Source organism: Ranitomeya variabilis, chromosome 5 (assembly GCF_051348905.1).
Source record: "Ranitomeya variabilis isolate aRanVar5 chromosome 5, aRanVar5.hap1, whole genome shotgun sequence".
NCBI lineage: Eukaryota > Metazoa > Chordata > Amphibia > Anura > Dendrobatidae > Ranitomeya > Ranitomeya variabilis.
The window spans coordinates 521,927,354-521,999,442 of NC_135236.1; positions in this window are offsets into that span (position 1 = coordinate 521,927,354).

The window sequence follows — 72,089 nt, forward strand, 5'->3', positions numbered from 1 at the left end:
CCGCTAGTTGTTGCCTGGTAGTGCTGTACGCACAGTCCCAACAGTCCCTCCTCTGTTATTGGGGTTCAGTAACGTCAGCTGTTCCCCTGCTGTGTGTGTGGCAATCCCTCCTACCTCCTCCACTTCCTCCTCCTCCACCTGTCCCTGGGCTCCAACACCGCTAGTTGTTGCCTGGTAGTGCTGTACGCACAGTCCCAACAGTCCCTCCTCTGTTATTGGGGTTCAGTAACGTCAGCTGTTCCCCTGCTGTGTGTGTGGCAATCCCTCCTACCTCCTCCACCTCCTCCTCCTCCTCCACCTGTCCCTGGGCTCCAACACCGCTAGTTGTTGCCTGGTAGTGCTGTACGCACAGTCCCGACAGTCCCTCCTCTGTTATTGGGGTTCAGTAACGTCAGCTGTTCCCCTGCTGTGTGTGTGGCAATCCCTCCTACCTCCTCCACCTCCTCCTCCTCCACCTGTCCCTGGGCTCCAACACCGCTAGTTGTTGCCTGGTAGTGCTGTACGCACAGTCCCAACAGTCCCTCCTCTGTTATTGGGGTTCAGTAACGTCAGCTGTTCCCCTGCTGTGTGTGTGGCAATCCCTCCTACCTCCTCCACCTCCTCCTCCTCCTCCACCTGTCCCTGGGCTCCAACACCGCTAGTTGTTGCCTGGTAGTGCTGTACGCACAGTCCCGACAGTCCCTCCTCTGTTATTGGGGTTCAGTAACGTCAGCTGTTCACCTGCTGTGTGTGTGGCAATCCCTCCTACCTCCTCCACCTCCTCCTCCTCCTCCACCTGTCCCTGGGCTCCAACACCGCTAGTTGTTGCCTGGTAGTGCTGTACGCACAGTCCCGACAGTCCCTCCTCTGTTATTGGGGTTCAGTAACGTCAGCTGTTCCCCTGCTGTGTGTGTGGCAATCCCTCCTACCTCCTCCACCTCCTCCTCCTCCTCCACCTGTCCCTGGGCTCCAACACCGCTAGTTGTTGCCTGGTAGTGCTGTACGGACAGTCCCAACAGTCCCTCCTCTGTTATTGGGGTTCAGTAACGTCAGCTGTTCCCCTGCTGTGTGTGTGGCAATCCCTCCTACCTCCTCCACCTCCTCCTCCTCCTCCACCTGTCCCTGGGCTCCAACACCGCTAGTTGTTGCCTGGTAGTGCTGTACGCACAGTCCCGACAGTCCCTCCTCTGTTATTGGGGTTCAGTAACGTCAGCTGTTCACCTGCTGTGTGTGTGGCAATCCCTCCTACCTCCTCCACCTCCTCCTCCTCCTCCACCTGTCCCTGGGCTCCAACACCGCTAGTTGTTGCCTGGTAGTGCTGTACGCACAGTCCCAACAGTCCCTCCTCTGTTATTGGGGTTCAGTAATGTCAGCTGTTCCCCTGCTGTGTGTGTGGCAATCCCTCCTACCTCCTCCACCTCCTCCTCCTCCACCTGTCCCTGGGCTCCAACACCGCTAGTTGTTGCCTGGTAGTGCTGTACGCACAGTCCCAACAGTCCCTCCTCTGTTATTGGGGTTCAGTAACGTCAGCTGTTCCCCTGCTGTGTGTGTGGCAATCCCTCCTACCTCCTCCACCTCCTCCTCCTCCTCCACCTGTCCCTGGGCTCCAACACCGCTAGTTGTTGCCTGGTAGTGCTGTACGCACAGTCCCGACAGTCCCTCCTCTGTTATTGGGGTTCAGTAACGTCAGCTGTTCACCTGCTGTGTGTGTGGCAATCCCTCCTACCTCCTCCACCTCCTCCTCCTCCTCCACCTGTCCCTGGGCTCCAACACCGCTAGTTGTTGCCTGGTAGTGCTGTACGCACAGTCCCGACAGTCCCTCCTCTGTTATTGGGGTTCAGTAACGTCAGCTGTTCCCCTGCTGTGTGTGTGGCAATCCCTCCTACCTCCTCCACCTCCTCCTCCTCCTCCACCTGTCCCTGGGCTCCAACACCGCTAGTTGTTGCCTGGTAGTGCTGTACGCACAGTCCCAACAGTCCCTCCTCTGTTATTGGGGTTCAGTAACGTCAGCTGTTCCCCTGCTGTGTGTGTGGCAATCCCTCCTACCTCCTCCACCTCCTCCTCCTCCTCCACCTGTCCCTGGGCTCCAACACCGCTAGTTGTTGCCTGGTAGTGCTGTACGCACAGTCCCGACAGTCCCTCCTCTGTTATTGGGGTTCAGTAACGTCAGCTGTTCACCTGCTGTGTGTGTGGCAATCCCTCCTACCTCCTCCACCTCCTCCTCCTCCTCCACCTGTCCCTGGGCTCCAACACCGCTAGTTGTTGCCTGGTAGTGCTGTACGCACAGTCCCAACAGTCCCTCCTCTGTTATTGGGGTTCAGTAATGTCAGCTGTTCCCCTGCTGTGTGTGTGGCAATCCCTCCTACCTCCTCCACCTCCTCCTCCTCCACCTGTCCCTGGGCTCCAACACCGCTAGTTGCCGTCCAGAAGTGCTGTCCGCACAGAGCCAAACACCTCGCCAATGTGTTAGTGGGGTTCAGCACCGCCAGCTGTTCCCCTGTTGTGCAGCCGGCAACGTGTACTGCGACCGCCACGCAGGCACAACAAGTTAAATTTAAGGGAACCTGCCCCCCCCCCCCAGGCGTTTGTTACTGAAGGAGCAACCTTGTGCAGCAGTAATGATGCAAAGGGAAAAAGTGCCTCTTTTCGTGGTGCTCCTTGCACATGCTGATCCTAACACTTATGAAAAGTGTCCCCTTCTACCGTGATACCGTACGGTTGGTGGAACTTTCCTTTGTGATGTGACGCAGCACAGCCGTCATTCTTACCCCCTTGGAGCCGTGCGCCGCCTCCTCAGCGTTGTTTGAATCAGTCCCGGAGCCTGCGCTGTTAGGTTAGCCCTTGGCCATGCACACATTTTGCGCTGCCCGTCTTCTGACATCATTTGGTGTCAGGCTGGCTGCGCCTGTGCGGCCGCGCTGGCCGAGAGCCCGCCTCGTACTGTCTTCTGATTTAATCCCACTGGGGGCCTGAGATCCATGGACATGCGCAGTGCATATCTGAACCTCCACCTCTCACTCATCTCCCTATGGCTTCTTCAGACTGTTCGGTGTCAGCTGGTCCCTAATAGCATGCCACGGCCGTGACACCGCACAGTCAGAAGAAGCCGTAGGGAGATGAGTGAGAGGTGAAGGTTCAGATATGCACTGCGCATGTCCATGGATCTCAGGCCCCCAGTGGGATTAAATCAGAAGACAGTACAAGGCGGGCTCTCGGCCAGCGCGGCCGCACAGGCGCAGCCAGCCTGACACCAAATGATGTCAGAAGACGGGCAGCGCAAAATGTGTGCATGGCCAAGGGCTAACCTAACAGCGCAAGCTCCGGGACTGATTCAAACAACGCTGAGGAGGCGGCGCACGGCGCCAAGGGGTTAAGAATGACGGCTGTGCTGCGTCACATCACAAAGGAAAGTTCCACCTACCGGACGGTATCACGGTAGGAGGGGACACTTTTTATAAGTGTTAGGTTCAGCATGTGCAAGGACCATAATTAAAAGAGCTAAGTTTACCTTTTCCAGCATTAGTGCTGTACACGATGGCTCTTTCAGCTACAAACGCCTGGGGGGGGGTTAAAGTTTCCCTTTCAACTTGCTCCAGTGCAGGCTTCGGCCTACACTCTGCTCCCTCTCCTCCTCCTGCTAACCCTGGGCTCTAACACCGCCAGTTGGGGCCCAGATGTGCTAGCTGCACAGAGCCAAACACCAGCCAATGTGTCAGTGGGGTTAAGCACCGCCAGCTGTTCCCCTGCTGTGTAGCCGGCAACGTGTCCTGCAACAGCCACGCAGACACAAGAACTGAAATTGAAGGAAACCTGTCCCCCCTCCCCCAGGCGTTTTTACGTTTTACAGCCACCTTGTACGACAGTAATGCTGCATGTGTGCAAGGTGGCTCATAAACGTATTCTCCTCGCACATGTGGAACTGAAAACACGTCTAAAATGTGTCCTCTGTGTGACCATTTAACTGTCCCGGTGGTGTGACTTTGCTTTGTAATGACACGCTGCAACCCCCTTGGTAGCGCTGCCCGTCTTCTGGCATCATTGTTTGGCTGCCTGCGCCTCTGTGGCCGCCCTGACCCACACAACGCCCCTCGGTGTCTTATTTCTTGGGACTGCGAGGGTGTGATTGATGGGCATGAGCGGTGCATCACTTCACCTGTCCCTCATCTCCTTCCGCCTTCTTCAGACTGTGCGGCTTCATGGCCGCGGCATGCGATAAGGGATCAGCTGACGCCGCACAGTCTGAAGCGGGTGTAAGGACCCGAGTGCGAGAGGCGAACATATGTGCTGCGCCAGGCCATGAATCCCAGCCCCGCAGTGTTTTAACAATGTTAAGACACTGCGGGGCTGGGATTCATGGTCATCGCGAACCGCACCGGCCGACATTAAATGAGGTCAGAAGATGGGCAGCGCTAACAGCGCTAGGCCGGGGGATAACACGACAGCGCAGACTCCTGTACAGCAAATAACAACGCTCAGGAGGCTGCACCCAGCACCAAGGTGGGATTCTTGACATCTGTGCTGCGTCTCATTACAAAGGGAACTCGCGCCTCCAACACAGTTTGACTGTATAAAGGGCTAAATGTTATACGTGTTTCATTCAGCGTGTGCAAGGAGCAAAATTAAAAGAGCAACCTTTGACTTGTGCAGCACTACTGCTGCATAAGCTGTGGCTCTTCTACTTTGTAACCCCTGAGGGGGGGTTAAAGGTTACCTTTGAAATTGGTTCAAGTAGGCTTCGGCCTACACTCTGCTCCCCCTGCAGAGCCCGGGCTCCAACACCGCCAGTTGGGGCCCGGTACTGCTAGCTGCACAGAGCCAAACACCAGCCAATGTGTCAGTGGGGTTCAGCACCGCCAGCTGTTCCCCTGCTGTGCAGCCGGCAACGTGTCCTGCAACTGCCACGCAGGCACAACAGACCCAAAGCTGCCGCCAGTGCAGGCTTCGGCCTACACTCTGCTCCATCTCCTCCTCCTGCTGACCCCGGGCTCTAACACCGCCAGTTGGGGCCCGGTACTGCTAGCTGCACAGAGAAAAACACCAGCCAATGTGTCAGTGGGGTTCAGCACCGCCAGCTGTTCCCCTGCTGTGCAGCCGGCATCGTGTCCTGCAAAAGCCACGCAGACACAAGAACTGAAATTGAAGGGAACCTGTCCCCCCTCCCCCAGGCGTTTGTACGTTTTTAAGGCCACCTTGTACAGCGGTAATGCTGCATGTGTGCAAGGTGGCTCATAAACGTATTCTCCTCGCACATGTGGAACTGAAAACACGTCTAAAATGTGTCCTCTGTGTGACCATTTAACCGTCCCGGTGGTGTGACTTTCCTTTGTAATGACACGCTGCAACCCCCTTGGTAGCGCTGCCCGTCTTCTGGCATTATTGTTTGGCTGCCTGCGCCTCTGCGGCCGCCCTGACCCACACAACGCCCCTCGGTGTCTTATTTCTTGGGACTGCGAGGGTGTGATTGATGGGCATGAGCGGTGCATCACTTCGCCTGTCCCTCATCTCCTTCCGCCTTCTTCAGACTGTGCGGCTTCATGGCCGCGGCATGCGATAAGGGATCAGCTGACGCCGCACAGTCTGAAGCGGGTGTAAGGACCCGAGTGCGAGAGGCGAACATATGTGCTGCGCCAGGCCATGAATCCCAGCCCCGCAGTGTTTTAACAATGTTAAGACACTGCGGGGCTGGGATTCATGGTCATCGCGAACCGCACCGGCCGACATTAAATGAGGTCAGAAGATGGGCAGCGCTAACAGCGCTAGGCCGGGGGATAACACGACAGCGCAGACTCCTGTACAGCAAATAACAGCGCTCAGGAGGCTGCACCCAGCACCAAGGTGGGATTCTTGACATCTGTGCTGCGTCTCATTACAAAGGGAACTCGCGCCTCCAACACAGTTTGACTGTATAAAGGGCTAAATGTTATACGTGTTTCATTCAGCGTGTGCAAGGAGCAAAATTAAAAGAGCAACCTTTGACTTGTGCAGCACTACTGCTGCATAAGCTGTGGCTCTTCTACTTTGTAACCCCTGAGGGGGGGTTAAAAGTTACCTTTGAAATTGGTTCAAGTAGGCTTCGGCCTACACTCTGCTCCCCCTGCAGAGCCCGGGCTCCAACACCGCCAGTTGGGGCCCGGTACTGCTAGCTGCACAGAGCCAAACACCAGCCAATGTGTCAGTGGGGTTCAGCACCGCCAGCTGTTCCCCTGCTGTGCAGCCGGCAACGTGTCCTGCAACTGCCACGCAGGCACAACAGACCCAAAGCTGCCGCCAGTGCAGGCTTCGGCCTACACTCTGCTCCATCTCCTCCTCCTGCTGACCCCGGGCTCTAACACCGCCAGTTGGGGCCCGGTACTGCTAGCTGCACAGAGAAAAACACCAGCCAATGTGTCAGTGGGGTTCAGCACCGCCAGCTGTTCCCCTGCTGTGCAGCCGGCATCGTGTCCTGCAAAAGCCACGCAGACACAAGAACTGAAATTGAAGGGAACCTGTCCCCCCTCCCCCAGGCGTTTGTACGTTTTTAAGGCCACCTTGTACAGCGGTAATGCTGCATGTGTGCAAGGTGGCTCATAAACGTATTCTCCTCGCACATGTGGAACTGAAAACACGTCTAAAATGTGTCCTCTGTGTGACCATTTAACCGTCCCGGTGGTGTGACTTTCCTTTGTAATGACACGCTGCAACCCCCTTGGTAGCGCTGCCCGTCTTCTGGCATCATTGTTTGGCTGCCTGCGCCTCTGCGGCCACCCTGACCCACACAACGCCCCTCGGTGTCTTATTTCTTGGGACTGCGAGGGTGTGATTGATGGGCATGAGCGGTGCATCACTTCGCCTGTCCCTCATCTCCTTCCGCCTTCTTCAGACTGTGCGGCTTCATGGCCGCGGCATGCGATAAGGGATCAGCTGACGCCGCACAGTCTGAAGCGGGTGTAAGGACCCGAGTGCGAGAGGCGAACATATGTGCTGCGCCAGGCCATGAATCCCAGCCCCGCAGTGTTTTAACAATGTTAAGACACTGCGGGGCTGGGATTCATGGTCATCGCGAACCGCACCGGCCGACATTAAATGAGGTCAGAAGATGGGCAGCGCTAACAGCGCTAGGCCGGGGGATAACACGACAGCGCAGACTCCTGTACAGCAAATAACAACGCTCAGGAGGCTGCACCCAGCACCAAGGTGGGATTCTTGACATCTGTGCTGCGTCTCATTACAAAGGGAACCCGCGCCTCCAACACAGTTTGACTGTATAAAGGGCTAAATGTTATACGTGTTTCATTCAGCGTGTGCAAGGAGCAAAATTAAAAGAGCAACCTTTGACTTGTGCAGCACTACTGCTGCATAAGCTGTGGCTTTTCTACTTTGTAACCCCTGAGGGGGGGTTAAAGGTTACCTTTGAAATTGGTTCAAGTAGGCTTCGGCCTACACTCTGCTCCCCCTGCAGAGCCCGGGCTCCAACACCGCCAGTTGGGGCCCGGTACTGCTAGCTGCACAGAGCCAAACACCAGCCAATGTGTCAGTGGGGTTCAGCACCGCCAGCTGTTCCCCTGCTGTGCAGCCGGCAACGTGTTCTGCAACTGCCACGCAGGCACAACAGACCCAAAGCTGCCGCCAGTGCAGGCTTCGGCCTACACTCTGCTCCATCTCCTCCTCCTGCTGACCCCGGGCTCTAACACCGCCAGTTGGGGCCCGGTACTGCTAGCTGCACAGAGAAAAACACCAGCCAATGTGTCAGTGGGGTTCAGCACCGCCAGCTGTTCCCCTGCTGTGCAGCCGGCATCGTGTCCTGCAAAAGCCACGCAGACACAAGAACTGAAATTGAAGGGAACCTGTCCCCCCTCCCCCAGGCATTTGTACGTTTTTAAGGCCACCTTGTACAGCGGTAATGCTGCATGTGTGCAAGGTGGCTCATAAACGTATTCTCCTCGCACATGTGGAACTGAAAACACGTCTAAAATGTGTCCTCTGTGTGACCATTTAACCGTCCCGGTGGTGTGACTTTCCTTTGTAATGACACGCTGCAACCCCCTTGGTAGCGCTGCCCGTCTTCTGGCATCATTGTTTGGCTGCCTGCGCCTCTGCGGCCACCCTGACCCACACAACGCCCCTCGGTGTCTTATTTCTTGGGACTGCGAGGGTGTGATTGATGGGCATGAGCGGTGCATCACTTCGCCTGTCCCTCATCTCCTTCCGCCTTCTTCAGACTGTGCGGCTTCATGGCCGCGGCATGCGATAAGGGATCAGCTGACGCCGCACAGTCTGAAGCGGGTGTAAGGACCCGAGTGCGAGAGGCGAACATATGTGCTGCGCCAGGCCATGAATCCCAGCCCCGCAGTGTTTTAACAATGTTAAGACACTGCGGGGCTGGGATTCATGGTCATCGCGAACCGCACCGGCCGACATTAAATGAGGTCAGAAGATGGGCAGCGCTAACAGCGGTAGGCCGGGGGATAACACGACAGCGCAGACTCCTGTACAGCAAATAACAACGCTCAGGAGGCTGCACCCAGCACCAAGGTGGGATTCTTGACATCTGTGCTGCGTCTCATTACAAAGGGAACTCGCGCCTCCAACACAGTTTGACTGTATAAAGGGCTAAATGTTATACGTGTTTCATTCAGCGTGTGCAAGGAGCAAAATTAAAAGAGCAACCTTTGACTTGTGCAGCACTACTGCTGCATAAGCTGTGGCTCTTCTACTTTGTAACCCCTGAGGGGGGGTTAAAGGTTACCTTTGAAATTGGTTCAAGTAGGCTTCGGCCTACACTCTGCTCCCCCTGCAGAGCCCGGGCTCCAACACCGCCAGTTGGGGCCCGGTACTGCTAGCTGCACAGAGCCAAACACCAGCCAATGTGTCAGTGGGGTTCAGCACCGCCAGCTGTTCCCCTGCTGTGCAGCCGGCAACGTGTCCTGCAACTGCCACGCAGGCACAACAGACCCAAAGCTGCCGCCAGTGCAGGCTTCGGCCTACACTCTGCTCCATCTCCTCCTCCTGCTGACCCCGGGCTCTAACACCGCCAGTTGGGGCCCGGTACTGCTAGCTGCACAGAGAAAAACACCAGCCAATGTGTCAGTGGGGTTCAGCACCGCCAGCTGTTCCCCTGCTGTGCAGCCGGCATCGTGTCCTGCAAAAGCCACGCAGACACTTGCTCTTGTACCTTCTGCTCCCCATCCTGGTTCCAGTACCGTCAGCTGGTTCTGGGCAGAGCCTTTGGCTTAGGTGCCTCCCTCTGGGTATCCGAGTTCCACCAACGTCAGGTGGTCCTTGGTAGTGCTTTCAGGCACGGGTACCTCCTGCTTAGTAACCGGGTTCCAGTAACGTCAGCTGGTCCTCGGTAGTTCCATTGGCTCTTGGACCTTCGGCTACCCATCCGGGTTCCAGCACCGTCAGCTGGTTCTCGGCAGTGTCTTTTGCTCTTGTACCTTCTGCTCCCCATCCTGGTTCCAGTACCGTCAGCTGGTTCCGGGCAGAGCCTTTGGCTTAGGTGCCTCCCTCTGGGTATCCGAGTTCCACCAACGTCAGGTGGTCCTTGGTAGTGCTTTCAGGCATGGGTACCTCCTGCTTAGTAACCGGGTTCCAGTAACATCAGCTGGTCCTCGGTAGTTCCATTGGCTCTTGGACCTTCGGGTAGCCATCCGAGTTCCAGTTCCATCAGCTGGTTCTCGGCATTTTCTCAGCCTTCTTGTACCTTCTGCTACATTTCCAAGTTCAAGAGACTAAACACGATGACCCGGAAGACCACCCCTAAGATGACGACGACACCAGAGACGACAACCACCGTGATGACGACGACCCTGGAGACGATGACCCTGAAGACCACCCCGATGACGACGACCCCGGAGACGACGACCCTGAAGACCACCCCGATGACGACGACCCCGGAGACGACGACCCTGGAGACGACGACGACCTGGAAGACCGAGAAGCAGAAGAACAAGAGGCTGCAGAACAAAGAGCAGAAGAACATTAAGCATAACACTAAATATCAGAGCAAAAAATATTATCTAAATTATAAGCAGAAGAAGACTAAGCAGTGTATGGGGGTGAGTCCGTTCCTCCTCGTGGTGCCCCTGGATAAAGCCTGATGCTGCAGGCCAAACTGAACGCGGACAAATGTAACTCTTTTGTGACAGGCAGAACGGAAGGTGTAATCTTCAAACTTTTATAGATAACAACTACGGGAATGCCTGTCACAAATAAGAATATGATGAAGAAGTAGAATATGATGAAGATAATAGTAAAATAAAAAGAATATGAACAATGTAACCAAAAAAATAATAGGTAGAAGATGAAGAAGAAGATGAATAAGGTGAAGAAGTTGATGTCAAAGAAGCTGATGATGAGGATAATGAAGAAGAAAGTGTGGGAGAAGTAAAAAAGAAGGTGAAGGGCGTGGAAGTAGTGAAACATCAATATCTGACAAAATAAAAAAAAAATTAACATAGTCAAAATCTTTCTACCGCCGAACGTCATAAAAAAAAACAAAATCCTGCTATTCTATTACATTGGGCTAAACCTCTGTGCCTTTAATGTCTCCGCCACGTCCCCCAATACATCCTACATTATTCTTAGTTGTTTTCCTTCATGTAGAATGAACCTACAAGTTTATAAAGGGTTTATTTTAATTCCGATATTTTCGTCCCATTGACTTGCATTGGGATCGGGTATCGGTATCGGATTAGATCCGATATTTTGACGGTATCGGCCGATACTTTCCGATACCGATACTTTCCGATATCGGAAAGTATCGCTCAACACTATTGCTGACCATATAAGTTATCTTTCTTTATTCTGCTATTAGCTAGTGGGCCTCTCTTTGCTAAATTCCTAGCTCATTCTTATGTTTGTCTTTTCCTCTTACCTCACCGTTATTATTTGTGGGGGGCTTCTATCCAACTTTTTGGGGTATTTCCTCTGGAGGCAAGAAAGGTCTTTCTTTTCCCTTCTAGGGGTAGTTAGCTCTCCGGCTGGCGCGAGACGTCTAGGATCAACGTAGGAACGTTCCCCGGCTGCTGGTATTTGTGGTGCTAGGATTAGTCATATGGTCAGCCCAGTTACCACTGCCCTATGAGCTGGTTTTCTGTATTTACTGACTTAGCATTATTCCTGAGACCCTCTGCCATTGGGGTCATAACACTTAGCACAAAATGACCGCCAAAACCTAGAAACAAACTGGGAACCTCTATCGGACACAATATTCTCCGGAATGCCATGCAAACGAACCACATGCTGAAAAAACAACGGAACCAACTCAGAAGAGGAAGGCAATTTAGGCAAAGGTACCAAATGAACCATCTTAGAAAACCGGTCACAGACCACCCAGATAACAGACATTCTCTGGGAAACAGGAAGATCCGAAATAAAATCCATAGAAATATGCGTCCAAGGCCTCTCAGGGACCGGCAACCCACTGGCGCGGGAGCAGCAAGGTTTGGCCCACGCACAAGTCCCACAGGACTGCGCAAAAGAACTCACATCCCGTGACAAAGAAGGCTACCAAGAGGACCTACTAACCAAATCTCTGGTACCAAAAATCCCAGGTTGGCCAGCCAACACAGAACAGTGAATCTCAGAAATCACTTTACTAGTCCATCTGTCAGGAACAAACAGTTTCCCCGCTGGACAGCGATCATGTTTATCAGCCTGAAACTCCTGAAGAACCCATCGCAAATCAGGGGAGATGGCAGAAAGAATCACCCCCTCCTTCAGAGTACCAACAGGCTCAAGAATCCCAGGGGAATCAGGCAAAAAACTCCTAGAGAGGGCATCAGCCTTAACATTCTTAGAACCCGGAAGATACGAGACAACAAAATCAAAACAGGAGAAAAACAGGGACCATCGGGCCTGTCTAGGATTCAGCCGTTTGGCAGACTCAAGGTAAATCAGATTCTCATGATCGGTCAAGACCACAATACGGTGCTTGGCCCCCTCAAGCCAATGTCGCCACTCCTCAAATGCCCACTTCATAGCCAACAACTCACGATTGCCGACATCATAATTGCGTTCCGCAGGCGAAAACTTTCGAGAAAAGAAGGCACACGGTTTCATCAAGGAACCATCAGAATTCCTCTGAGACAAAACGGCCCCTGCCCCAATCTCAGAAGCGTCAACCTCAACCTGAAAAGGAAGAGAAACATCCGGCTGATGCAACACAGGGGCAGAAGTAAATCGGCACTTAAGCTCCTGAAAGGCAGAAACAGCCTTAGAGGACCAATTAGCTACATCAGCGCCCTTCCTCGTCAAATCGGTCAGGGGTTTAACCACACTGGAGAAGTTGGCAATGAAACGGCGATAAAAATTAGCAAAGCCCAAAAATTTCTGAAGGCTCTTCATGGATGTGGGCTGGATCCAATCATGAATGGCCTGAACCTTAACCGGATCCATTTCTATAGATGATGGAGAAAAAATGAAGCCCAAAAAAGAAACCTTCTGTACTCCAAAGAGGCACTTAGACCCCTTCACAAACAAGGCATTATCACGAAGGACCTGAAATACCATCCTGACTTGTTTCACATGAGACTCCTAATCATCTGAAAAAAATCAAAATATCATCCAAATATACAATCATGAATTTATCAAGATAATTCCGAAAAATATCATGCATGAAGGACTGAAACACAGATGGGGCATTAGAGAGTCCGAATGGCATCACAAGATATTCAAAATGGCCCTCAGGCGTATTAAACGCAGTTTTCCATTCGTCACCCTGCTTAATACGAACAAGATTATATGCCCCTCGAAGGTCAATCTTAGTAAACCAACTAGCCCCCTTAATCCTGGCAAACAAATCAGAAAGCAAAGGCAAAGGGTATTGGAATTTGACCGTGATCTTATTCAAGAGGCGATAATCAATACAGGGTCTCAAGGAGCCATCCTTCTTGGCAAAAAAAAAAAACCTGCTCCCAATAGAGAAGAAGATGGCCGAATATGCCCCTTCTCCAAAGACTCCTTTACATAGCTCCGCATGGCGGCATGTTCAGGTACAGACAGGTTGAAAAGTCGGCCCTTAGGAAACTTAGAGCCTGGAATCAAGTCAATAGCACAATCACAGTCCCTATGCGGTGGAAGGGAACTGGACTTGGGCTCATCGAAAACATCCTGGAAATCTGACAGAAACTCAGGAATTTCAGAAGAGGGGGAGGAGGAAATTGACATCAGAGGAACGTCATCATGAACCCCCTGACAACCCCAACTAGTCACAGACATAGATTTCCAATCCAACACCGGATTATGTACCTGTAACCATGGAAACCCCAGCACAATAGCATCATGCAAATTATGCAACACCAGGAAACGACAATCTTCCTGATGGGCTGGCGCCATGCACAAGGTTAACTGTGTCCAAAACTGAGGTTTATTTTTAGCCAATGGTGTAGCATCAATACCCCTCAAAGGGATAGGACTCCGCAAAGGCTGTAAGGAAAAACCACAACGTCTGGCAAATTCTAAGTCCATCAAATTTAAAGCGGCGCCTGAATCCACAAATGCCATGACAGAGAATGACGATAATGAGCAGATCAGGGTCACAGATAACAGAAATTTAGGTTGTACAGTACTGATGGTAACGGAATTAGCGATTCTCTTGGCACGCTTAGGGCAATCAGAAATAACATGAGCAGAATTGCCGCAGTAAAAGCACAACCTATTCTGACGTCTGAATCCTTGGCGTTCAGCTCTAGACACAATCCTATCACACTGCATAGGCTCAGGACTCCGCTCGGAAGACAATGCCATAGTGTGCACAACTCTGCGCTCACGCAAGCGCCGATCAATTTGAATGGCCAGAGACATAGAATCACTCAGACCTGCAGGCGTGGGGAAGCCCACCATAACATCTTTAACAGATTCAGAAAGACCCATTCTGAAAATTGCCGCCAAAGCATCCTCATTCCACTTAGTAAGCACAGACCATTTTCTAAATTTCTGGCAATATGATTCTGCTGCTTCTTGACCCTGACACAGGGCCAACAAGGTTTTCTCAGCATGATCCACAGAATTAGGTTCATCATACAATAACCCAAGCGCCTGAAAAAAGGTGTCTACATTAAGCAAGGCCGGATTCCCAGATTCCAGGGAAAATGCCCAATCCTGCGGGTCGCCACGCAACAGAGAAATGACAATTTTTACCTGCTGGATGGGATCACCAGAGGAACGGGGCTTCAGAGCAAAAAACAGTTTACAGTTATTTTTAAAGCTCAAAAATTTGGACCTGTCCCCAAAAAACAGATCGGGGGTAGGTATTCTAGGCTCTAAAACAGGAGTCTGCATGATATAATCATAAATACCCTGTACTCTAGCAGCAAGTTGATCCACCCGAGAAGCAAGTCCCTGAACATCCATGTCAGCGCCTAACTTTTGAGCCACCCAGAGGTGAAGAGGGAAAAAAAAACACAACAGAGTACAGAAAAAAAAATGGCTCAGCACTTTCTTTCCCTTTTTTTGAGATGCGGTTAACTCATTGTGGGCCAGTTGTACCGTTATGATCTGGTGGCCTAGGAGCAGCATGGACGAGCTCTGGAGTAGATGGCCTCTATACTGACCGCAGACCCTGAACTTAACACCGCAACTATAAGTATCCGTGGGATGTTCCTGTCACTCCCTCGACACCTCGTCACAGCCGGAGGACTAATTACCCCTAAAGAAAGAAACAGGAAAACTATCTTGCCTCAGAGAAAATCCCCAAAGGAAAGACAGCCCCCCACAAATATTGACTGTGAGAGGAGAGGGAAATTACAAACGCAGACTGAAAACAAAAATTAGCAAAGGAGGCCACGCTACCTAGAAAGAAAAGACAGGACAGAGTACTGTGCGGTCAGTATTTAAGTACTACAAAAATCCACCACAGAGAATACAAAAATCTCCACACCTAACTAAAGGCATGGAGGGTAACTCTGCGACTCCAGAGCTTCCAGCTTGGCTGAATAAATCCTTACACAGACAAAGCTGGACAAGAAAAAACATAGCAATTCACTGAACTATAAAGTGCACCGCAAGTGGACTGCAAAAACAAAGCCAGGACTTATCTTTGATGATTTGGACAATCCAGCAGGAGAAACCAAGCAGAGATGTGAATCCTCCAGAAAAACAATGGACAACTGGCACTCGCTAAAGGGTGAAGTCAGACTAAATAGCCCCATCCAAAGTGGAAGCACCTGATGACTGCTGTGAAGGACAAACAGCAGCACTACCACTTATAACCACCGGAGGGAGCCCAAGAGCACAACCCACAACAGAATTCACAACACAGGTCCTTCGGTTCACTGGGGGATGTCACGGTGGCTGACCCAGTCCGTGGCCCTGGGACATCCGTGTAAAAGGGAAAGGTCCTTAAAGGGGACATGTTCGTGACGCCACCTGTGGTATTCGGTCAGGGTGACCGACGCTGCTTTAAGGGGTCCGCTGGGGTGATGTTATGGCAGCTAGATGGTATACCTTCCCACAGCTGAAGTGTATCCCCAGGGCTTCCCAGTGTGTAGATGGTGGATGGTGAGAGGCGCAGAGAAGAACAAGGACACAAGGTTGCAGTCTCTTTACCTTTACTGAAGACTTCAGCAACCACAGTCCAGGGCACCAGATCACAGGGCAGACAGAGTCCGGCCGGTTTGGAGGCAAATCCAGAGTCCCCTTGTCCAGGTGGAAATCAGTAGCCTTCCTTTGCGCTGCGGTGTTGTAGTTCCATACTGCCTAAGGCTTCACATAAGATCCTCACAGATGTAATGTCTCTCTCTCTGTCCCCCATATAGGATAGGACAAACCCGTATGACTGGTGGCTTGAGGCGGTTTATAGGGACTCTATCATGTCCCAGCCTCTAAGGGGTGCCACCGTGCCTCCTGGGTGTAGGGGGGACAGGTAACGTGAAATTAGCTGTCCTGCCTGTCTCTGGAGCAAAGCATAAAGGTCGTTACTCCCTCGGTGTTCCGGCTAGCGGGGTTCTGCGCCTCAGAAGGAGGTAGCCTGTGTAGGGCTGGTCCCCTTCTGGTATCCACTCCTTTGCTATGACTTCCTTCATGCTCGCTGCAATACAGTTCTGCCTTCAATGTCTCTTTCTGGGATCTGCAGCTCTTAGGGCATGCACAGCTCCGTGTCCTTTCTCCTTCGTTCTCTGATAGGATCCCACCCCTGTCAGGGACCAACTACCTGAGCAGAGCTCAGCCAGCAACTTACTAACTTTCCCTACAGGAGACCAGTTTTACCTATGTGGGGAGTGACCTAATAAATAGGAGCAGAAGCTCCCCCTCATTGCCTGGAGTGTGAAATGTGTTGCATGTTTGTGATACCTGGATGCAGTTATCATTCTTTGCCTCCAAACGTAGCATCACTCTCCCCTAGAGGAAAATGATATTACTGCAATGACCAGGACCCTGGGGCGCTGCATATTCACTGCATAACTGATACAGAGGGAAGCAGAGGGACCCATTTTATGAGGTCCATCTGTGTTCAGTTACATGCCTGTTTTTAGAATAGAAGAAAAAGCACAAAATGCAAAATGTTTTCTTCCTTTCTAAAAACTGACACATTACAGACTCCAGACTGACCCCCGTAATAAGCAATAGGATCTCTCTGCATCTTCTTACATCTGTTTGTGACTTAAATCGAACCTGTCATCAGGTTTAGCCAATATTAGATAACACCACTGTCATGATCCGGGTTGGAGTTTGCTATGTTTCTCCTGTTCCGGCCTGGTCATGGTGGGGTTAACTATTTCTGCCTCTCTTTGATTTGGGAGTGGCTATTCCTTGGTGCTCTTGCTGGCAGCTTGTGTCAGTGATAGTTTTGGGCTTGCTGGGACTGCTACCTGTGAAACCCCTGTGTTCCTTTTGCCTCTGACCTCCCTTACCTGTACCTGACCTGTCTCCTTTACCTGACCTGGTTTGACTCTGGTGTGTATCCCCTCCGTTTGTAACTCGGCTAAAACTCTGACTTTGTCTCCTGTTTTCCATCTTTGTTACCACACATCTCTCTGACTTTTTGACCTTTTGGCTTACTCTGACTCCGTTCTCTGTCTCACGTCTCTGGTACCTTTGCTCCTGGCTGGTTCAGACCCTCGGCTTGTATTTTGACCACGAGTTCTGTTTTCCCCTTTAAACTATATGCTTACCGACTGTTACTGACTTGGCTTGTTTTGACCACTCTCTGTCGCCACCTGGTGGCGCAGTGCAGCGTGCACTGGGCTGCGGTGCAGCCAGTGTGACCTCTTTTTCTGTCACCCACTCTCCCTCGTGGAGTCTGCACATACCTGCATTGCTGCAGCGTGACAACCACCAGCTTTCAGGCCTGATATACAGCTATCTATAAGGGCAGTCCGGAAAAAAATGGTACCGGAGTTATCCGTGTTCGTGTGTCCGTGAGCTCACGTAGGCCATCCGTGTGGCACACGTGCGGCAGCCGTGTGCCGCCTGGGTACCACACGGACCGTGCAGGAGAGACAGCGCTAAAGTTTAGCGCTGTCCCCTGCATCGTGCTGAAGCCGCGATTCATATCTTCTGTGCAGCAGCGTTTGCTGTAAAGAAGATATGAATAATCCATTTTTTTAGTGGTATTTCGTGTTTAAAATAAAGCTCCATGTCCCCTGTGCGCCCCCCCCCCCGCTGTTCTGAAAATACTCACCCGCCTCCCTCGCAGTGTCCTGTCCTGGCCGCAGCTTCTCCTGTATGTGGTCACGTGGGGCCGCTCATTTACAGTAATGAATATGCGGCTCCACCCCTATGGGAGGTGGAGCCGCATATTCATGACTGTAATCGGCGGCCCCACGTGACCGCATACAGTAGAAGGTGCGGCCAGGACAGGAAGCAGCTACAGCCAACGAGGGAGGCGGGTGAGTATTTTCAGAACAGCGGGGGGGCACACAGGGGGTGGGGACATGGAGCTTTATTTTAAACACGAAATACCACTAAAAAAATGGATTATTCATATCTTCTTTACAGCAAACGCTGCTGCACAGAAGATATGAATCGCGGCTTCAGCACCATGTGGGGGGGACAGCGCTTACTGGAGCGCTGTCTCCTGCACAGCACACGGAGAACGTCCGTGCGCTCCCACGAAAACTGACATGTTTCCGTGTTTGGCACACGGAGACACGGTCCGCAAAAAATCAATGACATCTGCACAGATGCATTGATTTTAATGTGTCTACATGTGTCAGTGGCTCCGGTACGTGAGGAAACTGTCACCTCACGTACCGGAGCCACTGACGTGTGAAACCGGCCTAATGCTGTATACAGTATATACCCCCAGCCCGACCAGCAGGACAAGAAAAAGACCTTTTATTATACTACCTGCCCTGCTCCTTCTTATTTAAAAAATACACAACTTTAAAAAGGGAAAATTCCCACAAGTGGAAAAAATACAGTCAAAGCTCAGAAGAAACACATGGGGTCTGTATATACTGCTCAGGCATTTGTTTTCTCTTTATGCATTAGCACTTTACCATCCCTGACATATTTTTGGGATCTACAATTATGCAATTACATTTTCATCGGCATAATTTTTTTTATATATCCTTGAATATATACAGGTGCATCTCACAAAAGTAGAATATCATCAAAATTTAATTTATTCCAGTTCTTCAATATGAAGAGTGAAACTCATATATTAAATAGAGTCATTACAGGGGCGCATGCGTGGACCTTGGTAACGGCGGACATGTCGTGCTGAGCTCCCCTACCCGACCGAACCCAAATAACCCCACTTAGCGATCGGAGCACAGATAACCCACCTCTACAGGACTCCTTATACCCCCTGGGATAGGCACAGCCGGTGATGCCAAAAAAAGGAAGCACCGCACAGCCTGCCGGCCGCTCTCTCACGGACCTTCTTCTGAGCGGTAATATAACCAAAATGGCCTCCGCAACAGTCTCACCTCCAGACACTGCTATTCTTACCGAAGGCGTCATGGAGCAGGAGGAGACTTCCTCAAATATGGAAGCTATGATCTCCACTGCAGCACTCACAAAATCACCGCAGGAGACTTTTCGTGCTGAGCTCTCTTCTGCCATGCAAGGCATATCCTCACAGCTGCAGGAAATCATGCAGCGCACAAATAACCTGGAGGAGAAGATGGAGGCCATGACTGATGCCTTAGAAGAAGATCACGACACACTCAAACTCCATGCAGACCGTATCACTGAACTCGAACTCCGGTGCGAAAATTATGAAAATAGGTCCCGCAGGAGCAATATAAGGATAAGAGGACTTCCTGAGCATATAGTTGCCCTCAAAGACACCGCGACTGCTCTCTTCACGGCTCTATTACCTGACTTAGACCCGACACTCCTTCACATCACGAGAATCCACAGGGCCCTGGGTAAGCCTCGTTCTAATGACTTGCCTAGAGATGTGATACTAAAATTACACTATGAGGAGACACGGGACCTGATCTTGATAGCTGCCAGAGAACGTCCCTCTCTACCTGGCTTACCAAATTCTGTACATATCTATGCTGACATTGCTACAGCCACACTTGCCAGGAGGAGATCCCTCAAACCAGTTACGGCCTTCTTCAGGTGGCCCAGATTAAATACCGATGGGGATTTCCTTTCGCCCTAAATTTTACAGCTAACTCTCAAATGTTTACCTGCCGGACACTAGAGGAGGGGAAACAAGCACTAATCAAAGCTGGGATCCCAGTTACCGCTGAAGTTCCTTCCCTCCCTCAGAGAAAACCTAGACCTGCAAGAGAATGGAAGGACTCCCCCAGAACAAGAAGCCAAAACGTGCGGATCACCTGAGTTCACTGACCCACAATCAGATCAAAATGGAAATTTTGTCTGATAGGGTCATTTGTCTGGAAAGCTACTACTTTCCCCTCTCCTGACCTCTCTTTGACCAACATGTATTGGATCCAGATAAATATGTAATCAACCTGTGCCCGATCTATCTGTAGCAAACCTAATGATCCTAATTACTCCCATCCCTTTCTTTCCCTCACCCTTCTCTCACCACTTTCTCCCCTCCCCCCTTCCCCCCCCCTTTTTTTTTTTTTTCTTAATTAGGGGTTGGGTTACTCGGGGTTATAACATGTTGCCCAAGACTGGCGACTCCTGGTTTACTACTTATTATGGAAACCCAGATCGCCATAATTTTTGGACTTGTTGTCCTGCTGCATGTATTATTTGGACTGGTTGTCTTTGTCTACCCCCTGTTTGTCTCCCCTATTATTGCCATTGTAGCATGGTCATGTAAATGATGGATGGTATGTATCGCAGAGGTGGGTGGCCCTGTGATGGAAGCCTGGGTATGTTTTGCTCAAGCAGATCTACTGCTGAGGGGTTTGTTTACATTGGGAAGGCTTCCAGGTGATTGGAGAGATGGGTGGGTTCAGTCACCTACAAACCCAGCTAAAGAGGCGTGTCTGCACACGTAAGATGGTTTTGTGTGTAAGGACCTGTGGTGATGTCATGCTCACCTGACTAGCCATGTGACAGGTACCTGGGTGTGGTTACACCTATGTAAAGGAGGTGTGTGTAGCACATGGGAGAGAGATTGAGTGAGTGTGTGTCAGGGTGGACATACTTCCGTGTGTCCTGGCAGGACACTGCAGAATGGCCTGTGTGTTGGACGGTTCCAAGTGGGGATGTCCTGGAAGCACACAGAGACCATTCCAGGCTGGAGAGCCTGTGTGCTGGACATAGCACGGACGGTTGGTGTTGGAGACTCCTGGGAGTGGAGTCGTCCTGGAAGCACCTGGAGACCGTAGACCTGGACGGTCTTTGTTGGGGACCTGGGACTGACCTGAAGCCAGTGTAAGGAGTGGAACTTCTGAGAGGTAACCCCGGACAACGGGATTATAATATACAGCAGAGAAGCCTATCTGCTATGTGAACTGTCTAATATTTCATGGCTGTAATGAAATGGACTGTACCCTGTCTGGTTTATGCGGAGTTTGAATAAACCATATGGACTGATATGTGTGAGATATCGTGCCTGAAGTGTTTATCCTGCTGCTAAGCGAGTATCCCCCAGACCCATAGCGGGTGAAACGCTACACCATATAGAGATCGATTTTCTGTAGGTGAACCAACCATGCGAAGTTGTGGGGTGGACCTGTCCATGACCCTAATCTTTAATCTCACACTTAATAGCATCAATTATATATTTAACCATGTGTAGAGTCCTATCTCATAATGTCCGGGGATTTAACTCACCCGTAAAGCGTAAAAAAGCCTTCCTTGATTACCTGAAGCACAAACCTGATATAATCTGCCTCCAGGAGACCCATTTTACTAATTCCTCGCACCCAAAATATTTCGATACCCATTACTCACAACACTACTTGTCATCCTGGGACCGCAAGACGAGAGGAGTTGCCATCCTTATTAAAAATAGCTTCCCATTCCAACACACTAGCACATACTCAGTCCCCGAGGGTAGGTTTGCCATCCTACTTGGATCTTCCCAAGACCTAAATATCTGCATAGTCAACAGTTACTTCCCCACAACTACTCAAACTCGTGTCTTCCGTCTAATCCTAACAAAACTAACCTCACTTACATACCATCACCTCATTTGGTGTGGGGACTTCAATCTCACCATGAATCCAACACTAGATAGTAGTTCGCTGAAACGATCGGACATATCGAAAGCCGACAGGAAAAAAATCCTTCAGCTGATAAAAAAGAGCCGCTTAGCAGATTTATGGAGGGAATTAAATGGTCCCATAAGGGGATATACATATTATTCCCCATTACAAAAATCCTACTCAAGAATAGACCTCCATCTAACTTCTGCTGCAATGCTCCACTCGGCACTATATTCCCGACATATACCATCATCGTGGTCAGATCACGATGTGGTCCTGTCGGTGTTCAAATTTAATACTATCTCTTCAAGACTTTTCAAATGGAGACTAAATGAATCCTTGCTTACTGACCTCTCAATCATAGCAAGCATTAAAAAAGATTTAAATACATACTTCCAAACCAATACTACTGATGACGTGTCATCCGGTGCTGTGTGGATGGCACATAAAAAATTCACAACGAGATCACTAATTAAACTCGCCTCCCCCAAAAAGAAACAAAGATCAGAACAACAATCACGATTAGAAAACAAACTCTCTAAATTAGAACAGGCAAACCAAACAGCCACATCACTCTATTTAATTAAACAGTTCCATGATACTAAATTAAAGCTAAATGCGATTCTAACAAACAGAACTGAACAAGCATTAACATGGACTAAGTCAACCTTCTACAAGCACGCCAACAAACCAAACCGCATGCTGGCACGTAAACTTAGAAGTAGAGAACTTTTAAACAATATCCCCTCTATCAAAGACCCAGCAGGTCAAGTTACAGCCCACCCAGAAATGATTTATGCTACATTTCATAAATATTATCAAACACTATATTCTACCCCGCAACCCCCACCCCCGCAGCGTCTTCAGGCTTTTCTAAATGATTTGACACTCCCCAGGGTACCCACCTCTGCCATCGACCAACTCCAAATGTCCATCACCACAGAGAAAATAATGTCAGTTATCAAGAATCTAAAAAAAAACAAGGCCCCTGGGCCTGATGGCCTCACGACCTTATATTACAAAAGTTCGATGACATACTCATACCCCACATCAAAAACTTCTGTAATGCCCTCTTAAACGGGACTCAAATGCCACCTGAATTTTATACTGCCCATGTAACAATAATATGTAACCATAATTACCAAACCAAAGAAAGACCACCTATACCCTAAAAACTACAGACTCATTTCTCTACTGAATGTAGACCTAAAAATATTCACATCCATCATAACAGCCCGGCTCAATACAATTTTACCTACATTGGTCCATCGAGACCAAGTAGGGTTTATACCTAAAAGGCAGGGACCGGACAATATCAGAAGGAATCTGAATCTTATACATTTGGCAAATCCTCATAAGCAACCCCTATTGTTATTAGCATTAGACATAGAAAAAGCTTTTGACTCGGTCTCCTGGTCTTACTTATTTGAAGTCCTATCAAAATTCGGCATCCCTCCCAGAATAATCTCGAGTAGTGTTGAGCATTCCGATACTGCAAGTATCGGGTATCGGCCGATATTTGCTGTATCGGAATTTCCGATACCGAGATCCGATACTTTTGTGGTATCGGGTATCGGGTATCGCAACAACATTAATGTAATAATGTGTAAAAGAGAGAATTAAAATAAAAAATATTGCTATACTCACCTCTCCGACGCAGCCTGGACCTCAGCGAGGGAACCGGCAGCGTTGTTTGTTTAAATTTCGCGCTTTTACTTGGTTACGTGAAGTCCCGGCTTGTGATTGGTCAGGGCGGCCATGTTGCCGGGACGCGGACCAATCACAGCAAGCCGTGACGAAATTACGTCACGGCTTGCTGTGATTGGTCCGCGTCCCGGCAACATGGCCGCCATTAACCAATCACAAGCCGTGACGTCACGGGAGGCTGGACATGCGCGTATTTTAAAAAGCGCGCGTGTCCAGCCTCCAGTGACGTCCCGGCTTATGATTGGTCACGGCGCCATGTTGCCGGGACGCGGACCAATCACAGCAAGCCGTGACGAAATTACGTCACGGCTTGCTGTGATTGGTCCGCGTCCCGGCAACATGGCCGCCATTAACCAATCACAAGCCGTGACGTCACGGGAGGCTGGACATGCGCGTATTTTAAAAAGCGCGCGTGTCCAGCCTCCCGTGACGTCACGGCTTGTGATTGGTTAATGGCGGCCATGTTGCCGGGACGCGGACCAATCACAGCAAGCCGTGACGTAATTTCGTCACGGCTTGCTGTGATTGGTCCGCGTCCCGGCAACATGGCCGCCCTGACCAATCACAAGCCGGGACTTCACGTAACCAAGTAAAAGCGCGAATTTTAAACAAACAACGCTGCCGGTTCCCTCGCTGAGGTCCAGGCTGCGTCGGACAGGTGAGTATAGCAATATTTTTTATTTTAATTCTTTATTTTACACATTTATATGGATCCCAGGGTCTGAAGGAAAGTTTCCTCTCCTTCAGACCCTGGGAACCATCAGGAATACCGTCCGATACTTGAGTCCCATTGACTTGTATTGGTATCGGGTATCGGTATCGGATTGGATCCGATACTTTGCCGGTATCGGCCGATACTTTCCGATACCGATACTTTCAAGTATCGGACGGTATCGCTCAACACTAATCTCGAGCCTTCAATTACTATATGATAGCCCTACAGTCTATCTAAAATTGCCAACCAATCAGCCAGCCCCTATCAATATACAAAGAGGCACAAGGCAAGGTTGCCCATTATCACCAGCCTTGTTCGCCCTGGCTATGGAGCCCCGGGCGGAAGCCATTCTGTCCAACCCTAACATTCGCGGACCCATGAGCCTAGGAGAACAATATAAGACTAGCCTCTTTGCGGATGATTTACTTTTAACTCTAATCAATCCTACCATCACGCTCTTGAATTTATTTGCAGTCCTTCACGAATTTGAACTAATTTCAGGCCTTAAAATTAATGTAGATAAATCCGAAGCATTATTCATCAATACCCCAAAAGATACACAAACCAACATAGTCTCCCAATTTAAATTTACTAAAAAAGAACATTACCTGACTTACCTAGGAGTCAATCTGTCTTCCCATAGGTCGACCCTATTTAAATGGAATTACCTTCCGCTATTAAGAGACCTTCGGTCAGACCTTGCCATATGGTCCTCCATGACACTATCTTGGCTCGGCAGATTGCATGCCATTAAGATGGTCATACTCCCAAGATTTCTATATCTTTTCCGCTCCCTGCCTATTCCGCTACCGCCTGAGACGTTACGCGAGATCCAAGCCGCGATCTCAAAATTCCTTTGGCAGGGAAAAAGGCCCAGAATCCGATAGAAAACTCTGTTTATACATAGAAGAATGGGAGGTCTATCCCTACCCAATTTTACTTTATATTACAAATCTGCCCAACTAGCCCAATTAATTAATATTTGTACAGATAAAACCAACGTGCCTAGATGGATTGGGCTGGAGTCTTCATTCATGACTCCCCTTTCCTTTCCTGGCCTTATTTGGACTACACAGAAACTCCCGAAGGGTCTTCATATTACTGCACCATTCTCTTTCCACTCCCTGATCCTCTGGAGGAAGGAGAGGTTCAAGCATGGACTACAATCTAGGTCCTCACTACTAACCCATCTTTTTCATAACCCCTCATTTACACCGGGACTAAACCCCCGTCCCTTCTCCTGGTGGATTTCTAATGGCATAACCATTTTAAAACATCTTTACACGCCCTTCAATACATTGCTTACTCGGCAAGATTTTATTAAAAATTATGCACCACCAGCTAAGGAAACACTGCGTATTTGTCAAATTTTTCATTTTGCTAACCAGATTCTACAGCATAAGGTCCCCACCCTACCAGTTATGAACAAAAATGTTTGGCTGACCCCCTGGGTAGAGGATCTATTTCCCTAATTTACTCAACTTTGAACAATAAACATGGGGACGGAAATCTTAAATTTTCGGAGCAGTGGGAGGAGGATCTGGGTGTGTCGCTGTCTTTAGAGGAATGGCGAAGAAGCTGTAATACGCTCTCCAGGGGTAGTTGTCAAACCTCGTTGGTTGAGACATCCATCAAACTTCTACACAGGACATACCAAGTCCCGAGTAAACTACACATCATATATCCGAATGTATCGGATCGGTGCTTTAGGGGATGTGGTGCCCTGGGGGATTTGAAGCATATTTGGTGGGACTGCCCGGTGGCTTCAACATTGTGGCGACAGATACAGTCCATTGTAGAGAGATTGTATGGAAAAACAGTTCAACTAAACCCAGTCGTCTTCCTTTTGGGAGTTAGACCCCCAGGCTTCTCTACTAAACTCCACAACCTAGTCAACCAGCTTTGCATGGCAACAAAACTACACATTGCGTCTAGGTGGAAGACACCCTCTCTCTCAAAGTCACAGGTGGTAGACAAGATGAACACCATCCTCCTCTATGAGCGAATACAAGCCACCAGAAGTGACACTTGGGACATCTTCTTCCAAACCTGGAGACCCTGGATGGAACTGGACTCTAATACAAACCTAGAACAGACTCTAACACTATCCCTGTGACAACTCTATTCTTGTTCGAGTTCACGCCTGCAACAGGAAGCAAAATCTTATAATTACCCCTTCCCTTTGTACTCTTACCCTTTTGTCTTTGTCTCCCCGTTTTATATGTTTACTCAGTTTAAGTTTCATTCGTCTTTGATTGCTTATGTATATTTTACTTGACTTACAAATTTTAAGCTCCCTTGCAAGGGAAACTTATTGTTACTGTTAAAAATTCTTATTCTGAAAATAAAACTTATTGAAACTAAATAGAGTCATTACAAACAGAGTGATCTATTTCAAGTGTTTATTTCTGTTAATGTTGATGATTATGGCTTACAGCCAGTGAATACCCAAACATCATTATCTCATTAAGTTAGAATAATTAAAGAAAAACACCTACAAAGGCTTCCTAAGCATTTAAAAAGGTCCCTTAGTCTACTTCAGTAGGCTCCACAATCATGGGGAAGACTGCTGACTTGACAGATCTCCAGAAGGCAGTAATTGACACATACCACAAGGAGGGTAAGCCACAAAAGGTCTTTGCTAAAGAAGCTGGCTGTTCACAGAGTGCTGTATCCAAGCATATTAATGGAAAGTTGAGTGGAAGTTAAAAGTGTGGTAGAAAAAGGTGCGCAAGTAACAGAGATAACCGCAGTCTTGAAAGGATTGTTAAGAAAAGGCCATTCAAAAATTTTGGGGATATGTTATGGTTCTCAATGGCAAGAGAACATAGCCCAGCATACATAGGAACTAGCTCTTGGAAGGATGGAAACTTAAACTGACCATGAACTAAACCTGCCGCACAACTAACAGTAGCCGGGTAGCGTAGCCTGCGTTTTATCCCTAGACGCCCAGCGCCGGCCGGAGGACTAACTAATCCTGGCAGAGGAAAATATAGTCCTGGCTCACCTCTAGAGAAATTTCCCCGAAAGGCAGACAGAGGCCCCCACATATATTGGCGGTGATTTAAGATAAAAATGACAAACGTAGTATGAAAATAGGTTTAGCAAAATCGAGGTCCGCTTACTAGATAGCAGGAAGACAGAAAGGGTACTTTCATGGTCAGCTGAAAACCCTATCAATACACCATCCTGAAATTACTTTAAGACTCTAGTATTAACTCATAACATCAGAGTGGCAATTTCAGATCACAAGAGCTTTCCAGACACAGAAACGAAACTGCAGCTGTGAACTGGAACAAAATGCAAAAAACAAACAAGGACAAAAGTCCGACTTAGCTGGAAGTTGTCTGGTAGCAGGAACATGCACAGAAAGGCTTCTGATTACAATGTTGACCGGCATGGAAGTGACAGAGGAGCAAGGTTAAATAGCGACTCCCACATCCTGATGGGAACAGGTGAACAGAGGGGATGATGCACACAAGTTCAATTCCACCAGTGGCCACCGGGGGAGCCCAAAATCCAATTTCACAACAGTACCCCCCCCTCAAGGAGGGGGCACCGAACCCTCACCAGAACCACCAGGGCGATCAGGATGAGCCCTATGAAAGGCACGGACCAGATCGGAGGCATGAACATCAGAGGCAGTCACCCAAGAATTATCCTCCTGACCGTATCCCTTCCATTTGACCAGATACTGGAGTTTCCGTCTGGAAACACGGGAGTCCAAGATTTTTTCCACAACGTACTCCAACTCGCCCTCAACCAACACCGGAGCAGGAGGCTCAACGGAAGGCACAACCGGTACCTCATACCTGCGCAACAATGACCGATGAAAAACATTATGAATAGAAAAAGATGCAGGGAGGTCCAAACGGAAGGACACAGGGTTAAGAATCTCCAATATCTTGTACGGGCCGATGAACCGAGGCTTAAACTTAGGAGAAGAAACCCTCATAGGGACAAAACGAGAAGACAACCACACCAAGTCCCCGACACAAAGCCGAGGACCAACCCGACGCCGGCGGTTGGCAAAAAGCTGAGTCTTCTCCTGGGACAACTTCAAATTGTCCACCACCTGCCCCCAAATCTGATGCAACCTCTCCACCACAGCATCCACTCCAGGACAATCCGAAGATTCCACCTGACCGGAGGAAAATCGAGGATGAAACCTCGAATTACAGAAAAAAGGAGACACCAAGGTGGCAGAGCTGGCCCGATTATTGAGGGCAAACTCCGCTAAAGGCAAAAAAGCAACCCAATCATCCTGATCTGCAGACACAAAACACCTCAAATATGTCTCCAAAGTCTGATTCGTCCGCTCGGTCTGGCCATTAGTCTGAGGATGGAAAGCAGACGAGAAAGACAAATCTATGCCCATCCTAGCACAGAATGCCCGCCAAAATCTAGACACGAATTGGGTTCCTCTGTCAGAAACGATATTCTCCGGAATACCATGCAAACGAACCACATTTTGAAAAAACAGAGGAACCAACTCGGAAGAAGAAGGCAACTTAGGCAGGGGAACCAAATGGACCATCTTAGAGAAACGGTCACACACCACCCAGATGACAGACATCTTCTGAGAAACAGGAAGATCTGAAATAAAATCCATCGAGATGTGCGTCCAAGGCCTCTTCGGGATAGGCAAGGGCAACAACAATCCACTAGCCCGAGAACAACAAGGCTTGGCCCGAGCACAAACGTCACAAGACTGCACAAACCTCGTACATCTCGTGACAGGGAAGGCCACCAGAAGGACCTTGCCACCAAATCCCTGGTACCAAAGATTCCAGGATGACCTGCCAACGCAGAAGAATGAACCTCAGAAATGACTTTACTGGTCCAATCATCAGGAACAAACAGTCTACCAGGTGGGCAACGATCAGGTCTATCCGCCTGAAAATCCTGCAAGGCCCGCCGCAGGTCTGGAGAAACGGCAGACAATATCACTCCATCCTTAAGGATACCTGTAGGTTCAGAATTACCAGGGGAGTCAGGCTCAAAACTCCTAGAAAGGGCATCCGCCTTAACATTCTTAGAACCCGGTAGGTATGACACCACAAAATTAAACCGAGAGAAAAACAACGACCAGCGCGCCTGTCTAGGATTCAGGCGTCTGGCGGACTCAAGATAAATCAAATTCTTGTGGTCGGTCAATACCACCACCTGATGTCTAGCCCCCTCAAGCCAATGACGCCACTCCTCAAAAGCCCACTTCATGGCCAAAAGCTCCCGATTCCCAATATCATAATTCCGCTCGGCGGGCGAAAATTTACGAGAAAAAAAAGCACAAGGTTTCATCACGGAGCAGTCGGAACTTCTTTGCGACAAAACCGCCCCAGCTCCGATTTCAGAAGCGTCGACCTCAACCTGAAAAGGAAGAGCAACATCAGGCTGACGCAACACAGGGGCGGAAGAAAAGCGGCGCTTAAGCTCCCGAAAGGCCTCCACAGCAGCAGGGGACCAATCAGCAACATCAGCACCCTTCTTAGTCAAATCAGTCAATGGTTTAACAACATCAGAAAAACCAGCAATAAATCGACGATAAAAGTTAGCAAAGCCCAAAAATTTCTGAAGACTCTTAAGAGAAGAGGGTTGCGTCCAATCACAAATAGCCCGAACCTTGACAGGATCCATCTCGATGGAAGAGGGGGAAAAAATGTATCCCAAGAAGGAAATCTTTTGAACCCCAAAAACGCACTTAGAACCCTTCACACACAAGGAATTAGACCGCAAAACCTGAAAAACCCTCCTGACCTGCTGGACATGAGAGTCCCAGTCATCCGAAAAAATCAGAATATCATCCAGATACACGATCATAAATTTATCCAAATAATCACGGAAAATGTCATGCATAAAGGACTGAAAGATGAAGGGGCATTTGAAAGGCCAAAAGGCATCACCAAATACTCAAAGTGGCCCTCGGGCGTATTAAATGCGGTTTTCCACTCATCCCCCTGCTTAATTCGCACCAAATTATACGCCCCACGGAGATCTATCTTAGAGAACCACTTGGCCCCCTTTATGCGAGCAAACAAATCAGTCAGCAGTGGCAACGGATATTGATATTTAACCGTGATTTTATTCAAAAGCCGATAATCAATACACGGCCTCAAAGAGCCATCTTTCTTAGACACAAAGAAAAAACCGGCTCCTAAGGGAGATGACGAAGGACGAATATGTCCCTTTTCCAAGGACTCCTTTATATATTCTCGCATAGCAGCATGTTCAGGCACAGACAGATTAAATAAACGACCCTTAGGGTATTTACTACCCGGAATCAAATCTATGGCACAATCGCACTCCCGGTGCGGAGGTAATGAACCAAGCTTAGGTTCTTCAAAAACGTCACGATAGTCAGACAAGAATTCAGGAATCTCAGAGGGAATAGATGACGAAATGGAAACCAAAGGTACGTCCCCATGCATCCCCTTACATCCCCAGCTTAACACAGACATAGCGTTCCAGTCGAGGACTGGGTTATGAGATTGCAGCCATGGCAATCCAAGCACCAACACATCATGTAGATTATACAGCACAAGAAAGCGAATAATCTCCTGATGATCCGGATTAATTCGCATAGTTACTTGTGTCCAGTATTGTGGTTTATTACTAGCCAATGGGGTGGAGTCAATCCCCTTCAGAGGTATAGGAGTTTCAAGAGGCTCTAAATCATACCCACAGCGTTTGGCAAAGGACCAATCCATAAGACTCAAAGCGGCGCCAGAGTCGACATAGGCATCCGCGGTAATAGATGATAAAGAACAAATCAGGGTCACAGATAGAATAAACTTAGACTGAAAAGTGCCAATTGAAACTGACTTATCAAGCTTCTTAGTACGCTTAGAGCATGCTGATATAACATGAGTTGAATCACCACAATAAAAGCACAACCCATTTTTTCGTCTAAAATTCTGCCGTTCGCTTCTGGACAGAATTCTATCACATTGCATATTCTCTGGCGTCTTCTCAGTAGACACCGCCAAATGGTGCACAGGTTTGCGCTCCCGCAGACGTCTATCGATCTGGATAGCCATTGTCATGGACTCATTCAGACCCGCAGGCACAGGGAACCCCACCATAACATCCTTAACGGCATCAGAGAGACCCTCTCTGAAATTCGCCGCCAGGGCGCACTCATTCCACTGAGTAAGCACATACCATTTACGGAATTTTTGGCAGTATATTTCAACTTCATCTTGCCCCTGAGATAGGGACATCAAGGCTTTTTCCGCCTGAAGCTCTAAATGAGGTTCCTCATAAAGCAACCCCAAGGCCAGAAAAAACGCATCCACATTGAGCAACGCAGGATCCCCTGGAGCCAATGCAAAAGCCCAATCTTGAGGGTCGCCCCGGAGCAAGGAAATCACAATCCTGACCTGCTGAGCAGGATCTCCAGCAGAGCGAGATTTCAGGGACAAAAACAACTTGCAATTATTTTTGAAATTTTGAAAGCAAGATCTATTCCCCGAGAAAAATTCAGGCAAAGGAATTCTAGGTTCAGATATAGGAACATGAACAACAAAATCTTGTAAATTTTGAACTTTCGTGGTGAGATTATTCAAACCTGCAGCTAAACTCTGAATATCCATTTTAAACAGGTGAACACAGAGCCATTCCAGGATTAGAAGGAGAGAGAGAGAGGAAGGCTGCAATATAGGCAGACTTGCAAGTGATTCAATTGAAAGCACACTCAGAACTGAAGGAAAAAAAAAAAAAAAAAAAAATTTTTCAGCAGACTTCTTTTTTCTCTCCTTTCTCTGCCAATTAATTTAACCCTTTGTGGGCCGGTCAAACTGTTATGGTTCTCAATGGCAAGAGAACATAGCCCAGCATACATAGGAACTAGCTCTTGGAAGGATGGAAACTTAAACTGACCATGAACTAAACCTGCCGCACAACTAACAGTAGCCGGGTAGCGTAGCCTGCGTTTTATCCCTAGACGCCCAGCGCCGGCCGGAGGACTAACTAATCCTGGCAGAGGAAAATATAGTCCTGGCTCACCTCTAGAGAAATTTCCCCGAAAGGCAGACAGAGGCCCCCACATATATTGGCGGTGATTTAAGATAAAAATGACAAACGTAGTATGAAAATAGGTTTAGCAAAATCGAGGTCCGCTTACTAGATAGCAGGAAGACAGAAAGGGTACTTTCATGGTCAGCTGAAAACCCTATCAATACACCATCCTGAAATTACTTTAAGACTCTAGTATTAACTCATAACATCAGAGTGGCAATTTCAGATCACAAGAGCTTTCCAGACACAGAAACGAAACTGCAGCTGTGAACTGGAACAAAATGCAAAAAACAAACAAGGACAAAAGTCCGACTTAGCTGGAAGTTGTCTGGTAGCAGGAACATGCACAGAAAGGCTTCTGATTACAATGTTGACCGGCATGGAAGTGACAGAGGAGCAAGGTTAAATAGCGACTCCCACATCCTGATGGGAACAGGTGAACAGAGGGGATGATGCACACAAGTTCAATTCCACCAGTGGCCACCAGGGGAGCCCAAAATCCAATTTCACAACAGGGATATTAACAAGGAGTGAACTGCTGCTGAAGTCATTGCATCAGGAGCCACCACACACAGACGTATCCAGGACATGGACTACAAGTGTCGCATGCCTTGTGTCAAGCCACTCATGACCAATAGACAACGCCAGAAGCGGCTTACCTGGGCCAAGGAGAAAAAGAACTGGACTGTTCTCAGTGGTCCAAGGTGTTGTTTTCAGATGAAAGTAAATTTTGCATTTCATTTGGAAATCAAGGTCCCAGAATCTGGAGAGACAGACAATCCAAGCTGCTTTTAGGTCTAGTGTGAAGTTCCACAATCAATGATGGTTTGGGGAGCCATGACATCTGCTGGTGTAGGTCCACTGTGTTTTATCAAGACCTAAGTCAGCGCAGCCGTCTACCAGGAAATTTTAGAGCACTTCATGCTTAGACCTGCCAACAAGCTTTTTGGAGATGGAAATTTAATTCTCCAGCAGGACTTGGCACCTGTCCACGCTGCCAAAAGTACCAATACCTGGTTTAAAAACAACAGTATCACTGTGCTTGATTGGCCAGCAAACTCGCCTGACCTTAACCCCATAGAGAATCTATGGGGTATTGTCAAGAGGAAGATGAGAGACACCAGACCCAACAATGCAGACAAGCTGAAGGCTGCTATCAGGGCCGGCTCCAGGTTTTTGAGGGCCCCGGGCGAAAGAGTCTCAGTGGGCCCCCCCCCCTTTAACATATACCACGATTCATGATGCCCAGATACAGCGGAGAAATATAGGTATAGTACAATGCCAGATTTCACTTCTTACATGAGTGATAGCTATTGTAAATTCTGCAGTGTATATATACAGGGCAGGAGGAGCGGTACTGTGCAGTGTATATATACAGGAGGAGTGGTACTGTGCAGTGTATATATACAGGAGGAGAGGTACTGTGCAGTGTATATATACAGGGGAGAGGTACTGTGCAGTGTATATATACAGGAGGAGCGGTACTGTGCAGTGTATATATACAGGAGGAGAGGTACTGTGCGGTGTATATATAGAGGGGAGTGGTACTGTGCAGTGTATATATACAGGAGTGGTACTGTGCGGTATATATATACAGGGGAGAGGTACTGTGCAGTGTATATATATACAGGGGAGATGTACTGTGCGGTGTATATATACAGGAGTGGTACTGTGCTGTGTATATATACAGGAGGAGTGGTACTGTGCAGTGTATATATACAGGGGAGAGGTGCTGTGCAGTGTATATATACAGGAGTGGTACTGTGCAGTGTATATATACAGGAGGAGCGGTACTGTGCAGTGTATATATACAGGAGGAGAGGTACTGTGCGGTGTATATATAGAGGGGAGTGGTACTGTGCAGTGTATATATACAGGAGTGGTACTGTGCGGTATATATATACAGGGGAGAGGTACTGTGCAGTGTATATATACAGGGGAGAGGTGCTGTGCAGTGTATATATACAGGAGGAGAGGTACTGTGCAGTGTATATATACAGGAGGAGTGGTACTGTGCAGTGTATATATACAGGGGAGAGGTGCTGTGCAGTGTATATATACAGGAGGAGAGGTACTGTGCAGTGTATATATACAGGGGAGTGGTACTGTGCAGTGTATATACTTCAACAGCCGCCCAGCCCAGGCCCCCAGCACCTGTCCTGTATATATATTATATACACTGTATCTATACAGGCTGTGCTGGGGGCCTGGGCTGGGCAGCTGCTGTAGTATATATATATCAGCTGCAGCCGCCCAGCCCATGGCCGCCCCAGGTCACCCAGTCCCAGACTGTCAGAACATACAGCGATATAGCATTGCACTCACTCAGGTGCTGGTAGGAGCTCCGTCTCCTTGATAAGTTCAGCAGTGCACACAGTCAGGAGATTCAGAGCAGGAGAACTCTCCGCCCACAATGTCAAGCTGGCTGTGTCCTTAATTAACCCCTATGTGTGCCTGGCCCTGCACTGACAGTGAGAAGATGCTTGTGCCAGCGCAAATTGAAAGGGTAGAAAGGGTTAAAGCAGCCAGATGGCTCTATGACTGTGTGAGTGGGCCCCCCTGTCTCGTCAGGGCCCCAGCACTTGCCCGGCTAGGCCGGGTGTTGACGCCGGCCCTGGCTGCTATCAAAGCAACCTGGGCTTCCATAACCCCTCAGCAGTGCCACAGGCTGATTGCCTCCTTGCCACACCGCATTGATGCAGTAATTGATGCAAAAGGAGCCCCGACCAAGTATTGAGTGCATTTACTGAACATACATTTCAGTAGGCCAACATTTCGGATTTTAAAATAATTTTTCAAGCTGGTGGTGTAAAATATTGTAATTTACTGAGATAATGACTTTAGGGTTTTCATTGGCTGTAAGCCATAATCATCAACATTAACAGAAATAAACACTTGAAATAGATCACTCTGTTTGTAATGACTCTATGTAATATAGGAGTTTCACTTTTTCTATTGAAGAACTGAAATAAATTAACTTTTTGATGGTATTATAATTTTGTGGGAAGCACTTGTATGTATCATCTGCAGATGCACTAATCATTACTGCATAGTTATCTTATGGGATATCATAGCCATACTTTATATATGGACATCATTTACAATCATGGTGATTGAGCATTATGAACAATTTATTGTATCCTATTGGATTTATTGTACATTTAATGAGCAGCTGACCACATTATACTACACACTTTCTATGATGCATTATTTAAGAACCATTTTTTACAGATTTATTGATATCCTTATGATACTCTTATGATTATTTTATATTCCCCAGGTGGATATTTTACAATCAGTCTAGCATAGCATAATGCTAAGAACTCATGCAGATATTAGGGCAAATCAGTCTTTTCTTGGAACCCAATGCATGGACTGTCTATGAGACTGTCACACTCGGGTCGGGAGACCCGCAGCCATTCTGTGCATTAGGGGTCCATGCTCGGACCGATTTGTTCCGCCATCTGCATGAGCCCTTATAGTCGACCTCAGCTAGATGTTTCTGTTCTTGCAGTAGCCACAAATTCCCTTTGACACTGATCTATTGGTTAGGACAGGTCTTAATTCATCATTGCATTTCTCCAGTTTTTGTGTAGTGAATACCTCTCAATCAGTAGCTTTTTGATTCGCAACAAGTTCATCAAATGGTTTGCACCTTTTTTCAAATTGTCATTTGTTTGTAAGGTTTTTTTTATTTTTTTGATTTGTGTTGCTTTTCCACATGTTTTAAACAGTTTCATGAACTACAACTTTTTTAAAAAGTCACTAAATTTGGCTCAGCTGTACTCCAGGACCACCCCTCCCCCCAGAGTGATTTTATGTATGCCAGGTAATTGTTGGTGCTTTTTTGTGACATTTTGTAATACAAGAGACTTTTCCTGGTAAAAAGTTGCAAAAACATTTTAAGTCAGAAAAAAAAAACTGTTTTGGAGATTGCGCAAAATTCATGAATTGCCATTTTGATGAATTTGGAGCAAAATACATTAGCAAAAAAACACAAGTCAAAAATAGAAAAGTGACTTAAAAAATGTTAATGATTAATCAGTCCCGAAGTGCATAATTATTGTGTGTGGAATTAAGCACAATGAGTAAAAATTAGCTTAATGGAAAATAATTTTAATATCTCGGAAATAAATGTTACATTTTAATGTGTATTCTTTTTTATTCATTCTTTGTTCTCCTTTCTTTATTTTTGGTTGTATTGACCACAATGACATTTGGACTATAGTGATTTATCATTACTATGGACTCAGGTATTTAAACATCCCTACATCTTCCTAGTAACCAGTGATGGTCACAGAGCAAAGATCCTCAGGGAGAAAAACATAAAACATGTCAGAAAACAGGTAAAGCTGAACATTCCCATCAAAGCTGGCACCAAACTGATAGTCAAGGTGTACATGCATGCAATGCACAGAATAACCACTTGGTGAGGCTGTTGTCCTTACTTTTGAAGCAGTAGTATTCAAGTCATCATATCACTTTTCAAAAATCCCCCTTGAAGTTAGGTCTTTGAAGTTTGGTAATATAGCATATAAAAAGCAATACAGTAATTTAATTTGGAATTAAATATTTAGGAAAAGCAATTAGAATATGTTTAGGAATATTTAAACTCCAAAGATTCCTGCATGCACAAGTGCAAGCTTTCCTAAAAGTTGATAAAGGAGAAATGCAACATTTCAATTATTTTATAATATTTAATAATCTAGTTAAGTTATGATCCTTTTGCATTGTGTCGGTACATATTATCCATCTTAAAGAGGACTTTGATATTAGGAAATAGTAATGCCATGAAGAGGATTAAATGGTCTGTAACCATGTTTAGGTAGATGGTGCAGTACATGTCAAAGTTACATAATAATAATAATAATCTTTGTTTATATAGCGCCAACATATTCCACAGCGCTTTACAGTTTAACAGCTTCAAACACAACAGTCATAGGTAACAACGTTATCAATAAAATAATAATTGCAACACAAGACGACCCTGCTCGTGAGAGCTTACAATCTACAATGAGGTGGGGGAGATACAAAGTACAGGTGTGTATTTACAATGATGTATTTACAATGATGGTCCAGCCATCTTAAGGGGGTGGGGGATAGATGGGGATAGTGAATGGGCTACACACACACAAACATAAAATGACTTTGATTAGTGAATGTGGTAGGCGCTCTGAACAAATGTGTTTTGAGGGAGCGCCTAAACCTATGCATATTGTGGATGATCCTAATTTCTTGGGGTAGAGCATTCCAGAGGATTGGAGCAGCACGGGAGAAGTCTTGGAGTCGGGAGTGGGAGGTATGGATTAGTGCAGAGGTTAGTCGAAAGTCATTTGCAGAGCGCTGCGGTCGGCTAGGCCGATAGACCGAAATGAGGGAGGAGATGTAAGGGGGTGCCGCACTGTGGAGAGCTTTGTGGGTGAGAACAAGAACTTTGAATTGTATCCTGTAATGAATCGGCAGCCAGTGTAATGACTGGCGAAGAGCGGATGCATCTGAGTAACGATTAGCCAGATGGACAACCCTGGCTGCTGCATTAAGGATAGACTGGAGAGGGGAAAGTCGAGTGAGGGGGAGGCCAATTAATAGAGCATTACAGTAGTCCAGACGGGAGTGGATTAGGGCGACAGTGAAGGGTTTTGTTGTCTCTATGGTGAGAAAAGGGCGGATTCTAGAGATGTTCTTTAGGTGTAAGCGGCACGAGCGGGCAAGAGATTGTATATGGGATGTGAAGGAGAGATCGGAGTCAAACATCAGCGTGCCTGCTGCCGGGGTGTTATTATGGTGCCACCCACGGAGAGGGAAATGTCAGATTTAGGGAGGTACACATGAGACCAGAACGTTGTCTGCAGCATCAGACTGCCTGCAAAGTTTTGCCCTGCTCTCCCAGTGCGTCATGGTGCCATCTCTTATCTAGGTAAGAGATGAATATGTACCTGAACATCCACATGAAGGCGCCTGCCTGATTAATATTATTTTTTTCCACATAATATTCTGTGCAGTATGTAAAATAGGGGGCAGGTCAGTGAGGAATCAGTGACCCGTCAGAAGCCATACTGATGAATACCTAATCAGAGTACCACATGAAGACCCCCACAGGCCGCCCCCGGAGCACAAGAATCTTAGTAATTGAAAACTGAAAATAAAGATTAAACAACAACCACAAGACGTATTTCATCAACCAAAGTATCATTGTAATCAGCATAACGGTACCAACCTCACACTGTATTTAGGTTACCAAGCACAATCCTGTTGACAGTTTCCCTTTAACTGGAGCTGAAACCCATTCTTCTATTCTGCTTGTCTTAAGGTCTGGACACGGTGAAATTCCATGCTCCTTTATAGTGAGCTGCAACCGGTGAGCTGGAATTCTCTCATCCATTATATTCAAACTAACCATGGTATACTGCACAAAACTAGTGTTGAGCGATACCGTCCGATTCTTGAAAGTATCGGTATCGGAAAGTATCGGCCGATACCGGCAAAGTATCGGATCTAATCCGATACCGATACCCGATACCAATACAAGTCAATGGGACTCATGTATCGGACGGTATTCCTGATGGTTCCCAGGGTCTGAAGGAGAGGAAACTATCCTTCAGGCCCTGGGAACCATATTAATGTGTAAAATAAAGAATTAAAATAAAAAATATTGCTACACTCACCTCTCCGACACAGCCTGGACTTCAGCGAGGGAACCGGCAGCGTTGTTTGCTTAAAATTCGCGCTTTAACTTCCTTACTTGAAGTCCCGGCTTGTGATTGGTCGCGCGCCGCCCATGTGACCGCGACGCGACCAATCACAGCAAGCCGTGACGTAATTTTAGGTCCTTCAGGATTTTAAAATTACGTTCCGGCGTTGTGATTGGTTGCGTCGCGGTCACATGGGCGACGCGACCAATCACAAGCCGTGACGTCACGGGAGGCAGGAGACGCGCGCATGGGCGACTGTTGTGTATCCGCTTTTTGGGCTCCCCTGGTGGTTGCTGGTGGTACTGGTGACTTGTGTCCTGCCTCCCGTGACGTCATGGCTTGTGATTGGTCGCGTCGCCTGTCATGGTTCCCAATGGCAAGGGAACGTAAGAAACATATAAGTAACGAACGAGCTCTCGGGTGATGGAAACTCGAGTTGACCGTGAGCTAAATCTACCACACAACTAACAGTAGCCAGGGAGCATACCTACGGCTTCCTAAATGCCACGCGCCAGCCGGAGGACTAACTACGCCTGGTAGAGGAAGAAACAGACCTGGCTTACCTCTAGGGAAATACCCCAAAAGATGATAGCAGCCCCCCACATGTAATAACGGTGAATTAAGAGGAAAAGACATACACAGTATGAAAGTAGATTTAGCAAAGAGAGGTCCACTTACTAGATAGCAGAAGGATACAAAAGAGGACTTCACGGTCAACTGAAAACCCTTTCAAAAACCATCCTGAAATTACTTTAAGACTCCTGTGTCAACTCATGACACAGGAGTGGCAATTTCAGCCCGCAAGAGCTTCCAGCTACAGAGAATTACAAAAACTGCAAACTGGACAAAAGGTACAAAACAAAAGGACAAAGTCCACTTAGCTGATCAGCAGACTAGTAGTAGGAACATGCAACCGAAGGCTCTGGTTACAATGATGACCGGCAAGGAAATGACTGGAGAGCAAGGCTAAATAGGAAACTCCCAAACACTGATGGAAGCAGGTGAACAGAAGCAGCAAAGTGCAAACAAGTCACCAGTACCACCAGCAACCACCAGGGGAGCCCAAAAAGCAGATACACAACAGTACCCTCCCCTTAAGGAGGGGGCACCGAACCCTCACAAGAACCGCCAGGGCGATCTGGATGAGCCCTATGAAAGGCACGAACCAAATCCGAGGCATGAACATCAGAGGCAGTTACCCAAGAATTATCTTCCTGACCATAGCCTTTCCATTTAACCAGATATTGAAGTCTCCGTCTGGAAATACGGGAGTCCAAGATCTTCTCTACGACGTACTCCAATTCACCCTCCACCAGCACAGGAGCAGGAGGTTCAGTAGAAGGAACCACCGGTACCTCATATCTCCGCAACAACGACCGATGGAACACATTATGGATAGCAAAAGATGCCGGGAGGTCCAAACGAAAGGAAACAGGGTTAAGAATCTCCAAAATCCTATAAGGACCGATGAACCGAGGCTTAAATTTGGGAGAAGAAACCCTCATAGGGACAAAACGGGAAGACAACCACACCAAGTCCCCAACGCGAAGGTGGGGACCAACACGACGACGACGGTTAGCAAACTGCTGAGTCCTCTCCTGGGACAATTCCAAATTATCCACCACTTGTCCCCAAATCCGATGCAACCGATCCACCACCGCATCCACTCCAGGACAATCCGAAGATTCAACCTGACCAGATGAAAAACGCGGATGAAACCCTGAATTGCAAAAGAAAGGAGAAACCAAAGTGGCAGAACTAGCCCGATTATTAAGAGCAAACTCCGCCAACGGCAGAAAGGCAACCCAATCATCCTGATCCGCAGACACAAAACACCTCAAATAAGTCTCCAAAGTTTGATTAGTTCGCTCCGTCTGGCCATTGGTCTGAGGATGGAATGCAGACGAAAAGGACAAATCAATGCCCAACCTGGCACAGACTGCCCGCCAAAATCTAGACACGAACTGGGTACCCCTGTCAGAAACGATGTTTTCCGGAATACCATGCAAGCGAACCACATTTTGAAAAAACAGAGGGACCAACTCAGATGAGGAAGGCAACTTAGGCAATGGCACCAAATGAACCATTTTAGAAAAACGGTCACACACCACCCAGATGACAGACATCTTCTGAGAAACAGGGAGATCCGAGATAAAGTCCATAGAGATGTGCGTCCAAGCCCTCTTAGTTATAGGCAAGGGCAACAACAACCCACTAGCCCTAGAACAACAAGGCTTGGCCCGAGCACACACATCGCAAGACTGCACAAAAACACGCACATCTCGAGACAGGGAAGGCCACCAGAAGGATCTAGCCACCAAATCTCTGGTGCCAAAAATTCCCGGATGACCTGCCAGAGTAGAAGAATGAACTTCCGAGATGACTCTAGTGGTCCAATCGTCAGGAACAAACAGTCTACCAGACGGACAACGATCAGGTCTATCCGCCTGAAATTCTTGCAAAGCACGTCGCAGATCTGGAGAGACAGTAGACAAAAAGCGGCGCTTAAGCTCCCGAAAGGCCTCCACAGCAGCAGGGGACCAATTGGCAACATCAGCACCCTTTTTAGTCAAATCCGTCAGAGGTTTAGCAACGCCAGAAAAACCAGCTATAAATCGACGATAAAAATTAGCAAAGCCCAAGAATTTCTGAAGACTCTTCAGAGAAGTAGGCTGCGTCCAGTCGTAAATAGCCCGAACCTTGACAGGGTCCATCTCAATAGAAGAAGGGGAAAAAATGTACCCCAAAAAGGAAATTTTTTGAACCCCAAAAACACACTTTGAACCCTTTACACACAAAGAATTCTCCCGCAAAACCTGAAAAACCCTCCTGACCTGCTGAACATGAGACTCCCAGTCATCAGAAAAAATCAAAATATCATCCAAGTACACAATCATAAATTTATCCAAATATTCACGGAAAATATCATGCATTAAGGACTGAAAGACAGAAGGTGCATTAGAAAGGCCGAAAGGCATTACCAAATACTCAAAATGGCCCTCAGGCGTATTAAATGCGGTTTTCCACTCATCCCCCTGCTTAATTTGCACCAAATTATACGCCCCACGAAGATCAATCTTAGAGAACCACTTAGCCCCCCTTATGCGAGCAAACAAATCAGTCAGCAAAGGCAACGGATACTGATATTTGACTGTAATTTTATTCAGGAGTCGATAATCAATACAAGGCCTCAGAGAGCCATCCTTTTTAGAGACAAAGAAAAAACCGGCTCCTAAAGGTGATGAAGAAGGACGAATATGTCCCTTTTCCAGGGACTCCTTAATATACTCGCGCATAGCAGCATGTTCAGGTACAGATAGGTTAAACAAATGACCCTTTGGAAATTTACTGCCAGGAATCAGATCTATGGCACAATCACAATCCCTGTGAGGAGGGAGTGAACCAATTTTAGGCTCTTCAAAAATATCACGATAATCAGACAAAAATGCCGGAATCTCAGATGGAATAGATGACGAAATAGACACCAAAGGAGTGTCCCCATGAGCCCCCCGACATCCCCAGCTTACCACAGACATAGCTTTCCAGTCAAGGACTGGGTTATGAGACTGTAACCATGGTAATCCAAGCACCAAAACATCATGTAAATTGTACAACACAAGGAAGCGAATCACCTCCTGATGGTCTGGAGTCATACGCATAGTCACTTGCGTCCAGAACTGTGGTTTATTACAAGCCAAAGGTGTAGAATCAATACCCTTCAGAGGTATAGGGACTTCCAGAGGCTCTAAATCAAACCCACAGCGCCTGGCAAAGGACCAGTCCATAAGACTCAGAGCGGCGCCAGAGTCCACATAGGCATCCACGGTAATAACTGATAATGAACAAATCAAGGTTACAGACAAAATAAATTTGGACTGTAAAGTGCCAATTGAAATAGACTTGTCAACCTTCCTAGTACGTTTAGAGCATGCCGATATAACATGAGCAGAATCACCACAATAGAAGCATAACCCATTTTTACGCCTATAATTCTGCCGCTCGCTTCTGGACATAATTCTGTCACATTGCATTTTCTCTGGCGTCTCTTCAGAAGATACCGCCAAATGGTGCACGGGTTTGCGCTCCCGCAAACGCCGATCAATCTGAATTGCCATTGTCATGGACTCATTCAGACCTGTAGGCGCAGGGAACCCGACCATAACATCTTTAACGGCATCAGAAAGGCCCTCTCTGAAATTTGCCGCTAAGGCGCACTCATTCCACTGAGTAAGCACAGACCATTTACGAAATTTTTGGCAGTATATCTCAGCTTCATCTTGCCCTTGAGATAGGGCTATCAAAGCTTTTTCAGCTTGAATCTCCAAATTAGGTTCCTCATAAAGCAACCCTAAAGCCAGGAAAAACGCATCCACATTGAGCAACGCAGGATCCCCTGGTGCCAATGAAAATGCCCAATTTTGAGGGTCACCTCGCAGCAAAGAAATTACAATCTTAACCTGCTGGACAGGATCTCCTGAGGAGTGAGGTCTGAGAGAAAGGAATAATTTACAATTATATTTGAAATTCAGAAACCGAGATCTATCTCCGGAAAACACCTCTGGTGTAGGGATTTTAGGTTCAGAAATAGGAGTATGCATAACAAAATCTTGTAAATTTTGAACCTTCGTAGCAAGATTATTTAAACCTGCAGCCAAACTCTGAGGATCCATCTTTAAACAGGTGAGCTCAGAGCCATTCAAGGATTATAAGGAGAGAAAGGCAAAGGCAGTAATTAGAGCTGAAATACAACTGATCCAACTATGGAGCAAGCATAGGGGAAACAAAAAAAAAATAAAAATTTACAGACTTCTTCTTTCTCTCCTTTCTTCTGCCAATAAGTTTAACACTGGCCGGTCATACTGTCATGGTTCCCAATGGCAAGGGAACGTAAGAAACATATAAGTAACGAACGAGCTCTCGGGTGATGGAAACTCGAGTTGACCGTGAGCTAAATCTACCACACAACTAACAGTAGCCAGGGAGCATACCTACGGCTTCCTAAATGCCACGCGCCAGCCGGAGGACTAACTACGCCTGGTAGAGGAAGAAACAGACCTGGCTTACCTCTAGGGAAATACCCCAAAAGATGATAGCAGCCCCCCACATGTAATAACGGTGAATTAAGAGGAAAAGACATACACAGTATGAAAGTAGATTTAGCAAAGAGAGGTCCACTTACTAGATAGCAGAAGGATACAAAAGAGGACTTCACGGTCAACTGAAAACCCTTTCAAAAACCATCCTGAAATTACTTTAAGACTCCTGTGTCAACTCATGACACAGGAGTGGCAATTTCAGCCCGCAAGAGCTTCCAGCTACAGAGAATTACAAAAACTGCAAACTGGACAAAAGGTACAAAACAAAAGGACAAAGTCCACTTAGCTGATCAGCAGACTAGTAGCAGGAACATGCAACCGAAGGCTCTGGTTACTATGATGACCGGCAAGGAAATGACTGGAGAGCAAGGCTAAATAGGAAACTCCCAAACACTGATGGAAGCAGGTGAACAGAAGCAGCAAAGTGCAAACAAGTCACCAGTACCACCAGCAACCACCAGGGGAGCCCAAAAAGCGGATACAAAACAGTCGCCCATGCGCGCGTGTCCTGCCTCCCGTGACATCACGGCTTGTGATTGGTCGCGTCGCCCATGTGACCGCGACGCAACCAATCACAACGCCGGAACGTAATTTTAAAATCCTGAAGGACCTAAAATTACGTCACGGCTTGCTGTGATTGGTCGCGTCGCGGTCACATGGGCGGCACGCGACCAATCACAAGCCGGGACTTCAAGTAAGGAAGTTAAAGCGCAAATTTTAAGCAAACAACGCTGCCGGTTCCCTCGGTAAGGTGCAGGCTGCGTCGGAGAGGTGAGTATAGCAATATTTTTTATTTTAATTCTTTATTTTACACATTAATGTTGTTTCGATACCGATACCCGATACCACAAAAGTATCGGATCTCGGTATCGGAATTCCGATACAGCAAATATCGGCCGATACCCGATACTTGCGGTATCGGAATGCTCAACACTACACAAAACATGATGTTTTGGAAATGCTTGAACACAGTCATGTAGCCATCTTAAGGGAGCTGTGACCAGCATGTATCAGCCATTGACTGTTGTATCTCATCCATGTATGTTTGTCTCTGAAGCTCTGCGGCGTTTCAAGAAAAACGTAATTTTAATAGCTCCCGGGAACTGAGCTGCACTGGTGACTAGTCTTACAGGTGGGTCCCTAGCGGCTTCTGCAGAGCTGGACACCATCATTCAAGTGACTTGGGAAAAGTGAAAGTAGATCTGAAGTAATCAAGACAAGGATGACGCAAAAAGGAAAAACCCATTTAGGGGGCCCTATTACTAATGTAGCCTGGGATGAAAAGAGCAACCTGAGCTGCAAAAGAATGAAATAACATAGGAATGTGGAACATGAAAAGCCTGGACATAATAGTGAAATGGAAAGAAGGAGTGTTGATGTAGTGGGAGTCATTGAATTGCACCGGACTGGATCTGGGGACTTCAATTCATACAATTACATCACTTTTTACTCAGGCAACGTGACAGAATGGAGAAAGTGGGTTGCTATTGTGGCCAACAAAAGGATACTGCAAGAGAGTGAGAAGGACCTGAAGAAGCTGATCTTGAAGATGAAAGAAGAAATCACCCGAACATCAAAAGGACCAAAATTATCACCAACAAGGAAGCCAACATAAAGATCAATGATTAAGAAATAGATGTTGTCAACAACTTTATTTTTCTTGGCTCCCTCACTGATCACAGTTGTCGTTCTACAGCAGGAATCAAGCATCGGTTAGCACTGACGCATACAGCCATGTTAAGCATGGAAGTACAAGGACATCTCAGTAACCATCAAACACTGATCACTGTAGTTATTCTCCCAATTGGCACATATGGCTGTTTGATGTGGACACTCATGAAAGCAGACAGAAAAAAAATTATGACTTCGATCTGTAGTGCTGTAGAAGACTTTATCGAATCCCATGGACAGCAAGGATCACCAACAAAGATGTTCTCAGCCATATGAACTAGGCTGTGTTCATGTAAAAATTACCGTTAGGCTAGTTTCACATTTGCGGTTGAATCTGCAGCGTATCTTCCGCAACCTGAAACGCACGATAAACTGCATGCAAACGCGTGCAAATGCAGCAGTTTTTAGATGCAAAAGCTTATGCATGCGGTCAAAAAAACGCAGCGTTTGCATGCTTTTTGATGCGTTTTGCATGCGTTTGCGTTTTTTGTGTGCATGGTGGAAAATTTTGCATGAGAAAAATCTAGATAAACAGACACCGCCAATGGGACAACAGTGGGCGTGTGTTATGGGATATCTTTATATAGACTCTTGGTCAGCTGAAATCTTCACAGTTTGGTACTGTATCCTATGTCACGATGGATCTTCGCATGGAGCGCTTTTATTTCAACCTGGATTTAAGTTTAAAGCTGTTTCTTGCCTGTGCGTTTGCTTGGGAGCAACAAAGAAATCGAGAAAGACAGAGAAGAGCACAGCGTCGGTGTTGTTATAGACACCCTATTATTGAACTCCGGGAGAGCCATGGAACCTACCACATCCTATACAGCGAGCTTAATGCCAACCCGGACAAATTTCACAAATACACCAGGATGTCTCAAGAGATTGTGTTCTCCCGGCAAAGGTCACTGCTATATTACACCACATTGCAATGCTTACAAAATGCCTTGCAGAACCGAGCCGAGGCATCGTCCCATCCATCCATCATCGTTTGGGCCACCTCATTCCATAGTCACCGGATCGTCATGTTGTCCGAGTGCTGCGGAACCTGGGTGTCCCACAACGGGAGTCGTTCATGTACCAGGGATATGAGGATATCATTATCGATGAGGCCTTAATCCCATTCTGGAACTTAGAAAAGGAAGAAAGACATTAATGTTGGAGAGATTAAAATAAGGAAAAGAAAGAAAACAACAGAGACAGAAAACAGGCAAGAATTATTAAAGTCAGAGGAAAAAAAGGACTCAAGAACAAAAAGGTAAAGAAATAAGCAAAGTAAAGAAATGAACAGTCAAGAATAGTACAGTCAGGATACAATAAACAGAGTACAATCAGTCATGTATACTTACACGCCGCCTTGCCACATGAACTTGTCCATGCTGCTCCTGCTCCACCTCTGCTGCAGTTGAAGAACTGTTCTGAAAAAGAAAAAAAAAATTGTCACATGTGTAGATATGACAGAGAATACTTACCAATCTGAAGAGGTGAGTACTCACTTCACTTTCGTGTTCACCATGTTCAGGGCCAAGATGCTCCTCGGAAGAAGAAGACGACGACATTCTGATGAATGCAGCAAGAAAAGAGACAGAAATTATCAGTACATATAAAGAGAGAAAAAAGAAAAGACAGACATTGGCTTTTATACTCACATTGTCCAAAGTACAGATTCCTCACAGGTTCTTCCCAGTCTCAGAGCTTCGTCCAGCCTGCAGAGTTGTGGACTGCAAACGCCCACTCCCTCTTTTTATCAGTTTGTATGTGGGGGTGGCAAATTAGTGTCTAGACAGGTTTACTGTGGAAAAACACATGCATTCACAAACGTAAACAAACGCGTGTGCTTGTGTTCTCATAGACTGAAATGCATTGTTTCAACGCATTCCTTCCGCAAACAACCGCATACGTTTCTAGGCGGCAAATTCACGCCTCCAAAATTGCAACATGTAGCGTTTACCGCACCAAGCCGCAGACAACGAAATGACGCATGCGTCGTCAAATGCAGCAAAAAGCATCCAATCGCATGTACCTGCGTCCCTAATGTTAAAGACAGGAAAAAACGACGCATGCAGAAGTATGCGGCATAAACGCTGCAGACACAATCGCAAACGTGAAACCAGCCTTAGAAACTGAGCTATTTTGGACATATGATAAGGGTGAATTCACTATTTAAGTGAGCTGATACTTGGAATCATGAGTGGTAGAAGGATTTTCTGTGGATATGTATCCGCGCTGCTGAGTATATGAAGACATCAATCCAGATGAAGAATAATGAAAAAGATTGTGGTTTATTCTATGCGCTTTGAAGTTACAATCACTTCTTCAGGAAGCAACCACATGTACAGAGGACTTGACATCAAAAAGCAATTGTTTCAAAAAATAAAAAAATATAATTATTTGTGTGTGTTCACTTATTTTAGATAGATAGTGACTGCCTTGAAAGTCAGTAACTTTGGAAATACCTTTATTTTCTGTATCTCTTTTTCAATGGAAGTGCACTGCCATGTTGTGGATGGCACGGTTTCTCATTGATCCCTCTTCCCTATGCATGTTTGTAATGCACATGCACATGCAGAAAGAAAGGAAGCACTGATGCGCCTGGGTCCATACTACTGCTTTATTAGAAGACTTTTCCCTGCCTGTCGGCAGCTTCACTATCCACTATTGTCACACTGATCTGTGCTCTGATTGGGGTGAAGAAACTGCAATCATAGCAAAGACAAGTGTAATTGTGATAGACTGAGAAGCAGCAGAACTCCATTGTAAATAGTTAGCACTTATAGTGCTCCGTATTCGTTTTACCACGCACTGGCAGTGTGGGTAGAACCCTTTTTGTTTAAAAGTGACCAAGAACCAAAACCGTTTGGGGTGGCCGAAGAATGGTCTGAATAGTTATGCCTTGCAGCCACCCCGAAGCCTACATTGGGGGTTTGGGACGGGTCCCCCATCTTACTACAGTTGGTGAGATGGACACCCCGGTTCAGGATCTCACAACTTGCCACATGGACATGTTACTGATGTTATGTATTGCACTTATTTAATGTTTTGCACTTTTAATATGTTTGCACTTTTGGTGTTATTACTATATATGCAAAGTTTAAGCAAAAGAACCTCCCATAAAGAGAAGATGAGTTGATGTTACCTGTTGGAATGCATTCCTTAAATTTTTTTTGCATGTATTCACCTGCCTCTGCTTTGTTCCAGCCTGGGACATGCTATGTTTAATGGGGGGGTATGTGGTGCCCCTGAAGGTACAGTCACCACAGAGGTACTGCATCTCATCCAGGGGTTTGGTACCCCAACTCTCTGGAAAGGAGGGGACACTGTAGAGAACCTTAACACTTACACCCAACACCAGACCTCCCCAGGCCAGGGAGGGATTAGGTAGAAGGTGTGGGTGGAGAATCAAGAGTTGTCAGGGGAGACAGGAGGGAGGAATTGAGGAGTCTGTGGGAAGAGAGAGAAGTGAGCAGATGCGTTAGAGAGCTGAAGTTGGGGACTGGAGCTGGTGGGAGCTCGTCGCAGCAGGAAAGAGAGAAAGGAATGAAGCTCCCAGGAAGAAGAAGAAGGGGTCCTATGGGCACGGGAAGTGCAGAAGCCACCTGTGGGGTCCGCATCCAGACCTGGACCCGTGGAAGTGCCGATTGCACGAAACAGCTGTCGTCCATTCCTCTCTCCCTGCACCCTCGCCTCACCTGCCATTTCCTAAAAATGTCTTTAACAGATGGATGGTAAAATAAAGGACTTCTGACTTCATCACAACTGGGTGAGTGCCGCATCTCTTTTTCTATTTCATATCGATACATAAATTGAAAGGTCAACATATAGACAACAGTCTATTCTTCTTGGCTTGCTGAGAATAGATGTCTGGTTAATTAAGATACAATGCTGTGTCCTCCACAAGGACAGTGACTGGGGCCTTCAGCAAGCAGCCATAATAACTCATTGGTGCCCTGCAGCTATGTCCCAGGGACTAATGGAAGTTGGTGCGTGCGATTACCAGTAACCACTGTATTTAAAGCTGTGGCAACACAGCGACATGTGGCGCCCAACAGTAGTTCTCTCACAAGTCGTGTAACCATGAAGATTTGTGCAATATTTCTGCGATTTTCTGTTACGAGATTATTTTAGAGCTGCGATTTTGTTGTATAGAAAACAGCCAAGCTGTAGATAAGTTGCACACAGGTGGCATGTCACATGCAACTTGCATTGAAGCCTATGATACGTGTGTCGCATGCTACTTGCAACCAGCGACAGAAAACACATTTGAAAACATTTGGGACCCTGTGTAAAAGTATGTCATATTTAGCAATGCCATATCCTAGGACATGATTACATCCAATGTTGCAATGGTATCACTGTGATTTTAGTGCCACCCATCACCATGTAGCCCTGGCGTAAACATTGCTGTCAGATATTGACATTGAAATGGTTAACAGAAGCAACCAGAGCTCAAGTCCAGGTCAGTTACTGATACAGATGTTGGCTATGCAACATAGCCGGCATCTACGGTATGTGGGGATAGCTCAGCTCTTAAGCCACGTCCACACATGGCCACCTTAGCGCTGACGTACCTATGCGATATTTTGTATTAATGATTAAATGGGGTAAATAGGATCTCTAAACTCTCTACAGAAAATGTATATATCTGTTATATAATACTATAATTCTACAACATATCTAAGGCAGTCATAATGTATCTTGTCTGTCAGGGATAACAAAAATACTCCTGGCTATCTTAGTTAGGACATGAAATATATTGCACACTCATTCAGTAAGTGACCTTTAGTTTCTTTTTATAGGAGGTAAGGCTGCAGTGAGATAATAATAGATTGATTGTGCACAGCATAGAGATAATATAATGCTGATGTGTGGACTGGAAATCCGTTAGTCACACTGCTGACATTTTTATCCGTCATGGTTCCTTGATGAGATTTACTTTACTGGCGTGGTAATGTCCTTCCAGTAAAATACAGGTTTTAACTAGCCACAATGACCCTCAGAGAAGGATCTTACTTTCCCATCAGTCGCAGCAGGAACTGAGGATGTTCAAGGTCAGGGAACATCAGAGCTTATAAATTATTTCAGTGTGGCCAAGTCAATAAAATCACCTCCTAAAATATAAATGTCTCCTATCTTTTACAGAGCTCCTTGGCTTGCAAGTGATTCTTCGCTGTCACATAGCTAAGGAGCAAAGCTACAAGAGATGTTCTGATCTATGACTTTTCCTGAGGCTGTACAAGCTGTGCTATAAGACACTGCGGTGCTATGCGGGCTACAGTAAGTCAACTGCACCAAATGCCTGGAGATTTATAAATACCTTTCTATTTTTTTTTTATAGAAAATTGTTCTCTAAAAATGTAATCTCTGCTATATCAATGAGCTTTAAATTGCAGATTGCTGCATCATGGCGTCTAAATATACAATAAACAAGCTTCGGTTTTGTTTTATTTTTTAAGAAAAATCTTTTAGTTCAACACACTGTAAATCTGAATTACAGCTTGCACTGCATATAGCACATCCAGCCAATCAGTAATACATAGGGCTCCCGGAGACGACGGTCAAATTTGGTCCAAGCAAGGACTGTCCATGGGTCTCCTGATCCAAACTTAACAGCCTCATACATGGAACGCCTGCCAGGGCTTGTGGGGGGGTGTCATGGCGGCGACCCGGTCCGTGGCCCTGGGCACCCATGTAAAAGGGATATTGATTATGTTCGTGGCGCCACCTGTGGTATTCAGTCAGTGAGGAACGACGCTGCTTAAAGGGGTCCTCTGGGGTGGTGTTATGGCAGCTAGATGGTATAACTTCCCACAGGTGAAGTAGGTCCCCAGGGCTCCCGGTGTATAGGTGAAGATGGTGCGAGGTGCAGCAAAGAACGAGGACACAGGTTTGCATTCTCTTTACCTGGTTTACTGTAGCTTCAGGCAACCGCAGTCCAGGGCACCAGATCACAGGACAGGCAGGGTCCGGCCTGCCTGGAAGCGAAACCAGAGTCCCCTTTACCAGGTGGAAATTAAAGCCTTCCTCAAAGCACGGTGGTATTGTAGTCCCTTACTGCCTATGGCTTCTGATAAGGTCCTCACAGTTCTTCTATGTCCCCCATATAGGTTAGGACACAACCCGTATGACAGGTGAAGCAGGCCTTTTTACAAGGTCTGTATCACGACTCGGGCCCTATACATATCATTGTGTTTCCTGGGTGTAAAGACGGACAAGTAACTTAAAGTTCAGCTGTCCTGCCTGTTTCAGGTATGCCCCTTAGAGTCAGACATGGCCTCGGTCTTCTGGGTACCGGAATCTGCGCTAGCCAGGGAGGTAGCTAATACATTGCTCTGCTCCCCTGGTGTCACTCTCCTGCGCCTTCTCTCTCCTGCACACTTTCCACAAGCTTGTTTTTTCCCTTTCTGTTCTCTTCCTCCAGGAGCTGTAGTACCTCAGTTAATTGGCCCCTTCAGACCTTCTGACACTCTGTGTCCGTCTGCCTTCCTCTCTGTCCTCTGACAGACTGCTCTTGTCTGCCGTCTGGTGCTAACTGACTTCTTTCCCTCCAGACCAGAATCTATTTATAGGGGAGTTCACCCTAAACCAGGTTTAGAGCTCCCCCTTCTGGCCTGGAGTGTGAGCATGTTGTTTATATGTGATTATTTGATAAAAGAGATCTTTCATCGCTTCCAAGCATGACATCACTCTCCCCGTGAGGAAAGCAATGCCACTGTGACAACCAGGACCCTGGGGCATCACATACACATCTATGACACTGTGGAGTCCAGGTTGTGAGATTGTGATTCGTGCTTTGACTGAGTTTCACAGACGTCTGCATGAGCCCTTTAAAGAGGGCACCTGAAATGGCAAGTGTAGCTCACCCATCTAGCAAATCAGAAATAGTCATAGAAAACAAGCTTGACTTGCACCCTTATCCACCCATCTTTCCCACATTACATTTTAATTTTGAGGTACTGACTGGTTTCCTTTTTGCTCCCCATTCACATGAGGCCTGCTTTGGCACATAAAGAGGTAGAACATTTAATGGTTAGGGACCATCGATATTAAATGGTCACCTCGATTGGATTGCTATTTGATAGAAAAAAGCTAAGTATCTTGCATCTTTAACGTTTACAGCACTATTGGAGCTTATGCAGTAGTGCACCTACCGGGGAAGCAGAGGGGGAAGTTGCACTGAGGGGATCACCTGGAACTACGCTACTATTAACTGTATGGGCATGCACAACTCGCCCATACAGTTACACTTTGCGGTAGAGCAGGGAGACTCGATCTCCCTGCACTGCCACCTGGCCTCTATGGGGCCCTTGAGCAGGAGGGGGGTGGTGTTTCAGCACTGGGCCCCCCGCCCCATCATCACAAGTTCAACTGTATCATAGTTGAAAGCGCTTATGAGACAGGAAGCATCATGCACCCTCTCCCATCATCTGATGTCCCTTGGAGACACTGACAGCAGAGGCAATGACGTCATTCATTGGCCCCCACTTTCTTGAGATGAGCATGTGCTCCGAGCAGTGGGGGAACGAGGAGGAGATGTGAGTATTTTACTTATTTTTTTCATGGGGAGTGCATTATATTATATAGAGCTTGCATATGGAGAGTGCATTATACTGTATAGAGTCTGACTATGAGGGTGCATTATAATAAATAGAGTCTACCTATGGGGGTGTTTAACCCCTTACCGACCTCCGTCATACTATTACTGTGGAGGTCGGATCCCCTGCTTTGATGTTGGCTCTGGCGGCGAGCCCGCACCAAAGCCGGGACATGTCAGCTGTTTTGTACAGCTGACATGTGCCCGCAATAGCGGCGGGTGAAATCACGATTCACCCGCCACTATTAACTAGTTAAATGCCGCTGTCAAACGCTGACAGAGGCATTTAACTACCGCTTCCGGCCGCGCCGCTGGAAATTCAACACATCGCTGATCCCCGTCACATGATCGGGGGTCAGCGATGCGTCGGCATAGTAATCAGAGGTCTCCTTGAGACCTCTATGGTTTCTGATGCCGGTTTGCTGTGAGCGCCACCCAGTGGTCGGCGCTCATAGCAAGCCTGTAATTAAGCTACATAGGAGAGATCTGATGATCGCTGCTATGTAGCAGAGCCGATCAGGCTATGCCAGCTTCTAGCCTCCCATGGAGGCTATTGAAGCATGGCAAAAGTAAAAAATATATATATATATATATATATCACCCCCCTTTCGCCCCATTCAAAATAAAACCATTAAAAAAATCAAACCTACACATATTTGGTATCGCTGCGTTCAGAATTGCCCGATCTATCAACAAAAAAAGGATTAACCTGATCGCTAAATGGCATAGCGAGAAAAAAATTTGAAACGCCAGAATTACGTTTTTTTGGTCGCCGCGACATTGCATTAAAATGCAATAACGGGCGATCAAAAGAACGTATCTGCACCAAAATGGTATGATCAAAAAACATCAGCTTGGCACGCAAAAAATAAGCCCTCAACCGATCCGAGATCACAAAAAATGGAGACGCTATGGGTATTGGAAAATTGCGCTTTTTTTTTTTTTAGCAAAGTTTGGAATTTTTTTTTACCACGTAAATAAAAAATAACGTAGACATGTTTGGTGTCTATGAACTTGTAATAACCTGGAGAATCATAATGGCAGATCAGTTTTAGCATTTAGTAAACCTAGCAAAAAAGCCAAACAAAAAACAAGTGTGGGATTGCACTTTTTTTGCAATTTCACCGCACTTGGAATTTTTTTCCCGTTGCCTAGTACACGACATGCTAAAATCAATGATGTCGTTCAAAAGTACAACTTGTCCAGCAAAAAAATAAGCCCTCACATCGCTATATTGACAGAAAAATTAAAAAGTTATGGCTCTGGGAAGGAGGGGAGTGAAAAACGAGAACGCAAAAACGGAAAAGGGCAAGGTCTTGAAGGGGTTAATACTATAGAGTCTAACTATGAGGGTGCATTATACTATATAGATTCTGACTATGGGGGTGCATTATACTATATAGAGTCTGCCTATGAGGGTGCATTATACTATATAGAGTCTGCCTATGGGGAGAGCAATAAACTATAGAGTCTGCCTATAGGGGGTGCATTATACTATATAGAGTCTGACTCTGGGGGTGCATTATACTTTATAGAGTATGCTTATTTATAGGGGTGTATTATACTATATAGAGTCTGACTATGGAGGTGCATTATACTATATAGAGTCTACCTATTGGGAGTGCATTAAACTATAGCGACTGCCTATGGGTGGTGTATTATACAATATGGAGGCCAGTGGGGTGTGCATTATGATATATGGAGGCCTATGGGGAGTGAATGTTACTATATAGAGATCTATGGGGAGTGCATTACACTCACACAGTGTTGGAGCCATCAAACAGTTTGGGGCTACTAAGTTGTCAGTATACTGTGTGGGTGGTACTAAACAGTGAGGGGGCATTATACTGTGTATAAGAGAGCATCATACTGTGTATAGGGGAGCTGTACAGGGGGGGCGACTCGGGACATTATTAAATGTAAATTGGGCACTTATTGTTATAGGGGAACTAAGGTTATTGTGACTGTCAGAGCGGCACACGGGGTATTATTACTCTTTTGGGGTGCAAAATGTGAACACTGCTTTCTAGGGCACTTACACCCGGCATTACTATATTCTTGAGGTTTGTTTTACCATTTAGAGGGAATACAGTACAGCACAGTAGGTGCAGTAATAGGGACACATACGGCAGCAATGGCTCAGCATTGGGGTATCAGCAGGACGAGGAGTTTGTGCAGGTTGGGAATAGATGAGGACGGTACAGGAAATATGATCAAATGTGTCTTTGTTGTAATCTCTGCAGCTGAGTCCTGGCTGGAGAAGTTGCCGTGTGGGTCTGAGCCACCTGGAAAGACGGGAAAAGTGAACGACTCCACCAGAAAGAACGTCACTATCTGTAACTGTACTGTAATCTATTACGTGTTCTGCAGGACTGGTATCTACCACTATATGGTCACCATATGGCAGTAATATCAGTGTTGGTCTTTGTATAGAGATTTTTATTAGTAACAGTGCAGTGATCTGCTTAGGTTCTCCTACATCCACTATTAGGGTGTGCCACCATAGTTGTAATCAGGGTTACATGGTTAGGGGCCCACTCAGAAGTTTGTCCCCACTAAACCAAAACCCTAGCTATGCCTCTGATTTCATGTATTCATTAATTGCATTGTGCTGACACATCGTTTATGTATATGCTCAATGCACGGACTGTCTGTGGGTCTCCTTACCCGAATTATTCAGCCTTATAGGCATTTCTGACACTTTTGAGTTCAGGTTGTGAGACTTGCTGACAGTCAGTGCATTGTGGTGGATTCTCAGACCAATTTTCACAGACAGCTGCATGATAGAACTCTTATAGAGAGGGCATCTGAAACAACATGTGTAGCTCACCCATCTAGCCAATCAACAATAATCATAAAAAATAAGTATGACTCTTGTAGCCAACATATCAACGTAATTACTGGTTTCCTTAGAATGAGCAGTCCTCCATGTGTAGTTGACCTATCAATGGAATATGCAGGTAGCCTGAGTTGAGTATATATGTGTAGCTGCCCAATCCAGTTATTCAGTATTTCCCATAAAGTATAATATTTAACTGACTTATCAATCTGATTACTGATGTCAAGAGGGTAGGCAAATCCAATCATCGGTGTCTATAGAGTGTAGTAGACCCATCAATGAACTGGTATCTATATAGTGGGTGGCTTTACTTTAGTGAAGCTGGCCAATCTCAGCCGACTCAATCAATGATGACCATACAATGGGTATTCTGAGTTTTATTGTTCCTGAAAGATGTAAAGGGATATCCTTGTACATACATTGTCGGTAAGTTGTCCCCCTTCCTCTACTTTAATAGGTAAACTTAATGGACCCAGGGGTGTAACAGACAAAAAAAAACAATGGCTCCTCCTGGACCGCCTGTACGCAGCCTTCATGTTTCAGCCAAACAAAAAAGACTAGTATTTCTTCCTGATTGGTTCATGTTAGCCATATCTGACTTTTCCACTTTTGAATGAAGGAAAGTGTCATCTGCCCTCTATGGGTTAAAATCCTTTATCTGGATCAACATTTACTCTGAATTAGGTGTTTTCTTCACGTTGTAACTAGGCAACTGTATAAGAAATGTTGTTTTTCATGTACAGAGTGAATACAGGGAGCAGATGGGTTTCAACATGGAGGAAGAAGAAGACAACTTAGAGAACCACCTAAGTGGGAATGTAATAGAACTGACTGCTATCAATATAATCAATGGGAATGTGTTAGAACTGCTATCAATATAATCAATGTGTGATGCAGTAGTGTTACCAACACCAACACCAAAAATTGTAAGAAGGCAATGATTTTTTTGAAGCTAAAGAAACTTGTACAGATTATTTTGAATGATTGCAATTTTAATTTACAAGTGAATGTACTGTAGCTAATGTATTCATGACAAATTTATAGACAGTATACATGTATCACTTATAATCATAATTAATTATTAAGGTTTTCCTCTGTGTCCGAAAAAAAATATTTTCTGTCCATGATATTTTGATAATCTGTCCAGAAAAAATAAAAAGTAAAGTTGGCAACCCTGTTGGGATGCTCCGTTTAAAGTCTTGTGTACCGCACACTTGTCCAACATGTACTCTAAGAAAAGCTACTGGTGTAAATGCCAAATGTATCCATCGGCTATAATGGGACACAAAAAGTGTTCTTTTTGCATAGGAATGAGGGGTATGTGTTGTACTGACAGCAGATTTATAGTCACACTGACCCAATTCATACACGTGGAAATCAAACAATGCAGTATGACATTCCGTTGCTCATGTTTGCATATATGTAAAGAGATTTTACAGCCTCCGGCTATGTTCACAAATCCGTATTTTCAGTACTAATGTTGTGCGTGGAAAATACTCACAAATCAGAGTGCAATGCTTAGAGTTTGTCACAGAAAAAATATTTTGCTCTCTTAAAATGTAACTTTTATTAGATTCTATGACTAAAATTCAACCGTAGATAATATCTACAGATGAAAATAAAATGGACATACTGGAAAAACTTGGAAAAAATATCAAAAAACACACTTTGTGTGGGGGGCTATATAAAAAGGAGCATAAGCCTTTTCAATGACGTAAAGGGCCAAAAGGGCCCGTATTAACCTCTCAATGATACAGATGCATACCTATATATATTCAGCTATCAACTAGAGTACAAAGTTACATAAAAAAACAAACAGCTATTAGTATAATTCCTTCTAAGATATACCTGAATGTTCCCATTAGGCCTTATTCTTACCCTTCCTAACAGAAGATGTTGGCACCCTCTTGAACACAAATGGCACCCAAACTCAACGTCATTTCAACCTAAGCCCAAAAGGATCACCATATACACCTAATTTAAATAAATCCTAGTAAGACCACACAAAGCATATGCTGCTGAATACTAATATATTACACTCAATAGTTGCCCATATGGCTAATGAGAAGAGTATAGAAAAAGAGAAACACTCATTCCAAATATCCATAATATCTGTATAAGCCACCTGTGATGTGAGGGACAAGGGAGAATCTATTTTGGATTTTAAGTTCAGGACATCTCCTTCCACTCTTGAAATGTGCCCCCACCCTTGGGATTCCACAGGCTCATTGTTTTCTTTTAATTAAAAGAGCTAGGACAAGCTCTTTTGAAGCTGTTCACACAAGGGTGCGAATGACCTATAATAACAGAATGCAATATCTCTAAGATTAGCCGAACACATATTCCGAATCGGCATTCCTTTCCCCACGTGCCCATATTATTTAGCCACCTGTAGCACTCTGGATTATGGAGTTATAAGGCATAGCTAGCAGTAATTACATACAGTAGTCATATTTAGTCTCCATGCACAGATAAAAATCCAGCGGAATCCAGTGGCGGTACAACCAATCCATTCAAAGCTTCGAGTGCAAAGTTATGGGCCAGCCACAGTTCTAGGCAGAAAATCATATTCTCAGACATGGGAGGAGAGAGGGTGCACCACTCAGGGGTGGGAGCAGATGTGTGAGATAACAGCCTAGGAGATATAAGGCAGCCCCTCATTTTGGACTGAGTTTTCTGATGGCCGGAGGATACGTTTGCTGACGCAGCCCGGAAAGCCTGTAACTAAGATTTGGACCTGTGGTCCATCAGCACCTCCCTGTGGTCACATGCTACATAACACGGTAATTGCAACCTATCTATACCCTATCCTTGCTCTTGTATGTATAGCTGTATTTTCTAGTGCGCCTTCTTGGCGATAAATATAAAATTAATCTTGGGCTGCTCTTTTATCTCGATCCACAAATCCCCACATCTGCATGCTCCGTTGGTTATATTAGACGCTTCCGCAGGGTTGGTTCCTGACCCGATATAAGCCTGTTGTCGGATGGGGATTACTTTAAATGAGGAACTGGTGGCAGAATACCATACTGTTTTAGTGAGGAACTCTGGCAGTGACGGCCGGGAGGTCTAGATATATATCCCCAGGCTGGACTGGTGATATATATCCACCCTCACTTGCAGCGCCTCACTAACTTGTACCTATAAGGGAAGCCTTTCCGGCGACTATTTACCCTCGGTGCAGTTCCCTGACTGACCTGAGGCAAGTGGTGTCGCCAGAGAGCCAATCTCTGCCGGGTCCTTCTCTCCCCTCTCCTGAGGTGAGCGAAGTCAATGCCCCCTTTCCCTGTGAGATCCTTTACACCACCAAAATCAATATTTCAGAGAAAACGGAGTGAATGTTTCTTATATGCTTTCTGTATACGTATACACCAACAAAATCAATGCATGGGGAAAATAATTATGTGCAGATCCACTAGTCTGAAAAAATATGCATATTTGTTAGTCACCCTGATAGGTGTTCTTTTATTTGTACTCTCATTTACTTTGCTCTTATGGGATAACTATAGTCTGTATATTGTCACCACAATGAATGCCCCAAACCAAAAGATGATCATATGCAAATTCACCAGCATAAAAAGTAACTGAGGCACCGTAAAAGATGCTTTTTTCGAACTCACCGCATTCCCCCCCCCCCCCATAAATATCAGAGGTTCATCAGGAGCACTAGTAAGTGTAAAAAGAGCATGGTTATGCCTAGTACCCTCAATCAGATCTCATGTACTATATGGTACCCAAAACTACAGTACAGTCATAAAAAATAATTTCAGAAGCAAGCAGCCATGTTGGAAACAATGCGAAATAGTCTTCATAGATAATATTTAGCTTAATTTTGATAGAGTGTAAAGATGGTATCAAAGTTGCACAGCCATGATAGGAGAAGATAACAAACAGCCAACATGTGCAAGATGAGTTTGCCACCTTGTAAATAGCCACCCGTAGTTAAATAACGTGATTGGTAATACAGTCATGTGTTCCAGAGACTGGAAACAGCCGAGCGGAAGTGGTGTTTTCCATTCCAAATACTGGAAGTCACGTTAAAATGTCTACTACTAGTTTAAAGTACACCCACCAAATGTAGTGTTATGCTCTGTACATTACAGGGTGCAGACGTGATCCACAATAGGATGCAAAACAATGTATTAACCATGTATAGTCCTGCAGAAGCAGTCTTATTACACATGTTCACATCTTAAAATAATTTGATTCTTTAGTCTTGGGTACCATATTAAAGTATAGAAACACATCCCATATTAAACATTATAATGTTATCCCTACCTATATTCTCAGTAGGATCGTTCAAAAAGCCCTGAAATCCATAATGGCCAGTGGGTAGAAAGCAGGTTTTAAGGATCCATTATATCAAACATTGGGCATGAAACCAGGTGTATTATAGGAAGCATACATATTGCAATTGCTCATTGAGTCCCAAGGGGCCAATTGTTCTCATTCTATGGATTCATTTGGCTTCGTTTTGTAATATTTTTCTGTTCCAGTCTCCTCCTCTAGGTGAGGGTGCAATCACCTCAATAATACTGAAACAGAAACAGTCCAGATTTCGTCCATGCATTTCCCTAACATGCCTATATCCAAGAAGTATCGTTTCTCCTTGCGGAGATTGACATGCTAAGCATGCCAAGATGAGGAGACCCCTAACATGCCTAGAAATAGGGATATCACAAGCATATGACTGTTGTAGTTTTGGCAACTGTAGGACTATGAAGGTCGTATAACTCTTTAAATGTGTTTGCAAAATTTAATATATTGGTAAGACGAAATGAGAGCTCAACAAGAGGATTGCTGACTACGTAGGGGACATAAAAAATGCATGTAATACCCGTATTTCTAGGCATGTAAGGGAAATTCATGGAGGAAATCTGGACTGTTTCTTGGAATGTGAACTTACCCATAAGGCTCATTCAGACATCTGATTGTCATGTTTTTCACAGATAGCACTCGTACCTGTGACATTCTATGGGGCCATACACAAGTCCATGATTTTCTGTGGACCAAGAGGTCGACGGAAAATCACGAAGACTAGTCCAATTGTGATCCACGGTCAGATAAAAATTGGCAATGTCAATGGGTCCGTGAAAAAAATCAGAGTGAGGTCCAATTTTCATGGACCGTCAGAATGGAGAAGGTAACTTTTTTGATCTCTCCATGAACGAGAAAAACGGATGACACTTGGACCACACTCTGATCACACTCTGATCAAACACTGATCAGAATAATTGGTCCATTTTCCTTGTACGTGGAAAAATTGAACGGATGAATGAGCTCTTACAGTTATCCGCTCAATGCCCCGTTGTGTTGCTTGACTCCCTGTAGACAAGAAATAAGAGGTGGCAGAAGGAGTGGTGTGACATATGACGGCATGATCATTCTAAACATGGGTGGTTTATAGACACAAAACGACTATTGATGTACATGACCTTTAACATTCTTATAGGTACTTATTTGGCTGTAATATGATCTGTTCTACAGTCTCATGATGTAAAAACATGGGTTTAAAATAGTAAGATTATGAAAAACAATCTCATTGTAATCAGTTGTGGTAACTGTAGGTATTAATGCAATGGCAAAAAACGAAAGTACTAAAAAAAATGAGTAAAACCTGACAGACTTGATTTCTTGCCTTCTTGCCTTCCTGCGTGTAGAATCAGGGCCACGTCACTACAGCAGCAAGGTCAGGGAATTCATTCAGCAATGCCAGAAACTGCTGAAGCTTGCTAGATGCCTATGAATACACGGCAGGAAAACTAGGGAACTGGAGACAGAGTCCTCCTGGGACTAAAATCTCATTCTGGCATAGAAGCGTGGGAGAGGTGCATGTAATAAACCCACTCATTCCTGCCGCACATTTAAGGGATTCAAGGCTTTTTCTAATGCAGAAACAAATGATTGGGCTAATGACTATAACTGTATCAGTGGTGGTCGTTGGCTAGCTTCCATGATACACATCCAGGGCTGCAACAAAGCATCCGAGATATTGCAGCGTGCTAGCTCATTCTATCTCTGTGTACACACGTAACATTATTAAACCGCCGCCATCTGTTCAGAGCCGCAGTAATTATGTCTGCATAATAATGAAACCTGGTTAAAGCCTCCCTCGTCAGAGCAGAAGGCAGCACGTTGCAAAGCAGTAGCTTGTTAAGCATAAGTCAGAAAGATACAAATAAGGGGCCTTTAATCTGTGAGCTGTAAAAGAAGCCAGACTCACATCTGGGCACGCTCACTAGGGTGTGATAATATGCGTGGAATTGCATCCGTAAATAAAAACACTAATAATACAAGACTTTGAAACCACTAACTCCATGCCAACAGGGTAAATTTACATTATTTTGTACTTTTGCCATTTTCCTCACCTTTTTCAAGAGTCATAACTTTTTATTGTTTTGCATTTACATAGCCGTATGACGACATGTTGTAGTTTGAATGTTACCATTCGCTGTACCATGTAATGCCTCATTCAGACGTCAGTGTTATGATCCGGTGACCTTGGAGCCGCATGAAACTTTCTCTGGAGTCGGTGGAACCTGTACTGACCGCAAAACCTGAACTAACACCGCAACTAGAAGTAGCCGTGGGGTGTGCCTAACAAACCCTAGACACCTCGACACAGCCGGAGGACTAAATACCCCTATAGATGGAAATAGGAATACTACCTTGCCTCAGAGCAGAACCCCAAAGGATAGGCAGCCCCCCACGAATAATGACTGAGTAGGAGAAGAAAAGACACACGCAGGTAGAAAACAGGATTTAGCAAAAGAGGCCACTCTAGCTAAATAGGAAAGGATAGGACAGAATACTAGGCGGTCAGTAAAAAACCCTTCCAAAAATATCAACCGCAGATAATACAAAAAATTCCACAATCTAACTAAAGACATGGAATGAATATCTGCAACCCCAGAGAATCCAACAAGACTGAGAAACTACTGACACAATCTAAGCTGGACAAGAAAACACAAAAGAATAGCACTGAATTATGAAGCACACAGCATGTGTGCCACAGAAAAAAAACCAGACACTTATCTTTGCTGATTTGGCAGAAAGGCAGGAGGAACCGGGCAGAGGTCCAACACCTCCCAACAACAATTGACAACTGGCAAGGACTAATGAATCCTGCACACCTAAATACCCCAGTCAGAACTGCAATCAGCAGACACACCTGACCAGGACTGCAACCCAGTGACAACTGCATTACCACCTGCTACCACCGGAGGGAACCCAAAAGCAGAATTCACAACACGTCAGGTCTTTTTCTCGTATGTGAATCACAATGGGCTTTCCATCGATGTGCCCTATCGGATTTAAACAAGTATTTTTTCAATGGTGTTATTTATACTAACTATATAAGTGTTGCATCCATTCTTCTTATATAAAAAAACACAAATGTTTGTCCTGATGAAAATATGTGAATACCTTGAAACGCATTGATGCATAAAAATCGCATCAATACTCCATTCAGTCTCCCATTATACATTGGATCTTTGGCAGAGCCACATTTTTTCCCAGCATTGCATCCCATTATTTTGGTGGTTCTGCAGCAGCCTTTTTACAAGCCTTCTAAAGGGTTGTGACTATCATAACCCTAACAGGTGAGCATACCCCACATCTTCTACCTCTTCCTTTGTCTACCAGAAAAGACCCTTTTCCACTATTTGACATTCCAGTTTTACTTAATTCTGTAAAAAAAATAGACACTTCTCAATTTTTTTTGTGGGGCACAATTAAATTTGGTCATGTGAACAGCTCAGTAAACTAAAATGGGTATGTGTTCTGTTACATACACAGGTGGCGCACGTGGTTCGTGGACCCACTGTGTGATGGGGCCGGGTTTACCCAGGAGGGGCATAGCTAAGTGGCTACTAGGTGTTCACTGGAGCTTCTGATACTCATAGCCAATCCCCAGTACTACAGCTGCTGACCCCAGGGGTCAGGCACGCAGACACGGATAAGTCTAGGGCTATGTTCAGACTACTAAGTTCTGGATCCTCTGTAGGGCTGATTTGGAGACTGTTAGGTCAGTCCGGATGCAAGGAATACTCAGATATGCGCACGTTCAAACACACGGGTCTCGGATACTGATTCAGGAACTGGCCGCACAAGGACCAGGCATTTTGGGTTCAGGCCTGGCCACAACAGGGAACCTCACAACTTGGATAATAGAAAAAATTGTAGTCTAGCACAACATGAGTAAGACTGCCTAGTGCATGTCGACCATGTCAATTTTTCTTTTGCATGCACCATATTTTCTTTTGAAAAAGAAAAAGAAAAGGAAAATCCAGACCTGTTGAGCCAGACTCACATTTTTTATATTATCCTTAATGTGAGGTCAGGGCTAAGCCGGTGTCTGAGCCGCATGTGGATGAGCATAGAGCAACTGGGTGAGCTGGAATCAAGTTTTCTATAACCTGATAACTTATTAGGAAACCACCTCTGTCACTAATGATTCACTGTGTTTCTTGACCCCTCCCTATTTGGGAGGGTGTCTTTTAAACCAGATGCCTCCCAGCTATTGGCTAGGAGCCATCTTGCAGGTGCACTCTAACACTAAATGTCTTCCAGTCATTGGCTGGGGCCTTTGACTACATGCGAATGCACGTTTAAGAGCAGGGGAGCGCCAATGAGAAGTGTGGCACGCACACAGATGGAGACAGGGAGCATGCCGTTGTGGTGAGTATGCTGAACTCCCTGCATGGAGGGGAAAGAGGAACCATGTAGGGGCGTCAGCTTATAGCGTTACATGTTCTATCCAGGAAAAGACACAGAAAGGACAATTATATTACTTACATACAACTGAATGAGACCTAATCATCCGATTCATCATTTATGTGGGGTGGAGTAGTGAAAACAAAATGCAATTTCCCCATTGTTTTGGGGTTTAGTTTCTATAGATTTCAGTGTGCTGTAAAAATGATCTGTCAACCTGATTCTTCAGGTCAGTACGATTAGGGTTATTCCAAACTTACAGTATATTGATTTTTTGTTTCTTTGTTTTATAGTATTTTTAAGAAAAAATTCCAAACTTTGTAAAAAAAAACATTTGAAGTTTCTATTATCTAAGACCTATAACTTTAACATTTCACTAAATACGGATCTATATAAGTGTATGTTATATTGTATGTCAAGATGTAATTTTATTGGTTCTAGCTTGGAGTGCATAATACATTCAGATAGCGTTTTATTGAAAACTTTTGAAATTTACAGTTACGTGCATACCAACGACAAAGAGGGGCCAGGGGATCGCGGCATCTGGTTGCAAGAAATCCAGCACTAATAAGATCTGCCTCACCATCCTGCATTAAACAGAGCAGATTTTTCTTACTCTGTCATCGGTTAATCAGTTCAGTTGATCTCCTGGAGCTAGCCATTCTGAATTGTCTCAGTTGTTCTGTGTTGGCCACTCCCTTTTGGTATATATGCTCGCCACTGGCACTTATTTGCTGCCAGTGATAGTTGTTCTACTTCCTGGTCTGGAGTTGAAGGAGAAGTTCAGTATTTGGAGTAGGCAGTTGGAGAGTTCTTCATGAGTTTGCTGCATGGAGTTGGTTAGCGTGTTTATCCTTATCCTCTCCCATTTGGTTTGTGCCTCCTAATCCTCCACAGTTTCTCACTTTGTTGCTTTGTGAGTGTATTTGTATGATTGTAGTTTTCTTTTATCCTTGTCTGTTAACTGTTATGACCTGGTGGTTAAGAGGCCACACTGATATGACCTGGTGGCTAAAACGCAACATGGGACGAGCTCTGAGGAGGTGGTAACTCTACTGACCGCAGTTCCTAATCCTAACAACAACACTAGTAATAGCCGTGGGATGTTCCTGACTCTCCCTAGACACTTCGTCACAGCCTAAGAGCTAACTACCCCTAAAGTAGGAAATAGAAAGCTATCTTGCCTCAGAGAAAACCCCCAAAGGAAAGACAGCCCCCCACAAATATTGACTGTGAGTGGAGAGGGAAATGACGTACACAGAAATGAAATCAGATTTCAGCAAAGGAGGCCAATACTAAACTTGATAGACAGAGAGAAAAGGATACTGTGCGGTCAGTATTAAAAACTACAAAATCCACGCAGAGTTTACAAAAATGAACTCCACACCGACTCACGGTGTGGAGGGGCAAATCTGCTTCCCCAGAGCTTCCAGCTAGCCTGAATATGACATAGTGACAAGCTGGACAAAAAGAGACATATTTGCAGAGCAATAGAGTCCAAACAAATGGACAAACAAGAACTAGCAAAAACTTATCTTTTGCTGACAAGGACAGGCCATATGAGAAATCCAAGGAGAGAACCAAATCCAACCAAGAACATTGACAGCTGGCATGAACTAAAGCCCAGAGCAGGTTTAAATAACAAACCCAGGCAAGGCAATCAGTGGAGGCAGCTGCTACAGCTACCTAAAGGAGCAGCAGTTCCACTCGAAACCACCAGAGGGAGCCCAAGGGCAGAACTCACAAAAATACCATTAGCAACCACAGGAGGGAGCTCCAGAACGGAATTCACAACAGTACCCCCCCCCCTTGAGGAGGGGTCACCGAACCCTCACCAGAGCTCCCAGGCCGATCAGGACGAACCAAATGGAAAGCATGAACCAAATCGGCAGCATGAACATCGGAGGCATCAACCCAAGAATTATCCTCCTGGCCATAACCCTTCCGCTTGACCAGATATTGGAGCCTCCGCCTCGAAAAACGAGAATCCAAAATCTTCTCTACCACATATTCCAATTCCCCCTCAACCAACACCGGAGCAGGAGGATCAACAGAGGGAACCATAGGTACCACATATCTCCGCAACAAGGATCTATGGAACACATTATGAATGGAAAAAGAAGCTGGAAGGGCCAAACGAAAAGACACCAGATTGATAATTTCAGAAATCTTATAAGGCCCAATAAAGCGAGGCTTGAACTTAGGGGAAGAAACCTTCATAGGAACATGACGAGAAGACAACCAGTCCAAATCTCCAACACGAAGCCGGGGACCAACACCCCGACGACGGTTAGCAAAACGTTGAGCCTTTTCCTGAGACAACATCAAATTGTCCACCACATGAGTCCAAATTTGCTGCAACCTGTCCACCACAGAATCCACACCAGGACAGTCAGAAGGCTCAAGCTGCCCCGAAGAAAAACGAGGATGAAAAACGAGGATGAAAACCAAAGTTACAAAAAAAAGGCGAAACCAAGGTAGCCAAACTAGCCCAATTATTAAGGGCAAACTCGGCCAATGGCAAAAAGGTCACCCAATCATCCTGATCAGCAGACACGAAGCATCTCAAATAGGTTTCCAAGGTCTGATTGGTTCACTCCATTTGGCAATTTGTCTGAGGATGGAATGCTGAAGAAAAAGACAAATCAATGCCCATTCTAGCACAAAAGGACCGCCAAAACCTAGAAACGAACTGGGAACCTCTGTCAGACACAATATTCTCCGGAATACCATGTAAACGAACCACATGCTGAAAAAATAATGGAACCAAATCAGAGGAGGAAGGCAACTTAGGCAACAGTACCAAATGGACCATCTTAGAAAAACGGTCACAAACCACCCAGATGACAGACATCTTCTGAGAAACAGGAAGATCAGAAATAAAATCCATGGAAATATGCGTCCAGGAATAGGCAAAGGCAAAAGCAACCCACTGGCACGGGAACAGCAAGGCTTAGCCCGAGCACAGGTCCCACAGGACTGCACAAAGGAACGCACATCCCGCGACAAGGAAGGCCACCAAAAGGACCTAGCCACCAAATCTCTGGTACCGAAAATCCCAGGGTGACCAGCCAACACCAAACAATGAACCTCAGAAATTACCCTGCTAGTCCATCTATCAGGAACAAACAGTCTCCCCACTGGACAGCGGTCAGGTTTATCAGCCTGAAACTCCTGAAGTACCCGCCGCAAATCAGGGGAGATGGCAGAAAGAATCACCCCCTCCTTGAGGATCCCAGCCGGCTCAAGAATTCCCGGAGAGTCAGGCAAAAAACTCCTAGAAAGGGCATCAGCCTTCACATTCTTAGATCCTGGAATATACGAGACCACAAAATCAAAACGGGAGAAAAACAGAGACCACCGAGCTTGTCTAGGATTCAACCGCTTAGCAGACTCGAGGTAAATCAGATTCTTATGATCAGTCAAGACCACCACGCGATGCTTGGCTCCCTCAAGCCAATGTCGCCACTCCTCAAATGCCCACTTCATAGCCAACAACTCCCGATTGCCGACATCATAATTACGCTCAGCAGGCAAAAACTTTCTGGAGAAGAAAGCACATGGTTTCATCAAAGAGCCATCAGAATTTCTCTGAGACAAAACGGCCCCTGCCCCAATCTCAGAAGCATCAACCTCAACCTGAAAAGGGAGCAAAACTTCTGGCTAACGCAACACAGGGGCAGAAGTAAAACGACGTTTAAGCTCCTGAAAGGCCTCAACAGCCGCAGAGGACCAATTCATCACATCAGCGCCTTTCTTCGTCAAATCGGTCAGAGGCTTCACCACACTAGAAAAATTAGCAATAAAGCGGCGATAAAAATTAGCAAAGCCCAAAAATTTCTGAAGGCTCTTTACAGATGTGGGTTGAGTCCAATCATGAATGGCCTGGACTTTAACAGGGTCCATTTCAATAGCCGAGGGAGAAAAAATGAAACCCAAAAAAGAAACCTTCTGAACTCCAAAGAGGCACTTAGACCCCTTCACAAACAACGCATTAGCACGAAGGACCTGAAACACCATCCTAACCTGCTTCACATGAGACTCCCAATCATCGGAAAAAAACAAAATATCATCCAAATACACAATCATGAATTTATCCAGATAATTCCGGAAGATATCATGCATAAAGGACTGAAATACCAATGGAGCATTAGAGAGCCCGAATGGCATCACAAGATATTCAAAATGGCCTTTGGGCATATTAAATGCTGTTTTCCATTCATCACCTTGTTTAATACGCACGAGATTATACTCCCCTCGAAGGTCGATTTTAGTAAACCAACTGGCACCCTTAATCCGAGCAAACAAATCAGAAAGTAAAGGTAAAGGGTACTGGAATTTGACCGTGATCTTATTGAGAAGGCGATAATCTATACAGGGTCTCAAGGAGCCATCCTTCTTGGCAACAAAGAAGAATCCAGCCCCCAACGGTGACGAAGACGGGCGAATATGCCCCTTCTCCAAGGACTCCTTTACATAACTCCGCATAGCGGCATGCTCTGGCACAGACAGGTTGAAAAGTCGGCCCTTAGGGAACTTACAGCCAGGAATCAAATTAATGGCACAATCGCAGTCCCTATGAGGAGGCAGGGAACTGGACTTGGGCTCATCAAATATATCCTGGAAATCCGACAAAAACTCAGGAACTTCAGAAGAAGGGGGCGAGGAAATTGACTCAAAGGAATATCACTATGTATCCCCTGACAACCCCAACCAGTTACAGACATAGATCTCCAATCCAGCACTGGACTATGTACCTGTAACCATGGAAAACCCAGCACAACAACATCATGCAAACTATGCAACACCAAAAAGCGAATATTTTCCTGATGTGCTGGAGCCATGTACATGGTTAACTGTGTCCAGTACTGAGGTTTATTCTTGGTCAATGGCGTAGCATCAATCCCCCTTAAGGGAATAGGGCTCTGCAAAGGCTCCAAAGAAAATCCACAGCGCTTGGCAAATTCTAAGTCCATTAAGTTCAGGGCAGCGCCAGAATCCACAAATGCCATAACAGAAAAGGACGACAATGAGCAAATCAGGGTAACAGACAAGAGAAATTTAGGCTGTACAGTACTAATGGTAACAGACCTAGGGACCCTCTTAGTACGCTTAGGGCAATCAGAAATAGCATGAGCAGAATCACCACAGTAAAAACACAGGCCATTCTGACGTCTGAATTTCTGCCTTTCTGCTCTATCACATTGCATAGGCTCAGGACTCTGCTCAGAGGACACTGCCATATGGTGCACCACCTTGCGCTCGCGCAGACGCTGATCGATCTGAATGGCCAAAGACATTGACTCATTCAGACCAGCAGGCGTGGGAAACCCCACCATAACATCTTTAAGGGCTTCAGAAAGACCCTTTCTGAAAATCGCTGCCAGGGCATACTCATTCCATTTTGTGAGCACAGACCACTTTCTAAATTTCTGGCAGTATACTTCTGCTGCTTCCTGACCCTGACACAGAGCCAGCAAAGTCTTTTCTGCCTGATCCACAGAATTAGGCTCGTCATACAGCAATCCGAGCGCTTTAAAAAAATGCGTCAATATTGAGCAATGCAGGATTTCCTGGCTCAAGGGAGAATGCCCAGTCCTGCGGGTCGCCACGCAGCAAAGAAATAACAATCTTCACCTGCTGAATGGGGTCACCAGAGGAACGGGGTCTCAGAGCAAAAAACAATCTGCAATTATTTTTGAAGTTCAAAAATTTAGATCTATCCCCAGAAAACAAATCAGGAATAGGAATTCTAGGCTCTAATACCGGAGTCTGGACAACATAATCTTGGATACTCTGTACCCTTGCAGCGAGTTGATCCACACGCAAGGACAGACCCTGAACCTCCATATCAGAACCAAAATCCTGAACCACCCAGAGATTAAGGGGAAAAAAAAGACAAAACAAGCTACAAAGGAAAAAAAAATGACTCAGAACCTTCTTTTCCCTCTTTTGAGATGCATTTAACACCTTGTGGGCCAGCTGTACTGTTATGACCTGGTGGATAAGAGGCCACACTGATATGACCTGGTGGCTAAAACGCAACATGGGACGAGCTCTGAGGAGGTGGTAACTCTACCGACCGCAGTTCCTAATCCTAACAACAACACTAGTAATAGCCGTGGGATGTTCCTGACTCTCCCTAGACACCTCGTCACAGCCTAAGAGCTAACTACCCCTAAAGTAGGAAATAGAAAGCTATCTTGCCTCAGAGAAAACCCCCAAAGGAAAGACAGCCCCCCACAAATATTGACTGTGAGTGGAGAGGGAAATGACGTACACAGAAATGAAATCAGATTTCAGCAAAGGAGGCCAATACTAAACTTGATAGACAGAGAGAAAAGGATACTGTGCGGTCAGTATTAAAAACTACAAAATCCACGCAGAGTTTACAAAAATGAACTCCACACCGACTCACGGTGTGGAGGGGCAAATCTGCTTCCCCAGAGCTTCCAGCTAGCCTGAATATGACATAGTGACAAGCTGGACAAAAAGAGACATATTTGCAGAGCAATAGAGTCCAAACAAATGGACAAACAAGAACTAGCAAAAACTTATCTTTTGCTGACAAGGACAGGCCATATGAGAAATCCAAGGAGAGAACCAAATCCAACCAAGAACATTGACAGCTGGCCTGAACTAAAGCCCAGAGCAGGTTTAAATAACAAACCCAGGCAAGGCGATCAGTGGAGGCAGCTGCTACAGCTACCTAAAGGAGCAGCAGTTCCACTCGAAACCACCAGAGGGAGCCCAAGGGCAGAACTCACAAAAATACCATTAGCAACAACAGGAGGGAGCTCCAGAACAGACTTCACAATAGTTAACCCCTTTCTGTCTGGTTTGTGTTTTCGGTCTCACACCTCCTTTGGTGGGGGACGGAACAGATAAGGGTTAAGATAGGAGCATAGCAAGGTATGATACTCTGACGTCTCCATCATCCGGGATAATCTGGGGCACAGAGATAGCCTAGGGTGCAACTAATTTGAGGGATTGGCTAGGTGCTCAAATTTGCTTGCACTACCTGTCAGTTACACTGACTAATAAAACAGCAATACTGGTGATTTGATTTTCAATTGTTCAGCATGGTAAACAAAAGCAGTATGCGGTTGACAATTTAAAAATCTAATCTACTTTCCTGGTACTGTACCGTACTATGTATTTTTTGTCCTAAAATCTAGACAGAATCTGTAGCATTTGAATATACTCTTATAGTAGAAGTTTTTACCACTTTTTTTCCCTCATTTTTTATTTACCAGTAATCACAAACTGATATCCATGATAACATTAGAGCGTCATTAAGGCTTTATTTAACAATGTGTCTAGTTTGTAATTTAATGGCAAGTAAGACCAAGAAGAGGGCTAAGCAAAGTAGATAACCATCTTTGGTGCCTTTATTGGGAGGCAAAATAAATTCAAGTGTTTACATTTAAAATTCTTTATAAAAATGCATGCTTATCAGAGCCAAAAATCCATATTATTGAATAAATCATGGTTGATAGCTGACAGGTGAACAATTATCCATCTGACAGCTATCGTGCTAAAGTAAGGAACTAAGAGCG